The sequence below is a fragment of the Cynocephalus volans genome, chromosome 13 (genome assembly GCF_027409185.1).
Source record: "Cynocephalus volans isolate mCynVol1 chromosome 13, mCynVol1.pri, whole genome shotgun sequence".
Classification (NCBI taxonomy): Eukaryota; Metazoa; Chordata; class Mammalia; order Dermoptera; family Cynocephalidae; genus Cynocephalus; species Cynocephalus volans.
In genome coordinates this window covers 102,737,531-102,809,619 of record NC_084472.1, presented here as the reverse complement: position 1 = coordinate 102,809,619, position 72,089 = coordinate 102,737,531, and the positions used below count along the sequence as shown (strand labels likewise).

Here is a 72,089-nt window from a genome sequence, read left to right as displayed (position 1 = left end):
AATATGCAGCAATTGGAACTTATACACTGCTTGTGATAGTGTATAATAAAGATTCAGAAATTAGACTACACAGAAATAAAAGTTTTTCTGTGGGAGGAAGATGCCATAAAATTAAAAGGCTAAAATATTGCAATACACATCTGTAGATAGAGTGCTTACAGCTCATTAACTAAAAGACCATCTTCCCTCTCCGAAGGAAAAAAAGTGGAGAAAAAGAGGAACAGGTGATTCACAGAAAAAGTAAAATAGCTCAACCTCACTGATGATGAAAGAAATGTGAGTTAGAACCACGGGTTCTATTTTTATTTATCAAGTTTGCAAAGGTTTAAGTTTGATTAACTATTAAAAAATAAAATTTTTAAGAGAATATTTTTTCTTATAAGTAAAAATGAATTAAAACAGGAATAAGGGCTGGATAGAGAAAGATGAGTTATTAAGAGACTAAGAAAGCACCACCTGAGTAGCAGCTGTAAAATTAAGATTATGAAGTCAAAGTCTGGCAAAGAGTATATTATTTCAAGAACAGATTGCTGAAGAGTATCAAATGTAGAAGCCAAGTAAGCACTGAGCCAGAAATGTGCTTACAGGAGTAAGACACTGATGATTTTGAAGATTGCTGTTTAGATTAGAGTAACATAGGTGAAAAATCAAAGTAGTTTGAGGAAGGAGTAGGGGGTGAGCTAGACAAAGACAAATATGACCCTGGTAAGTTTTTTAAATCAAGTTCAGGCATGTTTAAATGCTGTTGGGTAGAATTTAGAGAAGCAAAGTGGGTAAGGATGAAATTCAGAGTACAATAGAGAGATGACTGAGACATGGAGTGTAAGAGAAGGCTCTCAAATAGAGATCATGAGATTTAGTTTTTATTTAGTCCCAACTGTTTGATACTTAAGTTGCTTCATCTATAACAGGGTCAGCAAACTTTTTCTATAAATAGCTAGATAGTAAATATTTTAATCTTTGTGGGCCATAGGGTCTATGCCACACTTAATCAACTATACTCTTTTTTTGTTTTGTTTGTTGGCTGGCTGGCTAGTCAAGGGATCTCAACCCTTGACCTTGGAGTTATAACACCATGCTCTAACCAACTGAGCTAACCAGCTCGCCCTCAGCTGTGCTCTTCTAATAGGAAAAGTGGCCATAGGCAATAGGTAAATGAATGGGTGTGGCTGTACTCCAGTAAAACTTAGTATGAACACTGAAATTTAAATTTCTTATGATTCTTTATGTGACATGAAATATTCTTGACTCTTTTCAATCATTTAAAAATGTAAAACCATTCTTAGCTTGCAGACCCTACAAAAATAGGTAGTGGGCTGGACATGGAGTTGGCTATAGTTTGCCAACTTCAGATCTATAAAATGAAAAGCTGGACAAAAGTATATTTTATTTCTATATTGTATAGTCTTATCTAAGGAATTCATCTTAACTTAATCTGACTAAGTGTGTACGTAGTTGACCATATATGTGATTTATCTTTTTTAAAAACATTTTGAGCAGCTGGGTGGTACAGGGATCAAACCCCACACCTCAGTGTGTTATCAGCACCATGTTCTAACCATCTGAGCTAACCACACAGCCACTTGATTTGATTTAACTTTATGCTTATCAGAAGTAATTCTGTGTCTCAACCATTTAGAACTCTGCAGAAGAACTCAGAATTTATGTGTTTGTGACTCAAGTTCCAAGAATATTATTTATTCATCAGGAATCCTTTGCCAAGATTACTAGAGAGATGATTTTTGCCATACCTCCATATCATCACTATAATACTTTAATATTTTAAATTAGAATTTTTTTTACTAAAGTTTACTTTGAGATGGAAAATAAATGGAAAATCAGTATTTGTCGCCAAAAAAAGGTAATTGTAAAAATAAGTGAAAACACAACAGTGCTATTTGCCAGAAGACCTTGAAGCTGATGCAATATTTCTTTTTGTTTAAAATGGAGATTAACAAAGTTCTAGAAATGTTAAAGGTAAACTAGCAAGATGATTTATGTGAAAGTTTGGAAGAGAACAGGAAGAAACCTTTCTCACTAATGCTTTGTTACGTCTACCTTGAATTGCCTCATATTAAACTTTTTCATGACTGATAGCATTTGAGTCTTATTAAAGGAACTCTAGGACTCTCTCAGTTGTTCAGTTGAAACACCAAGTTCTGTTATTAAAGACTCTTCAACAGTAATCAGGTAAAAGATTTTGCAGGGTTTTTTTTGAAGTAATCTCTAATCTGTAACCAGTGGTCTCAAATCAGTTAGTACTGAAGTTTCTAACTTTTAATAATAGTCTTAGGAAACTCAGTAAAAGTGTTCTCTTAAAATAGATCTTGGGATGATTAAGTCTTTACACTAGCTATTTGACATAAGGGGGTTTATTTCCTTTGCCACTAACTTGTCTTTGAAAGATGTATTACGGCTTTTCAAGATGGCGGCGGCTGCGGCGGCTGGCGCAGAGTAGCTGAGGTGGAAAAGGTGGCCACTGGGCCTCAGGCAGCCAGGAAACTTGTGGACCTTCCTCTCGCCATCTCTTAAGGGAGGACTGCTGCCGCTGACCGGTCGTGGGGGGTGACTGCCACTTTGCCCCCAGCAGGAGAGGCTGCCTCATTTACAGGCAAAAGCTTTGAAGTGTGGAACAGGAAAAGAACTGTTTCTTAGCTGCAAAAGCGAGTCTCGAAACAGGGAACACGGCGCCAGGGCTGCTGTGGATGCAGCCAGGATCCCGGAGGCCGGGGCCGCGCTGAAGGCGGCCAGCTGCCCTATTCAGGATTCGAGGTTTCAGGCCGGCATTAAAGAAGATTCCTGGGAGCGCCCGAGCCGCGCTGCGACTGAACAGCCCGAGGCGGCAGCGGCCGAGAACTGGGAAAGGCGGCAAACCAGAGACAGAGAGTGAGCACCCGACCTGGCACAGCACTGTGAGTGACCCCTGGCACAGCTCTGTTCGGGGGGGTGGATGCCCACGCAGCTCCCGCCTGCACCACCAGGCCACTCACCGCCCGGTGCTGCCTCCATTTTCCCAGGTGCGGGCAGCTCCGCCCTGCTCGGCCATCACTGAGCCCTCCCACTTGCTTGGCCTGGCGCCGGGCTTTCCGGAGCCTGTGGACCGGCCTCCGCTCCCACTCCCTCCACAGTTCTCTGGCGGGGCTGGTGGCGGGGGGCATCCCCGGCCAGTGTCGGGTGGGCAAGGAAGTACGGGCGGGCCGACTGTCACTCCACCATACCCTGGACTCCGGCCCCAGGTAAACTCCCTGTTACTGGGAGGCAGATACCATCTCTGCGGCCACCAGTTTGGAAAAAAGCCTAACGAATTTCTGGTTGGGAATAGTGTGGTAGGAGAGTTCCCAGGTCCGCTTGAACCTGCCGGAGACCAGGCTGCAGGTGGGCGCTAGACTCGGTTTATACTGGGGGGATACAAAGGTGAACAAGACCCGAGAAAGATCTACATAGTGCTACAAAGGCACCCAGAGAGACCGGTCGTCTGTGCCTAGCAGAAACCTGGTAGACTTCCTGGGCGAGGCGGTGCCGAGCAGGGTCTTGAAGGCCCAGCGGATAGACGAGGGGTGCAGAAGACACGCCCCAGCCCAGCACAGTGCGCACAGAGTGGGGAGACGTGCGGCCAGGGAGGCGGAGACTCGACAGAAACCACACACCCGGTGGGGTCGCCACTGCACGATCTAACAGCCTGGGCCAGAGCACACGGAACAGGGAGAAGTCCTGCACAGGAAGTGAAAGCTCAACAGAGATCACACACCCTGTGGTACGTGATCCACCAGCCCAGCAGAGTACAAGCTGACCAGAAAGGTGGCTCCCCGGAGAAGCCCAAGACCCGAGGCAACCACACACACAAGGCACTAGAGGCCAACTGAGCAGTCACGGAGGGAGCCATATGAAATTGGCAACCACAGCAACATCCTAGTTAGTCATTAGTCTCAAACCGGTGGACTGTGAAACCCCCTGCCACAATGAATAAACACCAAAAAAAAGATACCAGAAATACAAAAAATCAAGAAAGTACACCACCAAAAGTTAATAAATCTCAAACTCTAGATCCTATAGAACAAGAAGCCCTTGAAATGACTGACAAGGAATTTCGAGTGATAATTCTAAGGAAACTGAATGAGATACAAGAAAACTCAGCTAGACATCATGATGAAATGAGGAAAAATATACAGGATCTGAAAGAGGAAATATACAAGGAAATCAATGTCCTGAAAAAAAATGTAGCAGAACTTGCTGAACTGAAGAAGTTATTCAACGAAATAAAAAACACAACGGAGAGTTTAACCAGCAGGCTTGTCGAAGTTGAAGAGAGAACCTCTGAACTTGAAGATGGGCTGTTTGAAATAACACAAGCAGACAAAAAGAAAGAAAAAAGAATCAAGGACATTGAAGAAAATCTGAGAGAGATATCAGACAACCATAAGCGATCAAATATCCAAGTCATGGGTATTCCAGAAGGGGAGGAAAATGGAGATTCCATTGAAAACATATTCAACAAAATAGTGGCAGAAAACTTCCCAGGTATAGGAAAAATCACAGATCTTCAGATCCAGGAAGCTCAATGATCTCCAAATGTATTCAACCCAAAAAGACCTTCTCCAAGACATGTCATAGTCAAATTGGCAAAACTCAGAGATAAAGAGAGAATCTTAAAAGCTGCAAGAGAGAAGCGTCAAATCACCTATAAGGGAGCCCCAATCAGGTTAACATCAGACTTTTCATCACAAACCCTAAAAGCTAGAAAGGAATGGGATGATATTTTCAAAATACTAAAAGACAAAGATTGGGCCGAGCCCGTGGCGCACTTGGTAGAGTGCTGCGCTGGGAGCGCGGCGACGCTCCTGCCGCGGGTTCGGATCCTATATAGGACTGACTGGTGCACTCACTGGCTGAGTGCCGGTCACGAAAAAATAAAAAAAATAAAATAAATAAATAAATAAAATAAAAGACAAAGATTGCCAGCCAAGAATACTCTACCCTGCAAGGCTATCCTTCCAAAATGAGGGGCAAATAGTATATTTCTCAGACAAACAAAAACTGCGGGAGTTCACTACCACAAGACCACCCTTACAAGAAATCCTCAAGGGAGTACTGGGTTTGGTTCCTGAAAAATAACTACCACTGCCATAAAAACCCAAGAAAAATCTAAACCCGCTAGTATAATAAAAATGGCATTCATGAAGAGAAAACAAGCTAACAAAAAAACTATCTACAACCTAAGGAACCAACAAACACAGAAAACAAACAGTAAATCAGAAAGCAAGGAACAAAAGACACCTAAGACAACCAAACAACCAATAAAATGCTAGGAATAAATCAACACCTTTCAATAACAACTCTTAATGTAAAAGGCTTAAATTCCCCAATTAAAAGACACAGACTGGCTGACTGGATCAAAAAGCAGGACCCAACTATATGCTGCCTACAAGAGACCCACCTCACCCATAAAGATTCACACAGACTAAGAGTGAAAGGATGGAAAAAGATTTACCATGCAAACAGAAAAGAAAAACGAGCTGAAGTAGCTATTTTTATATCTGACAAAATAGACTTTAAACTAAAAAGCATAAAAAGAGACAATGAGGGACACTACTTAATGATAAAAGGACTGATCCATCAAGAAGACATAACAATCATAAATATGTATGCACCCAATGTTGGAGCAGCCAGATTTATAAAACAAACTCTATTAGACCTAAAGAAGGAAATAGACACTAATACCATAATAGCAGGGGACCTGAACACCCCACTGTCAATATTAGACAGATCATCTAGGCAAAGAATCAGTAGAGAAACACAAGATCTAAACAAGACTCTAGACCAATTGGAATTGGCAGATATCTATAGAACATTCCACCCAACAACCTCAGAATATTCATTTTTCTCATCAGCACATGGATCATTCTCCAGGATAGATCACATATTAGGTCACAAATCAAGTCTCAATAAATTCAAAAAAATTGGAATTATCCCATGTATCTTCTCAGACCACAATGGATTAAAACTAGAAATTAATAACAAACAAAACTCTGGAAACTATACAAACACATGGAAATTAAACAGCATTCTACTTAATGACATATGGGTCCAAGAAGAAATCAAGCAGGAAATCAAAAAATTTCTTGAAACTAATGAAAACAATGATACATCATACCAAAACCTGTGGGATACTGCAAAAGCAGTATTGAGGGGAAAATTTATTGCATTAAACGCTCACTTCAGAAGAATAGAAAGATGGCAAGTGAACAACCTAACACTTCACCTTAAAGAACTAGAAAAACAAGAACAATCCAAACCTAAAGTTAGCAGACGGAAAGAAATCATTAAGATCAGAGCAGAACGGAATGAAATTGAAAACCAAAAAACAATTCAAAAGATCAACGAATCAAAAAGTTGGTTTTTTGAAAAGATAAATAAAATTGACAAACCATTATCATGGCTAACAAAAAAAAGAAGAGAAAAGACTCAAATAACAAAAATTAGAAATGAAAAAGGCGATATTACAACTGATTCATCTGAAATACAAGGAATCATTCGAGACTACTATAAACAACTATATGCCAACAAATTTGAAAATCTGGAGGAAATGGATAAATTTCTGGACACACACAAGCTCCCAAAACTGAACCGTGAAGACGTAGAAAATTTGAACAGACCAATAACAATAAAGGAGATTGAAGCTGTTATCAGAAGGCTCCCAACAAAGAAAAGCCCAGGACCAGATGGATTCACAGCAGAATTTTACCAAACATTCAAACAGGAATTGACACCGATTCTTTACAAACTATTCCAAAAGATTGAAACGGATGCAAATCTCCCAAACTCATTCTATGAAGCAAACATCATCCTGATACCAAAACCAGGTAAAGATATAACCAAAAAAGAAAACTACAGGCCAATATCCTTGATGAATATAGATGCAAAAATCCTCACTAAAATGCTAGCAAACAGAATACAGCAACACATACGTAAAATTATTCATCACGATCAAGTGGGATTCATCCCAGGGATGCAAGGTTGGTTCAACATACGCAAATCAATAAATGTGATACACCATATTAATAAAGTCAAACACAAGGACCATATGATCATCTCTATAGATGCTGAAAAAGCATTTGATAAAGTTCAGCACTCATTCATGACAAAGACCCTCTATAAGTTAGGTATAGAGGGAAAGTATCTCAACATAATTAAAGCCATATATGCCAAACCCACAGCCAATATCATCCTGAATGGGGAAAAGCTGAAAGCTTTTCCTTTAAGAACAGGAACTAGACAAGGATGCCCACTCTCACCACTCCTATTCAACATAGTGTTGGAAGTACTAGCCAGAGCAATCAGAGAAGAGAAGGAAATAAAGGGCATTCAGATTGGAAAAGATGAAGTCAAACTGTCCCTGTTTGCAGATGACATGATCCTATATATTGAACAGCCTAAAACCTCTACAAAAAAACTGTTGGAATTGATAAATGATTTCAGCACAGTAGCAGGATACAAAATCAACACACAAAAATCAGTAGCATTTCTTTTCTCCAATAGTGAACATGCAGAACGAGAAATGAAGAAAGCCTGCCCATTTACAATAGCCACCAAAAAAATAAAATACTTAGGAATTGCATTAACCAAGGATGTGAAAAATCTCTATAATGAGAACTACAAACCACTGCTGAGAGAAATTAGAGAGGATACAAGAAGATGGAAAGATATCCCATGCTCTTGGATTGGAAGAATCAACATAGTGAAAATGTCCATACTACCCAAAGTGATATACAAATTCAATGCAATCCCCATCAAAATTCCAAAGACATTTTTCTCAGAAATGGAAAAAACTCTCCAGACATTTATATGGAACAATAAAAGACCACACATAGCCAAAGCAATGCTGAGCAAAAAAAATAAAGCTGGAGGCATAACACTACCTGACTTTAAGCTATACTACAAAGCTATAATAACCAAAACAGTATGGTACTGGCATAAAAACAGACACACTGACCAATGGAATAGAATAGAGAATCCAGAAATCAACCCACACACTTACTGTCAGCTGATCTTTGACAAAGGCACAAAGCCTATTCAGTGGCGAAGGGACTGCCTCTTCAGCAAATGGTGCTGGGATAACTGGATATCCATATGCAGGAGAATGAAACTAGATCCATACCTCTCGCCATATACTAAAATCAACTCAAAATGGATTAAGGATTTAAATATACACCCTGAAACAATAAAACTTCTTAAAGAAAACATAGGAGAAACACTTCAGGAAATAGGACTGGGCACAGACTTCATGAATACGACCCCAAAAGCATGGGAAACCAAAGGAAAAATAAACAAATGGGATTATATAAACTAAAAAGCTTCTGCACAGCAGAAGAAACAATTAAAAGAGTTAAAAGACAACCAACAGAGTGGGAGAAAATATTTGCAAAATATATATCTGACAAAGGATTAATATCCAGAATATATAAGGAACTCAAACAACTGTAGAAGAAGAAAACAAGCAACCCAATTAAAAAATGGGCAAAAGAGCTAAATAGGCATTTCTCTAAGGAAGATATCCAAATGGCCAACAGACATATGAAAAAATGCTCAACATCACTCAGCATCCGGGAAATGCAAATCAAAACCACATTGAGATACCATCTCACCCCAGTTAGGATGGCTAAAATCCAAAAGACTATGAACGATAAATGCTGGCGAGGCTGCAGAGAAAAAGGAACTCTCATACATTGTTGGTGGGTCTGCAAAATGGTGCAGCCTCTATGGAAAATGGTATGGAGGTTCCTCAAACAATTGCAGATAGATCTACCATACGACCCAGCTATCCCACTGTTGGGAATATACCCAGAGGAATAGAAATCATCAAGTCGAAGGTATACCTGTTTCCCAATGTTTATCGCAGCACTCTTTACAATAGCCAAGAGTTGGAACCAGCCCAAATGCCCATCATCAGATGAGTGGATACGGAAAATGTGGTACATCTACACAATGGAATACTACTCAGCTATAAAAACGAATGAAATACTGCCATTTGCAACAACATGGATGGACCTTGAGAGAATTATATTAAGTGAAACAAGTCAGGCACAGAAAGAGAAATACCACATGTTCTCACTTATTGGTGGGAGCTAAAAATTAATATATAAATTCACACACACACACACACACACACACACAAACCGGGGGGGGGGGGGAAGAAGATATAACAACCACAATTATTTGAAGTTGATACGACAAGCAAACAGAAAGGACATTGTTGGGGGGGAGGGGGGAGGGAGAAGGGAGGGAGGTTTTGGTGATGGGGAGCAATAATCAGCCACAATGTATATCGTCAAAATAAAATTAAAAAAAAAAAAAAAAAAAGAAAGATGTATTACCATTCATAATGCACACAGAGTAATGCACTACAAAGGAAAGTAGTGACTTGCCCAAGGTTCCGTTGTTGGTTAATTTCAGAGCTAGAATTAGAACCAAAATCAGTTGGCTTGTAACCTATTGATCTTTACAGTACTGTGCTTCTTGACAAACTCCATAACTTGGTTCCATAGCACACGCTTCAGGATTATATTAACAGGCAATTGTGTGCAGTTGTTGTATACCAGGTTATGCAACTATGTGACATGTAGGTACTATTACCTTCAGAGAAGTTAGGCTTTTTACCCATATTAATTAACATTGTTAATTCATGGCAGAACCAAAATTTGACCCATTATGACATATTGCCTTTCAAAGTAGGATCCGTCTTTAATCTGTCTGGTATTGGAGTCTAGGTTTCCTTTTAGGAACTGAGACTCACTCTCATTCATTCTTAGATATTCCCAAGCCCAAAGAACCCAGTTTCCCTTTTCCCTGTTAGTTTTTTAGTTCCTTTATATCTTTTGTTTCTTGTCTTCTGACCTTATGAGCACCTGCAGAACACTGGTAGAAGGAAAGAGTGGTAGCAGGTATCCTTATTTTATTCTTAATGTTAAGAGAGTGCTTCTGACATTTACCAATTTGCTGTAAATGTTCAGTTATGAGTGTTTCTGTCTATTCCTGTCTGGTAAGACTTTTTCTATGTTTACGTTTATTTGTACATATTTGTGGAGTATAGTGTATTTCAATACATTCATATACTGTACATGGATTCACTTAGGGTAGATAGCACAGTTTCGTACCCGTTAATCCACTACTTCCCTGCCACCACCCCCCAACCTCCTGCCCTCTGGTAACCATTATTGTGCTCTTTACTTCTATGAGGACCACTTTTTTTTGTTTTTAGGTTCCTCATATGAGTGATATCATGTGGTATTTTTCTTTCTGTGCCTGCCTTCACTTAACATGATGATCTCCAGTTCCATCCATGTTGCTGTAAATGATAGGTTTTCAATTTTTTTATAGCTGAATAGTATTCTATTCTATATTTATGCCATAGTTTTTTAATCCATTCATTTACTAATGGGCATTTAGGTTGATTCCATCTCTTGGTAATTGTGAACTGTGTTGAGATGAACATGGAGTCTAGTTGTCTCTTTGATATTTGATTTCATTTCCTTTGAGTATATACCCAGTAGTGGGATGGCTGGGTCGTAAGGCAGATATATTTTTAGTTCTCTGAGGAACCTTCATACTGTTTCCACAATGGCTGTACCAGTTTATATTCCCACCAACAATATAGGACAGTTCCCTTTTTCTCTGCATCCTCACCAGCATTTGTTGTTTTCTGTCTTTTTGATAATAGCCATTCTAACTGGAGTGAGATAATCTCTCATTGTGCTTTTAATTTGCATTTCCCTGATATTTAGATGAGCATTTTTTTTTTATGTGCCTGCTGGCTCTTTGTTTTCTTTTGAGAAATGTCTGTTCAGGTCCTTTTCCCGTTTTTTTAATTATTTGGTTTTTTGCTGTTGAGTTGTTTGAGTTCCTTGTATATTCTGGATATTAGCCCTTCGTCTCATAGTTTGCAGATACTTTCTCCTGTCCTATAGGTTGTCTCTTCATTTTGTGATTGTGTCCTTTGATGTGCAGAAGCTTTTTTTCTTCATGTAGTCCCATTTGTCTATTTTTACTTTAGTTGCCTGTGTCTTTACAGTCTTGTTCAGAAAAGTGCTGCCCACTCCCATTTTAGGTAGCATTTCCCCTATGTTTTCTTCTAGTAGTTTCAAAGTTTCAGGTCTTAAATTTAGGTCTTTATTCCATTTCAAATTGATTTTTGTGGTGAGAGATAGGGCTCTTGTTTCAGTCTTCTGCATGCGGATATCAAGTTTTCCTAACACCATTTTTTGAAGAGTCTGTCCTTTTCCCAGTGTATATTTTTGGCATCTTTCTCAAAAATCAGTTGGCTGGAAATGTGTGGGTTTATTTCTGGGCTCTCTATTCTGTTCCATTAGTCAATTTGTTTTTATGCCAGTACCATGCTGTTTTGGTTATTAGAGCTTTATAGTATATTTTGAAGTTAGGTAGTGTGATGCCTACTACCTTGTTCTTTTTGTTTAAGCTTGTGTTGAGTGTACCACATCTTTTATAGTTCCATACAGATTTTAAGGGTTTTTTTATTCTATTTTTGTGAAGAATGTCATCAGTATTTTGATAGGGATTGCATTGAATGTGTAGACAATGGTAATGTGGACATGTTGATGATACTAATTCTTCCAACCCATGAACAGGGTTTCCATTATTTGTGTCATCTTCAATTCTTTCACCAACGTTTTGTAGTTTTCTTTGTAGATGTCTTTCACCTCCTTGGATAAATTTACTTCTAGGTATTTCATTTTTTTATAGCTATTGTGAATGGGATTACTTTCTTGGTTTCTTTAGATATTTCATCATTGGCATATAGAAATGCTATTGATTTTTGTGTGTTGATTTTGTATCTTGCTACTTTACTGAATTCACTTATTAGTTCTAGTAATTTTTTGGTGGAATCTTTAGAGGTTTCTATTTATATGATGATGCCATCTATGAATAGCAATAATTTGACTTCCTCCTTTCCTATCTGGATGCCCTTTATTTCTTTCTCTTGACTTATTGCACTGGCTAGAACTCCCACTACTATGTTGAATAACAGTGGGGAATGTGGACATGGAAAAGCCTTCAATTTTCATCCATTCAATATGATGTTAACTGTGGGTTTGTCATATATGGCTTTTATTGTGTTGAGGTACATTCCTCCTATATGTAATTTGTTGAGTGTTTTTGTTATGATGTGGTGTTGGAGTCTATCCAATGCTTTTTCTGCATCTATTGAAATGATCATACAGTTTTTTCCTTCATTTTGTTGATGTGATATTGATTTGCATATGTTGAACCATCCTTTGCATCCCTGGATGAATCCCGCTTGATCATGGTGAGTTATCTTTTTAATGTGTTGTTAGATTCAGTTCACTAGTATTTTGTTGAGGATTTTTGCAACTATGTTCATTAGGGATATTGGTCTGTAACTTTCTTTTTTTGGTTTGGGCATGAGGGTAATTTTAGCCATGTATAATGAGTTTGGAAGTATTCCCTTCTGTTCAGTTTTTCAGAAGAGTTTGAGAGCAATTGGTATCAGTTCTTTAAATGTTTGGCAGAAGTTGACAATAAAGCCTTCTGGTCCTTGGGGTTGTCTTTGTTGGGAGGATTTTTATTACTGCTTCTATCTCATTCATTATTGGTCTATTTAGGTTTTCAAATGCTTCATGATTCAATGTTGGTAAGTTGTGTGTGTCCAGGAATTTATCCATTTCTCTTAGGTTTTCCAGTTTCTTAGCATATAGTTGTTTGCAATAGTCTCTTAGGATCTTTGTATTTCTGTGGTATCAGTTGTAATGGTTTCTTTTTAATTTGTGGTTGTATTTGTCTTCTCTTTTTCATTATTCTAACTAAAGGTTTGTCGATCTTGTTTACCTTTTCAAAAAATCAATTCTTTTTTTCTTTTTCGACTGCTGGCCGGTTCTAGGATTTGAAACCTTGACCTTGGTGTTATCAGCACTGTCTCTACCAAGTGAGCTGACCAGCCAACCCCAAAAAACCAGTTCTTGCTAAGACCTTTTCAAAAATCACAGATGAATTTTGAATTCAATTATAGATGCTTTTTCCACATCTATTGAGATAATTACTTGATTTTTCTCCTGTAATCAGGTTACATAGTAAATGAAATGTACATATTTCCTATTGATCAATCACTCTTGCATTTCTAAGATGAACTTAGCATATTTGTGATATATTATCTTTATTTTCTTTTAGAATCAATTTGTAGCTACTGATTAGTGTCTTCTTAATAATAATAGGGTTATTCTTTTTATTTCTTCTAAGTTATATTTTTCCAAGAATTTATTATTTTCTCTAAACTTTAAATGTATTGGCATAAAGGTCTTCACTTTCATATACACACTCTTAAAACCTATATAAATAGATGTTTTAATTATTGGGAAATCCTTCTGTTTTTGGTTCATTTGTCGTTTACTTCATCCTTTCTTTTTAGTATCTGTTAAGGACCGCCTAAGTGCATTGCATTGTACATTAACTTTTCCTAAAGTTTTTAGGATTTATTTTTTTCTCTACTCTCTATTGCTCACCTAGAATAACCTTGGCATGAATCCTTAGGATTTAAACTTTTTGATTTTATTTCTACATAGATATAATAATATATGTAAATATGTTCATAATGGCCATAGGACTATTGTACTCATATATTCTGTAATATAAAACATGATACATTTTTACATATGTATATAAAAGTAAATAATATAAATGTAATGGTTGTGGATATATGATAGGTGAGCATAAAGAAATGTATGAATTTGTTATCACTTTAACATGGGTGATTTGTTTGGGCTCAAGTTAAAGGCATATCATTCAATATTGGAAAAGTAATTGAAAAATTACTGGGTGTGATTTATTTAATGGAGGATATTGAATACCATTATACCCTGAATATTCATTTTACATCAATTTTAAACTTAGGTTTTTGTGGCAATGTATTGTCCTAAGCACTAAGGAACGAAATCAGTGAATTTTAGAAGTCTTTCATATATTAGTAAATCCTACTAGAGAAACATTTTGTAAGAAACCATACAGCTGAAATCATCCTGCTTTCTTGAATATATAACTTAACTGTAGTTAAAGACAGTATTGAAGATTTCTCAGCACTTGTCTGTTCAAGTAAAGCATATTCAACTGATTGTTCTGTATCTTTATGTGCTGTTGATATATTACAAAAAACTCAATTAGACTTGAACTATAAGTCATCCTAAATAAATTTTTCTCCCTTCTTCCCCTTACTAAACTGCCAGGTGAACATGGCAGTCTTGACAGCTGTCTCTGGAGCCGATATATCTTAAGGGTATTCTTGTTAGGAGGCAACACCTCATTAGTGTTTGTCAATGTGGCTGGATGAGAGAAGGGCTGATTTTCTTTTCTTCTTTCAGAGGAGGAGTGGGGATTGGTGGAGAATCCTTTATCGAGCCTCGTATAGAATCTTATCCTTTGTGATCCTTCTTTAGAATTTTGGCATCTCTTAATTTGGATTGTGACCTAATGTTTGAACTAAGCAGTGGATAGGTATCAGGAGGCCCATGAACCGTTATTATGAAATGGTTTAAAAAATGCCTCCTTACGTAAATTTCTCTGCATGAGCTCCATAGTTTTCCTTGGATATCCAGTTTGAGTTCTATTTGAGAGGCTAAGAGTCAGTGTTTGTGTGTGCATGGAGAGGGGTAAGTTGCAGGTTGGGGAAAGAGAAAAGGGAGGAAGGGAGAAGAAAGAAAGGGAGGAATATCTTAGTTACTACTAGGATAACAGTATATGACATTATCTTAAGTATTTGTGGAATGATACTATGGAACAATAGCCAGTGAGCTACAGTTGACCATCAACTATACGGATAGTCAGTCAATAGTTGGTTTATAGCTTTCATAAATTTCTCCTAAAGCCAGAGATTCTGATTTAAAGAGAATATCATTCTAGTCATAGAAGTGTATAGGAAAAATACTTCTAAAAAATAGAGTATTTGGCAAGAACTTTACCAATGTTTATAAAAACTGCTCTTTCTCAAAGTATTTAAGCTTTTCAGGGACACAAAGGCTTTTGTTACCCAATTACAATTACAGATTGAGTATCCCTAATCTGAAAAATAGAAATACGAAATGGTCCAAAATTTGCAACTTTTTGAGCACCAACATGCTGCACAAAGGAAATGTTCATTGGAGCATTTTGGATTTTTGGATTGGGGATGCTGAACTGGTAAGTATAATGCAAATATTCCAAAATCTGAAAAAATTCAAAATCTAAAACACTGTGGTCCCAAGCATTTTGGGTAAGGAATATTCAACCTGTACATAAATTACAACAAAAAGGTCTGTTAGGAACTAAAAAATAAATACTTGTAATATTGTATAAAAACCAAAATTAATTCGTTTTCTATTTTAGATAACCTGGCAAATTGAGATTGAAACCTATTGCAGTATGACCAAGTATATGTCTTAATTCAATTCCGTTTCAGAACTTTCAAACAATTTTATTGCCAATGTCCTTAATGTATTTACTGACCTTTTGCTTAATAACTTTGGGTTGATTTCAGGCCACCAACAAAATGGAAATGAAAGAGATTGCCAAACACAAGACACTGTGGAAAACGAGCTCAACAAGTGAACCTTTATTTTTTACTGATGTAGACATCAGTCCTTTGAAGAAATTTACCATTCCCAAGATCAGGAAGACAGCTGGAAAAGGTAATGTTTCTACAGAAGATGGGATTTTTTCATAGCTAGTACTATATTTCTCTGGTTTTTAGTTTATATTCATCTTCTATTTTGACTCTATATAAAATTATGTTAAGTGTAGTCTTTGATTCTTTAAACACACATGTACTTCTGGTTCCACAGAAAATGTAATAGATACATGTCTACTATTTCTCCCACTAAGTAAATCTAAAAACCCCGGACATTATATATGAAAAAAATATAAGAAGACTTTCTTTGGTGGAAAGAAGATAACAGACCAGCTAGGGACCATGACATAGCAGTAAGTTCTCTGCGTTTTCTTTTCGTTTCTTCCATAACTCAGACTGAATGCCCACAACCCAGAAATGCCAACTGACACAGACCCCCCACACCCCAAAAAAACCCCAACAAAAGCCTGTTCTCTCTTGCCAAAGGACTGAGAAAGGAGCAGCCTGGAAAGATAGAAACATATTTGACGTTAAACATCCTACTCCTGCATAACACCACAAGGCAGGGGGACATGGCCACTGCACTTCTGTCAGCAAAGGCTAAGTGGAGGGCAGAGACTTGCACCTGTGCCTCTCCCTTTCCCCACTGGGGTGGTGTGAGAGGAGGCCAAGTGAAGAGCCTGAACTCTGACCCCTACCCAGCAGGAGCAAGGTATTCCTCTTTCTCCCTGTGTTGCCAGTGGTTATCAAGTAAGGAGCCTGGACTTTTACCACCAAAGAACAGTAACATGTTCCCCTCCGTGCCATCCCCTATTCCTGCAATGCCAGTTGATTTCCACCTCTGCTCTTTGCTGATGAATTGCCCCTTCCCACTATGAGTAAAGTCAGTGAACACAAAGTGGAGAGCTTGAGCTTCTACCATACTCATCAATAGCAAAGCATCTGTCCCTTCCCACAATATCAGTGGAGAGCATGGACTTCCACCACTTTTCAAGAGTGACAAGTTACCTGCCAGAGTGTCAATGGAGGCCCTGTGGAGAACCAGGACTTCAACCCTGCCTAGTGGTACAGCGTCCTTCCTTCCCTGCCAGCAGTTTCCCCTGCCAGCATGATATTAGTAAAGTCTTGCTAAAATGCAAGGTTAAGTACAATCCAGTCTCATAACAATACCACGAATGGCTCAGATATGATAAAAATTACTCATCTTACCACCAACCAGAAAAATCTCAACCTGAATAAGAAATGATACTCAGCATATGCCAACACAGAGATGACACAGGTGTTAGAATTATTTGACAAGAATTTTAAAGTAGCCGTTATAAAGATGTTTGAATAAGCAATAACAGACACTTGAAATAAATGAAAAAATAGAAGATTTAGACCTGAAAAATACAATAATCCAAATAAAAATTCAGTGAGGCAACAACTGATAGAACTACAAAAAGGAGTAGATGAATCCACTGTTATAGTTGGAGACTGCAACACCCCTTTGTTAGAAATGGACATATCCAGCAGACAGAAAATCACTAAGGGCATAGTTGAACTCCTCACCTCCATCAGTCACCTGGATATAATGAACATCTGTAGACTACTCCATCTAACAGTTAGCATAGTACACATTTTTCTCAAGCTCACATGAAACATGCACCAAGATAGATCACATCTGGCCCACAAAACACACTAAGAAATTTGAAATAATAAAATTCATTAATGTCTGCTCTCAAATCCCAATGGAATTAAACTAGAAATCAATAACAGAGAGATAGCTGGAAAATCCAAACTACTTGAAGATTAAACAAGACACTTCTTGTACAACACATAAATCAAAGAAGAAATCTCAAGATAAATTTAAAAGTACCTTGAACTGAATGAAAATGAAAATACAAAATTTGTGGGATGTAGCAAAGCAATGCTTAGGAGGAAATTTATAGCATTGAAATAAGAAAAGGTCTAAAATTAATAATTTAAGTTTCTACCTTAGGAAACTAAAAAAAGAAGAGCAAATTAAATCCCAAGTGAGCAGAAAAAAAGAAATAATAAAAATTAGAGCAGAAATAAATGAAATTTTTAAAAAAGAAATTAATAGAAAAAAACAAAAACAAAATCTGACTTTTTTGGTAAAGATCAATAAAATTGAGAAGCTTTTAGCCAGAATGACTAAGAAAAAAGAGGAGACAAATTACTATCATTAGAAATGAAAAGAAGGGATATCACTACAGATCCCATGTACATTAAGAGGATAAGGAATACTATGAACAACTTTATGCCTACCAATTTGATAACCTAGATGAAATGCACCAATTCCTTGAAAGACACAGTCTACCAAAAGTCCCACAAGAAGAAATAGCCAATCTCAATAGACCTATATCAGAGAAGTTGAATCAATAATTAATAACTTTCCAAAACAGAAAGCACCAGACCCTTATTCATTTGGTGAATGCTACCAAACATTTAAGAAATTATACCAATTCTTTACAATCTGTTTCAGAAGATAGAAGCAGAGGGAATACTTCATAACTCATTCTAAGCCACTGTTACCCTAAAACCAAAAAAAGGCAAAGACATTATGAGAAAATAAAACTACAGACCAGTATCTTTCATAAACATAGATGCAGACATCTTCAATAAAAGCCAATCAAATCCAAGAATGTATAAAAAGAATTTTACACACTGCTACTGTATTAGTCCACTTCTGTTGCCTATATCAGAATACTTAAAACTAGGTAATTTATAAAGAAATGAAATTTATTTATTACAGTTTGGAGGCTGGGAAGTCCAAGGTCCAGGGAACACATCTGATAACGTCTTTTTTTTTTTGGTGGGGACTCTCCACTGCAATGCAGAGTATCACATGGTGAGAACAGGCTAAGAGAAAGCTAACCTCCTCACTTGCTCTCCTTTTAAAGCCATCAGAACGATGCTCATTACTCCGTGAATGGATCAGTCCATTTGCAGGGACATTGTCCTCTCAATCTAATCACCTCTTCAAGGCCCCACCTTTCAAATACCATAATCAGATTTCCCACCCTCTTAGCACTGTTACAATCGAGGGTTAAGTTTCCAATACATGAACTTTTGGGGGACACACTTAACCCATAGCAACTACCAAGTGGGATTTATCCCAGGTATGTAGGGCTGGCTCAACATTTGAAAATCAATTAATGTAATCCATCATATCAACAGACTAAAGAAGAAAAATTATATTATGATGTCAGTGGATGTAGAAAAAGCATTTGACAAAATCCAGCACTCATTCATGATAAAAAAAACTCTCAGTACACTAGGAATAGAGAGGAATTTCCTCAACTTCATAAAAAATATGTACAAAAAGCTTACAGCTAAATTCATACTTAACAGTGAGAAACTCAGAGATCACGCTAAGATCAAGGCAAGGATGTCCCCCCCTCTTACCACTCCTTTTCAATATCATACTGCAAGTCCTAGCTAATGCAGTAAGACAAGGAAGTAAAAAGTATACATATGGGGAAGGAGGAAATAAAACTGTCCTTGTTCACAGGTGACATTATTATGTATGTAGAAAATCCAAAAGAATTGACCAAAAAAATCTGGAGCTCATAAGTGATTATGGCAGTTGCAGGATACAAGGTTAATACACAGAAGTCAGTTGTTTTTGTATATACCAGCAATGAACAAGTAGAATTTGAAAATAAAAACACAGTACCATTTATATTAGCACCAAAAAATGAAATACTGAGGTTTAAATCTAACAAAATATGTGCAATATCTATATGAGGAAACCAATGGAAATCTGGTGAAAGAAATCAAAGAGGAACCCAGTGGAGAGCGGCTCCATGTACATGAATAGGAAGACCCAATGTTGTCCAGATGTCAGTTCTTCCCAAGTTGATTTATAGATTCATTGAAGTCTCACTCAGAATCCTAGGGACTTATTTTGTGGATATCAACAAACTGATTCTAAAATCTTGTTATTTTTCTGGAAGCTTAGATTACTGACCTGAAACAATTCCACTTTTCTAATGTAAGCATTTAGTACTATAAATTTCCTTTTTAACAATGCATTAACTGTATTCCTCAAATTTTGATATGTTGCATTTTCATTTTTATTCAGTTTGTATATTTATTTCCTTTGAAATACCATGAATATTTAGAAATGTGGTGTTTACTTTCCAAGTATTTGGAGATTTACCTGTTTTCTGTTCTTAATTTCTACTTTACATATGGTCAGAGAACACATTCTATATGTTTTCAGATCCTTTAAACATGCTGAGATGTGTGTCATGGCCCAAGATATTGTCTGTCTTGATGAGTGTTACATGGGTGCTTGAAGGAAGGTCTGTTCTGCTGTTGTTGGGTACAGTAATCAGTGAATGTCAGTTAGATCCTGATGGCTGACAGTGTTAAATTCTTCTGTATCCTTGCTGATTTTGTCTAGTAGTTCTATCAAGTGTTGAGAGAGGAATGCAAAGTCTCCAACAATAATTCTGAATTTGTCCCTTTCTCCTTTCAGTTCTTTCAGTTTTGCTTCATATATGTTGAAGTTCTCTTGTCTGGCATATACACATTTAGAATTGCTGTATATTCTTGGTGTACTGATGCTTCCATCATCATGTAACATCCCTCTTTGCTCCTGGAAATTTTCTTTCTTCTGAAGTCTACTTTATTCGTTATTAATATAGTCACTCCTGTTTTTACTTGATTGTTTGCATGGCCTATCCTTTTCCATATGTTTACATTCAGCCAACCTGTATCACTGTATTTGAAGTGTGTTTGTCAACAGTATGTAGTTGGGTCATCTTTTTAATCCATTTTGTCAGCCTCTATCTTTTAATTGGTATATTTAAGTCATTTGTTTTTTTATTTATTTTTTAATTGACATGTATTGATTATACATATTTATAGGGTACAGTTATACTTCAATACATGTATACAATGTGTGATGATCAAATCAGGGTAATTAGCATATTCATCATCACAAAAACTTATCATTTGAGCTCCTCTCTTCCAGACATTTGAGAACATACAATAGATTATTGCTAATTATAGATGCTTAGCACTGCTGCACAACACTGGAACTTATTTTTCCTATCTAGCTGTATAGATCATTTACATTTAATATAAGTAAGAGTATGTTAGGGCTTAAGCCAGCAATTTGTTTGTTTTCTGTTTTTCACTCTATTCAATTTTCTATTTCATTTTTTCTGCCTTCTTGTGGGTTACTTGAACATCTTTAAAGTTTCATTTTGATTTACCAATACTGTTTATAAAAATTTAATTGAGATAATCATAAATGAAAGGAAAATCAATGGAGGAAAAAAAACTGTTTGAAAAGATTGATAAAATTAACAAACCTCTAGCAAGACTAACAAAGAAAAGAAGATAGAAGCCACAAATTACCACTATCAAGAATGAAATGGATTTTCACTACCAGCCCACAGACATGAAAAGGATAATAAGGGAATATTATGAGTAAATCTACATTTAAACTTAAAACAACTTAGATAGAACAGATGTTTGTCAAAAACTACAAACTACCAAAACTCTCCCAACACTGAATAGATCATATAAATAGCCTTATAACTATTAAAGAAATTTAATTCACTGTTGGAAAGGAAATCTCCAAGCCTAGATGGTTTCAAGGGAAAATTCTACTAAACATTTAAATAATACAAATTCTACACAATCTTTTCCAGAAAATAGAAGTGGAGAGGATAATTTTGTGAAGTAAGTATTACTCTAGTTCCAAAACCAGGCATACATAATTTTTTTAAAAAAGAAAAACCATAAACCAATGTTCATCATGATCAGTGATACAGATATTCTGAACAAATCAAGTTCAGCAATATGTAAAATGAATCACACACTACAACCAACTAGTACATGTCTCTTTCTCTATGCTTATTCAACATAATATTGGAAATTCTACACAAACAGTAAAGGAATTAACAGGCATACAGTTTGGAACAGCACAAATAAAATTGTCCCTTTTTGAAGTGAGTGTGATGGCCTGCATAGAAAATCCCAAGTAGTCTACAAAAAAAAAAAGAAAGAAAAACCTATAACTGGTAAGTTCAGCACAGTCACTGGATACAAGATTAAAATACAGAAAAATCAGTTGTATTTCTATATATTAGCAAGGAACATGTGGAAATCAAAATGAAAAAACAATAGTTCAAAAAATGAAACACTAGGGTATAAATTTAACAACACATACAGGATATTATGTGTTAAACTACAAAACACTGATGGAAAAAAATCAAAATCTAAATAAATGGAAAGATGTACTATGTTCATGGATTAGAAGACTCAACAGAACAAAGATGTCACTTTGCCACAAATTTATCTGTAAGTTTATTGCAGTTTCTGTCAAAATCCCAGCAAGATGTTTTGTAAATAGGCAAGCTTATTCTGACATTTACATGGGAAGACAAAGAAGCTAGAATAGCTTAAAACAATTCTGAAATTTAAAAAAGTGTATGGAATTATTCTACGCAGTATTAAGCCTTAATATATAACTACAGTAATTAAGACGGTGTATTATTGATAAATAGATTAGTGGAACAGAACAGAGATTTCCAGAAATAGGCCCCTACCAATATGCTCAATTGATAGGCTTTCAATTGATTTTTAACAAAGATACATTCAGTGGAGGAAAGGTAGTCTTCATCAGATGTTGCTAGGATAACATAGACATTCATAGACAAAAAAATGAACTTTATCCTAATCTCACACAAACAGTAATTCAGAATGAATCCTGGATTTAAATGTAAAATGTAGGGCTGGCCAGTTAGCTCACTCAGTTAGATGGGGTGCTGGCTCATGAGTTTGGATCCCTATATTGGCCAGCCACCAAAAAATAAATAAATGTAAAATGTGAAACTATAAAACCTTTAGAAAAAAACATGGGAAAACATCTTCAGGATCTGAAGCCACATGAAAAGTTCTTAGACATGACACCATAAGCACAATCCATAAAAGAGAAAAATCAATAATTTGGGCTTCATCAAAATTAGGAATTATTGCTCTGTGAAAGACCCTGTTAGGAAAATGAAAAGATAAGCTAAGAATGGGAGAAGACATTTGCAAATCATATATCTGACAAGGACTCATCTAGAACATATAAAGCACTTTTAATAGTGAAAAAGAAGAGACAATCAAATTAGAAAATGGGAAAAAAATATGAAGAGACGTTTCACCAAAAAGAATATATGGATGGCAGATAAACACACAAAATGGTGTTCAGCATTATAGCCATTAGGGAAATGCATATGAAAACCAAAATGAGATATAATTACATACCTGTTAGAACAGCTGTAAAAGAAAATAACAATGCCAAATGCTCATGAGGATGTAGAGAAACCAAATCACTCATATATTGCCAGGGGGAATGTGAGATAGCACAGCTACTCTGGAAAACAGTTTGGCAGTTTCTGACTGAACTGTTAAAAACTGAATATGCAACTGCATATGACCCAGCAGTGGTACTCTTGGGCATCCATCCTTGGGAAATGAAAGCGTGTGTCCACACAAAAACCAGTACATGAATGTTCGTGCCACCATATCAGTCAGCAGCTTACAAAGATGTTCTGGTACTTTTGCAAATTGAAATAACCAAATAATTTTCTGGTATGTAGGTTGTTTTATCTTTGCTTGGGAAATACAAGAAATACTCATGCACTAACAGTAAGTACCAGGTTTGTGTAATGATGCACATAGAATCAGTGTACATCTTAAGTTGAAAATGAGTTGCCTGAGTTCTAGGACTATATTGTCATACATGTCAAGTTTTAAGAACTCCAATAGGTCTGTGGAGAAAAACAAGATTTATATTTTCATTTATATCAAGTGTAGGAGGTCCATATTACAGTTCTAAAACTTTTTTTTTTAAATTTTTGGCAGAAAGGAAGTTTATTTCTCTAGAAAGGGAGGGAGTTGGGGGCAGGGCAGGGCAATGTCCTTGAGCTTCTGGTCCAGCATCTTGAGGTCATCCAGGAAGTGGGTTGGAGTGAAGATGTGTAAGGAGCCAATGATCACCTCCCAATTGCCCTCAGCGTCCTTGGTCACCTCACAGGCCGCCCCCATCTCTGACATGGCCATGCTGTGCACAATGTACATGGTGAGCTAGGGCACAGCCCAAGCATCTAAACCTGCCTTGACACTGACAGTGGCCTGGGAGATGGGTGTGGGGGCAAGGTCAGGTACAAAAGGGCCACAGCTTTCGCTCCAGCCAATCTTCCATGGCATCCTCCATCATGTCCTTGATGACCCGAGTCCACAGGACATCTGATAAGTATACTCCATGTGCTTCTTCCACTCCAGCTGGCTGGAGGTCCCTGAACCCCCAGTGTTGGTAATGGTGCTCCCCAGCTGCTCCAGGTTCTGGATGAGGCTGCTGTAGGCCTGCACACTGGTGTGTTGGATCAGCTTGACCAGGTTCTTCTTGCTCACACCAGTGGGAAGAAGGATATAGAGCAACAGGACCCGTACCTTGTCGTAGGCTGGCACTGTTATGTCCAGCAGCACCAACAAGATCATCTTCATGGTGTCCTTGATCTTCTTGCCTTCTGTGTTGGAGCCCATGGCCAAGGTCCTGCTCCATACTGCACAGCTTCTCCACTGAACCCTTGAAACACTTCATGCAGTCATTCACTAAATTCAGGTGTGTAGCATACTTGTTCAGCTCCTGGTACTGCGGCATCTCTTTCAGGATGTGGGACAGGTCTTTGATGTTGGACATGTCAGCAGTCAGCCTCTTGCACAGAATGTCTTCAGAAGGTCTGTGACCCTCTAGGATATGTCCACAATGTGCGGGTGCTGTAGCTTCACCCACCGGTCATCGTTCTCATCCAGCAGCACTGCCTTCTCCCACACCATGCTCAGCCTGGTTGTCTTCTAGCTGTACATGTCCTGCTCATGTCCAGCAGATCATAGGCCATGGCCTCGAATGTCAGTTCATGCAGCAATGGGGACATGGGGTCTGCTGCCCAGTCTATGATCAGCAACTGCAAGTGGATTTTCTCAGGGCTATTGCCCAGACTGGGAGTGTCTGCATTGAAGGTGTTCAGCTTGGCCAGGACAGCATGAGCCACCTGGGCCATGGACTTCAGGCCCTTGCAGTAGTGGATGACGGAGTACTCCTGCAGCCTGGTGCATAGTGTGGCAGTCTGCTGGGCCAGCACCTCAAGCTGCCATGCTCACTCCCATGCCTGGGGAGTAGAGGTTGTAGGTGCTGTGTGGGCATCCAGGGGAGAACACCTTGGCCTCGGGGGACAAAGACCAGGTGGATCTCCTTCGACATCTTCACCACATTTGCCAGATGATAGCGGCCCAGTTCACTGAACAGGGTCTCGGGTCAGGTGTCAGTGAAGACGACATGTGCCACTTTTGTAGGTGAGGATCAGGGTCCCACAGAAGTCTGTGATCAGGGCCTGAACCGACTTCTCTGTGGGGCTCAGCCAATAAATGGCCTTCAAGCAAGAGATGGGTTCTCACTGTTTGTTGATATCTTCAACAATGTTGATGCCCTTGGCCAGGATGTCTGTCATTTTGCAACAGGATGACTGGATGCTCATGCTCGGATGATATATGATAAGCACCTTCCATTCTCCATCCCTTTTGACACTCCAAATGACTCCACTCAGAATTCCCACCCCACCACTACCCTGAGGGCACCATCTTCCCCCTGTTATAGAACCTTAAATATACATCGTTGCCTTCAGTTAATGAAAATTCCCAGTCCTTGCTTATTTTATGTGTTACATCAGATATGCGGTTGTCATTGTACAGATGAACAGTAATGTCGTTTTAAATACAAATAACTACATTCTCTTTTATTTTTAGTTTACTTGTCACTTTGTTGCACCAATACTAGAGAGTATAGGTTCATACATGATACTCTTAACCAGTGCAGGCTTGATGTAAGCTGTGATCTACAGTCGTCATGGCAGTTTGGGAATACAAAGCTGGTTCACAATGAGGACCTGGAAAAAAATTTTACTACTAAGAGGTAAGTTACTATGACTTAAACAAGTTTGAGATTTTGTTTTGTTTGTTTTTAATATGGAGTCTTATGCTATTTTATTTCTACCATTTCAGATTTAATAAGTATTACTGAAAAAATAAGTACAGATCATTATTTTGTTATCTTCTCTTAACCTTTGGTAATGTTGAAAAGCTAAATTTGAGATCTGATTAGTTAGTAAGTTTTACACATTAATGTAGTTACATTTCAGGCATCTCCTTCTAATTTTCTAATCTTAATAAATTTTCCAGAAGCATGAATCTGCATATTTTTATTAAGCAGCCATTTTCGAGATCCCTTGAACCTCCTGTGTAACGTAAAAGAGCAGTTAAGATAAGCAGAAAGTAACTTTTTTTTTTCTTGACACAACTTGTAAGAAACTGAGTCGATGTTTTAGTTTGGGAGGATTGAATCTGGCTTTTTCTAACTATTCCACTAGAACCACTCTTTCTGGGTTGATGCCACTGTTTCTGATGCTCAGTTTTTTAAAGTGTCCCTTCAGCTTTTGGGGAAGGCACAATACATGATTGTTATTTTGATAAGAAAGAATAAGAGCATATGCAAAGTTCTCATTGTAAACATTTTGTATTTATAAGTATTGATGTTGTGTGAGCATAGTTTAGTGTTTAGTATTTTAGTTTTCTGAACTCACCTCCTTTACCATATTGCACTCTTTAACTTAAAACCTAACTATAGCCTGATAGACTCATTTTGGAACATTTTGGCTTCTTTTTTGTTGTTGTTTTAGAATCCATTCCTCTTTACTCAAACATGCTGCCCCACTTGATGTCACTTTGGAGATCTGGAATTGGTGGGAATGACAGAATAAGTTGTGGTATATTCTCTTCCCTCTGAAAACCACAGCTTTGAGTGAGGGTAGAATGGACTGCATATGTCCTGCCACTTCCAGATACAAAGAACAGTTTGATCAAAAAATGAATTCCTGGTATTGTTTCTTGCTTCTGGTTGTTTTAGACATTTAAAATTTTGTCCTTTTAACCAGTTATTTCTCCCTGTTAGTGTTACAGAAAAGTTAGAACAACTACCCAATGATACAGGACATGTTAGAACATTCTAAATGACCAACAAGTATAGGATTTATTGTTTTCTTAGGTATTTGCCAATTAAACAAAAACTCATTAGTTTCTCATAGTACTTTATACTCATTTTGGTAAGACTTACCACAATATATTGGTTTGTGTCTTGTTCCCCTACTATATTGTGTGTTTTATCTTATTTTTGTGTGTGTCCATAGTGTAAAAGTGTGTCTGGAAACACAATGGGTGCTTAAATGTCAAATTAAGTTAAACTTTTATGTCATTTTTTAAAATTCAGTGATGCTAAGAAGTACCCTTAAGGAGTCAAAAGGCACACGTAGAAATGAAAAATAAAAATAAACAGAATGGTTAGCAGAAGAGAATAATAAAATGGGAATATGGAGAGAGAAAGTATTGATAACATTGATGCCTCTGGCTTTTATTTTCATCACTCCCCTTAGAGGAAATAAGTTTATAAATCTGCAGTCTCAGGAAAAGCAGATGGCTTCAAAAAGATACCAATCTTCACTTATTATCTACTACTTGTCTACTGCTTAAGTGTAAAATCAGCAAAAAAAATAATCTAAACGTCTCTGTATTTGATCATTCATTAAATATTTGAGTGCCTACTGTGTCAGATATTGTATTTGATACTCTCAGGAAAAAATTAATCAGGTTTTCTCCTCAGCCTAAAGGGTTCACATTCTATTAGAGAAGACATATAGCGGGCCGAGCCTGTGGCACACTCGGGAGAGTGCGGCACTGGGAGCGCAGCAACGCTCCCGCCGCGGGTTCGTATCCCATATAGGAATGGCCAGTGCACTCACTGGCTGAGTACCGGTCACGAAAAAGACAAAAAAAAAAGAGAGAGAGAGAAGACATATAGCTAAATATTAATATAATTTTATAATAAAGATACAGGTGTGCAGATGAAGGATTGATTATCCTTCTTGAGAGATATTTCAAAGAGTTAAGAAACTTGAGCTGGTCTTAATGGGTAAGAGAGAAACTAAATTTAATTCCCCTTAAGTCTATTGCCCTATGTGTATCAATTTGGCTGTTTTTTGTTTTGTTTTAAGATAACTTAAACATTTCAAATTTATGTGAAAAGATATCATTTTAAACACTGTCAGTACCCAGCTCGATGCTGTGATTGAATTTGTATTTAATGTCTCAATTTATATTCCACCCCAGATGCGTAGTCTGAACTCTCCAAGGTTAATTTCATCCACTTTATCAAAGATTGCTTTGAAGGGTGAGCTGAACTAAAACAGTTTGGACCAGTGACACACTGAGGAAACATTGGCTTGGAGTCTCTGGGAAAAAGAGGCCAATCTGATGTGAACAAGGAAGCATGGTTTTCTGGCTACTGGTAGCAGCATTCCTGGGATAATAATGAGATTAGTGTTAGGGTGACTCTAACGCTAAGGACAGCAGAGCAAAGAGATGAGAAAAACCTGGATTCCCTGAGTCATGGAATCAATCAATCCTGATAAAGGTTGCCTGATTTCTGAACTTCTTGTTATGAGAAGTTAACTTATTTTTAAGCCAGTTTGAATGGGTTTCTGTACTCGAAGTCATGGTATTCCAACTGGAACTGAATTTGGTACTGAGAAAGGGATACTTACAGGTAAGAGATTCTAAAATTAAGGATTTAATTCAGATGAAGAGGGCAATAAGGACCCCCACTATTCCCAGATTGGAGGTTGGTGATGCTTTCTACCTTGGCGCAAAGACAATGTATTTCATGAGCCTGTAGATTTGAGGGAAATTGTACCAAAAACCCCAAGGTATTAGAGTGCCTTGACCATTTCCTGCTTAGACCCAAGAAAGATCATTTGTTAAAACCGTAGAAAATGCAGATTTGATTTTTTTTAAAAAAATTCTTTCTGTTTGTGGCCTAGCCTCACACAGTCCAGCTTCGTAAGATTAGTTTGAAGTAGAAAAATTCATCTTTCACATAGTGTGAATATGGGTTTATAAGGAACGAGATTTAACAGGAGATATGTGGCAAAGCAGTAATCTGTTGCTGTAAATCTTCCCCAAATACCTCCTTTTAAATATTTTCTGCCTGGTAAATTGAACTATTATACAATAAATATATATTTTAAATGCCATCTGGGAAGAAGAAACGGATAGTTTCAAATTGCAATCCAGTAACTGAAGGCCATTGTAGATTCAGGGCCTTGTGTGATGGGAAGATTTTAGAGGCTTGTTGCCAGGAGACAGAAATTCTTAGTCTCAGCCATTGTTTAAACAAGATCTCTTGCTATGGTTACTCGCCTTTTGAATTTTGAGTAAGGAATCCCACCTACTTCTTTTTACATAGATATACTTTGCTAAGGACCAGTTAACGGTGACCATTTGTGTGTCATTCTTCTCTTTTCTGGATTTAATTGTGGTTATCCTATTTTTTCCCCCACTTGTGTATTTTGGGTGTAGATAATTTAACTGTTTTAGCCATATGTTGCCTAAATGGATATTGATTATAGGGATCTATATCCAGATCTGTTAGAAATGAAGGCACATCACTCACATCATGGACTTGGAGTTTGATGTAGTAATTACATAAGACTTTGGGTTGTTCCCTTCTTGAGAGTTGGATTCAAAGTGCTTTGTGTGGACGTGAGCATTTCTAAAAGGTTGAATGTATTAGAAGAAGGGTGTATATAAAGGGTAGCCAAGTGAGTAGACCATAATAGACTGCAGTTTTTTCCTAACAATTCTAGATCATCCAACATAATTAGTCTAAACCATTCTTTGCACCATTCCCCTTGCTTTATTGGTTTCCTGATGCACAAGCCTAGTAAATATAGTTCCATAGAAGACAGCATGAGACTTCCTTGGAAATCCTGGGAAGGTGAAATCTTTGTCTCTCCTGGTGGCTATGAGCAAGGAAGCCAGTAAGCCTAGTTGCAGCCCTGTTATGACTATGAGGGGAGCCAAACACGGATAAAGATAAAACTGTAGACAGCAGAGTGGAGAGTCAGGAAAAAAATGTGTTTCTCTTATCGCTGAAGGGCTGAGTAAGTTTAGAATCTGCCTGTGGTAAGCAGCATAATGCTCCCCCAAAGATACCCACATCCTAATCCGCAGAATCTGTGAATGTTAGTTTACATGGTAAAAAGAGCTTGCAGATATGACTGAGATCACAGACCTTGAGATGGATGATTATTCTGGGTATCTGGGTGGACCCAGTTTAATCACGAGCTTTTATAAATAGGAAAGGGAGGTGGAGAGTGGAACAGAGAGAAGAAATTAAAGAAAGAAGAGATTTGAGAGGAACTCAACCTGCCTTTGCAGATGGAAGAAGGGGATTATGAGCCAAGGAATGTGGGTAACTTCTAGAAGCTGAGAGGACCCTCAGCTAACAGCCAGAAAGGAAATGGTGACCTCAGTCTTACAACTGGTAATAGTTAAATTCTGCCAACAAGGAAAGGGATCCTCCCCTAGGACCCAAAAGGGAACACAGTCCACAAGACGCCTTGATTTTAGCCCCGTGAGACCCATGTTGGACTTAGTACCTGCATGACTGTAAGGTAATAAGTATATGCTTTTTAATCCACTGAGTTCGTGGTCATTTGTTACAGCAGCAGTAGAAAACTAACACACTGCCTCATCTCTGGACTTGTGTGAGTTAGCGAGTTTTTTTCTTACTTGAACTTTGTTGAATCCCAATTTCTCGTAGTTGTTCAAGTTTCATTTCTTATATTGCACTTTGGGCCAGCTAGTCAATGAGTCATTGTCACTAGCAATCTGGTGGGTTTGAAAACTATTAAGTTCCCTTTCAAGCTCTCCAAGGAATTAGACTCGTTTTCTTTAACTATTTTCTAAAAAACATACTTACTTGAATACTTTCATTCTTTCCTTTAGGCACCCCCAGTAGCTAAACACCTTGTGTATACTTTTGTTTCCAGTTGAACTTGGAGATGAGATGCTTCCATGCTTCTCAGTGTTTCATTTACTCAACAAAAAATTGATTACCTACTTTATGCAGGTTATCTTGGAATCTATTCTGGATGATGTAATTAACTATGACATAAGCATTTCATCTGAGGGACACCTTTACTCTGTTGTAGTTGGTTTCAGTAGGGAGACAGCACAGTAGTGCAGAGTTAATTAAAATTTCATGTTCTTTGGAGAGAGATACAAGAGTCCAGTTCTGTTTCTACCATTCATTAATTGTGCTATGTTAATCTCTTTAATTTTTCTATCAATATGTTTTCTCATCTAAGTCTTTTACATTTATTTACTTAGTATTTAATAAAATAGTAGTTTTAAAAAATAGCCTTCTGGGCCAACGCCGTGGCTCACTCGGGAGAGTGCGGTGCTGGGAGCGCAGTGGCGCTCCCGCCGCAGGTTCGGATCCTATATAGGGATGGCCAGTGTGCTCACTGGCTGAGCGCGGTGCGGACGACACCAAGCCAAGGGTTGCAATCCCCTTACCAGTCCCCCCCCCCAAAAAAAAGCCTTCCACTATGTGAGGACACAATGAGAAGGTGCTATGAGGAACAGGCACTCAAGAGATGATGCCTTGATTTTGGACTTCCAGCCACCAAACCAGTGAGAAATAGGTTTCTGTTGTTTATAAGCTAAAAACATTAATAACAATAATAATGATGACCAAAATGACAAACCCACAAATAAGAGTATAACTACAGGTTTTAATATTTGAGTGCTGGGTTGATTTTGAGCTTTCTGTTCTAGAGCTTAAACAATGTGTAAGGTTCAAGGTCTGACAGATTTTGACACCTATTTTTCATTAGTATTGCTACACAAAAACATGGGAAAACATTTCTCAAAAATTATTATTAACTCATGTTTTTTAAAATATTTAAGATAATATAAATATCCTTTTAACAGAATATGATGCTTATTAGTATCTCTTGGTAATAGAGAACTTTGTATATGCTAGATCTTTATATTATCTGATTACATGTTATTGTACACACAAAAGGCTATTCAGGTTCATTTTACCTATTGCCTCTGAAATGGAAGTCTTGAGACTCAGAGCGTCTGTCATTTAACATTGTGACATAGATCCTGGTGTCTGATGAGTGTTGAAAAGCCAACCTTTTACAAAACTTTTTAGAGCCAGAAATAATTCTGAAAGTTAGTTTTTAATCAGTCATTTTTATTATCTAAGTCATATTTAGGCCTGAGTTTTTTTATCAGTATTATTACCAATATAAAACTCAAGAGAATATTTTCTACTTTAATTTACAGTGGTTTTTGTAGCCCTGAGTCGGACTTCTATTAAGTTATATATTTTTTCATTCCATGGAATCCCTTTGGATGATATAGTGTTTAGCCAGGTAACTAGGTATAAAATAAAGAATGTGGCCCAAAATGTCAATGGTGCCACTGTTGAAAAACCCTGCTCTCCAGGACTTAATGTTATACATCTTAATTTATCACAATGTATCTTCAAATAATGTTATATTTATGTGTAGTGTAAGAACCTTACAACAGCAGTATACTTAGATGTCTTCCCTCCCTCCTGACTTTTGTGCTATTGTTGTTAGTGTTTCTAAATGGGAATTCCTTGTAAGCATTGCTCAGACAGTTAATGTTTTTCCAAATCCCAAGAAAAACCAATTGAGAAATCAGAGAAATGGGAGAAAGTATTATAATTCTTCTGTGAGAATTAAACCTTAACGTCAACATAGAGATCTTAGTGGTTCACAGAATCTACTGATGTCAAGTTGAAAGCAAGAGCAAGAAATACGGACATGCGGATTTAAAAGTTAAGATTGACATCTCTGGGAACTAGGAGAAAAGTGGTCATTATCTAATCAGTCAGTTTTGCTTGTAGCTGTTGCCATGTGTTCTGTAATCCTGATTACTGTTAATGATGTCATTCTTGCAAAGAAAGAATAAATAAATAAATATTAATATGCTTATGTTCATAGGATACCTTATACAAATTCTGTGAGTGGTGTTCTAAGAAATAAATTTTAGGAGCATGTGGTTTTCAAGAACAATTTCCTTTTGTGGTGTATACATTCCTTTGCTAGATTCTGTAGGTTCTCCATTGCGGATAATCATTTGGAATCACATTTCTGTCCTAGTGTCTGAACCTCTCTATTGTACTACCTGGTGTGGCAGTTGCTGCTGCTGTTACTCCTGAGCAAGCCATGTAGAACACCCTATCTAATCTGCCAATTTGGGGGGAGGATATATGTTTAAATGGGTCTTGTTATGGAAGTAGTAGAATCAGAAGTATCTATACTTCAGACTATAATCTTTTCTGAGGACGATTCGTAATGTTCTTACTACTAAGATAGGAGTCTATAACAAAATATTAGCTTGTTTGTCTCAGCTGTTATCTAGATCTCTGAAGAATGGAGAATATCCTAATAATTGACCGTGTGTGTGTGTATTCATATCTATGTAGATATAGAGATAGAGATATAATTTATTTATAAAATTGATGTTCTTCCCTCCATAACACAAATAACAATAACTGAGCTCTGGAACCTGACAGACAAGAGTTGGCACGTGTAATTCACTCCAACTCTGTCACTTTGCTACTTTGGCAGAGTTTAACTTTCTGAACTCATTTTCTCATCTTTAAAATGTGTGTAACAAGTACAACAATAATAATAATAATAATAACTTCTTGGGGAAATGAGAAGGAAAGGACAAAATGCATGTAAAGCTTAAGATTCTGTACTGGGTACATTAGCAGCATTCAAGAAATGTTAGCTGTTACTATCTCTGGCTCGTACAACATGTGGTTCATAAATCCTGAATAAGTAATCTTGAATTCATTCCTCAGCCTAATTTATAATCATAGGGTAGTGACACCTCTGAATATCATTAACATGTTTCTAACTTTCCAACTGTGGTAAGCTGAAATATTTATCTTCTTGAAAATTCTGTTGGTATTGTTATTTAAATATACACATTATTTGTTTTGCTTTAGATCAGAGATGCGTGAGAATGGAAGATATGGCAGAGAACTTGAAGAGCATTTCTGCTTTTTAGCTCTTCCTGACATTGATGTGGCAGAGATATATCAGAATGGGATAAGTACCAAAGCATCTTCATTGAAGATATTAGGAAATCCCCTTCTTGGAATTTATTTATTTAAACATGTTGATGTTGCCTTGAATTATGCTCATCACTGTCAAAACACTACTGTAGAAAGTATTGTAATTTTTAAGGTAGGTAGCATTCTTACAAATATTAAATATATGTACAGTTTGCTTTAAATTGACCTAAATATATTTTTCTCTCAATATAAATTAGTGTTTTAAAATTGCATTATACAAAATAAATAGCAATAATAATATTTATTATTTTCGTCATCATTATCATTCAAAATTTTCCCCTATTTCTGACTCATGGGTGGAGGAGCAAAACTTCTTTGTCTTCCCAGTGTATATCTTTTTCTGTCTTGATTGACCCTGTTCTCTTTCTCTTTTTTGTTCGTGCCATAATTAATACCATAGTGTATTAAGTGTCCTCCTCTGAAACATTGTATCATCATAACAGTGGCTTAAGTTAAAATTATTAAACTCTTACAGTTTATTTTGGTTAATAGTATTATACCAATGTTAATTTCTTAATTTTGATAATTGAGCCATGTTTATGTAGGATGTTAACTTTAGGAAAAGCTGGATACAGGGTATACAGGACCTCTGAACTATTTTTTTTTTTAGGTGTGTATCAAAGCATTGTTTACTGTAGAAGAAAATAGCTACTGTGTAAAATGTCCAACAATAATGCATAGTGAAGTTATCGTATATACTCTCTCTGGAATGTGATGTATCTGTTGCAGTTAGGGTTTACAGAGTTTTTAAAGACATGGGAAAATGTTTATGCAATCATGTTAAATTTTTTCAAAAAATTAAGTTTAGAGCCCGTGGCGCACTCGGGAGAGTGCGGCGCTGGGAGCGCGGCGACACTCCCGCCGCGGGTTCGGATCCTCTATAGGAATGGCCGGTGCACTCACTGGCTGAGTGCCGGTCACGAAAAAAAGACAAAAAAAAAAAAAAAGTGACTTTAAAAAATTAAGTTTAAAAATATTATATAAAGAGCTGGCTAGTTAGCTCACTTGGTTAGAGCATGCTGCTGATAACATCAAGCATGTTTGATCCTTGTACCAGCCAACAAAAACAACAAAATAAATTATATGGGATATCATCAAGATGATTAAGAAACAACCAGAAAGAAATACATTCAGTGGTTATCAGTAATAATCTTTGAATCATGACAATATGGAGTGTTTTCTGTTCTTTCTAGTTTTTCAAATTAGCATTTTCCAAATATCCCATAAGTGTGTATTTCTTTGCAATTTTTTTATTGTGATAAAATACACATGACAAAATCTACTATCTTACCAATTTTTAAGTGTACAGTTCATTGGATTGAGTACATTTATATTGTTGTGCAGTCAACACCACCATCCATCTCTAGAACTCTTTTCATCTTGCAAACTGAAACTCTATACCCATTAAACAATAACCACTCTTTTCTCCAGCCCCTGGCAGTGACCATTCTACTTCCTGTCTCTATGATTTTGACTCCTCTAAGTACTTCATATAAGTGGAATCACAGAGTATTTGTCTTTTTGTAACTGGCTTATTACACTTAGCAGAATTCAGTATTTATCCATGTTGTAGAATATGTTAGAATTTCCTCCTTAAGGCTGAATAATATTCCATTGAATGTACATACCACATTTTGCTTATCCATTTATCTGTCAATGGATACTTGGGTTGCTTCTGCATTTTGACCATTGTAAATAATGCTGCTATGAATATGGGTATACCAAGACTACTATATATCTCTGGGAAACCCTGCCTTTAATTCTTTTTAATATACACAGAAGTGTAATTGCTGGATCATATGGTAATTCTATTTGAAAACTTTTAAGGAACCACCATATACTTTTTCCACAGCACTGTACCATTTTACTTATATTCCCACCAAGTACGCTCAGGGGGTTTAATTTCTCTACATCCTTACCAATTCTTGTTTTTATTGTTTTTTAATGCTGGCCTCTCAGAATCAGTTAGAGAGTATGCCCTCCTCTTAAATTTTTGGGAAAAGTTTAAGAAGAATTACTGTTCTTTAAATGTTTCGTAGAATTCCCCAGTGAAGGTATCAGTTTGAGGACTTTTCTTTGTCAGCAGATTTTTGATTACTGACTCAGTATCTTTACTAGTTATAGGTCTATTCACATTTTCTATTTCTTCATGGTTTAGTCTTGGTAGGTTTTGTGTTTCTAGGAATTTCTCCATTTCATGTAAGTTATACAATTTGTTGGCATACAGTTGCTCCTAGTACTCTCTTGTAATTTTTTTGATTTCTGTAGAATCAGTGGTAAAATATCTACTTTCATTTCTGTTTTTAGTAATTTGAATCTTCAGTCATTTTCTTAGTCCATTAGCTAAAGGTTTGTCAATTATGTTGGTCTTTTTGAAGAACCAAATTTTTGGTTTTGCTGATTTTTTTTCTATTTTTCAATTTTCTATTTTGTTTATCTCTGATCTGATGTTTATTATTTCCTTCCTTCAGTTAACATTGGGTTTAGTTTATTCTTCTAGTTTCTTGAGTTGTAATGTTAGGTTGTTGATTTGAGATCTTTATTGTTTTTAATGTAAGCATTTATGTATATTAATTTCCCTGATAGCACTGCTTTTTTAACTGTGCCCCATAAGATTTGGTAATTTTTTATCCATCTCTAAGTATTTTTTAAATTTCCCTTGTGAGTTCTTTTATCAGTTGGTTGTTTAAGAGTGTATTGTTTAATTTCCACAGATTTGTGAATTTTCCAGTTTTCCTTCTGTTATTGATCTCTGTCTTCATCCCATTGTGGTCAGTGAATATAATTTATATGTTATCTATCTTCTTAAACCTGTTGAGACTCAATTGGTGGCCTAACACAGTCTATTCTGGAAAATGTCCTATGTGCACTTGAGAAGAATGTGTATGCTGTTGTTAGGTAGAGTGTTGTGTATATGTCTGTTAGATCTGGTTGGTTTATTGTATTGTTCAGGTCTTCTCTTTCCTTACTGACTTTCTGTCTGGTTGTTCTATCCATTATTGAGAATGGGGTAATTGAAATCTCTAATTGTTCTTGTGGAACTGTTTCTCCCTTCAATTCTATCAATTTTTGTTTTATATATCATGATGGTTTGTTATGAGGGGTGTGTGATGGCTTATAATTGCTATATCTTCTTGCATATTGAACCTTTTATTAATGCATAATGTCATTCTTTGCTCTTGTTACCGTTTTTGACTTAAAGTCTATTTTGTCTGTTACTATAGTATAGCCACCCTTGCTCTCCTTCAGTTACTATTTGCATGGAATATCCTTTTATGTCCTTTCACTTTCAACCTCTTTGTGTCTTTGGATCTAAAGTGAGTCTGTCATCATGTTTTATTACTCATTCTGCCAATCTCTGTCTTTTGATTGGAGAGTTTAATCCATTTCCATTTAAAGTAATTCCTATTAAGGACTTCTATCTTTTTGCCACTTGTTTTCAATATACCTTATAGCATTTTGTCTCTCATTTCCCATAATGCATCTTCTTTTGTGTTTAATTTTTTTGTAGTGAAGCATTTAAATTCCTTTCTCATTTCCTTCTGTTTATATTCTTCAGTTATGTTCTTTGTGGTTACCATGGGGATTACATTTAACATCCTAAAGTTGTAACACTCAAATTTGAGTTTATACTGTCTTAATTTCAGCAACATATAAAAACTCTACCTCTTTAACAGTTCTGCCCCTATTTTTACTTGTTGATGTCACAAAATTACATCTTTACACGTATCTAAAAACATAAACTAATAACTTTTTAATGTATTAGTCTCTTAAATTACATAGAAAACAAAATGTAAAGTTACAAACCAAAATTACAATAATATTAGCTTTTAGACTAATAATTTTTTTAATGTATCAGTCTCCTATATCATGTAGGAAAAGTAGAGTTACACAGCATTGTTACAATAACACTAGCTTTTATAATTGCCCATATATTTACCTTTACTGAGATTTTTATTTCCTCATAAAGCTTCGAGTTACTGTCTAGTGTCCTTTCATTTCAACTGCAGGACTCTCTGTAGCAGGGCAGTATAGTGGTAACTTTCTTACAGGGCAGATGTAGTGATAACAGACTCCCTAAGCTTTTGTTTACCTGGTAATGTCTTAATTTCTCCTTCATTTTTGAAGGACAGTTTTGCCAGACATAGGATTCTTGGTTGACATTTTTTTTTATTTTAGCATTTTGAATATATCATCTCACTGCCTTCTGGCCTCCAAAGTTTCTGATGAGAAATTTGCTCATTATCTTATTGAGGCTCCCTTGTATGTGACAAGTTGCTTCTTTAATGCTTTCAAAATTTTCTCTCTTGCCTTTCAACAGTTTGATTATAATGTGTCTGTCTGTGAGTCTGTTTGCATTCATCCTGTTTGGAGTTCACTGAGCTTCTTGGATGTTTGTATTCATATCTTTCATCAAATTTGGAAAGTTTTCAGCCATTATTTCTTTAAAAATCTTCTCGCCCTTTTCTCATTCTTCTTCTTGGACTCCCACAACACATATGTTGGTCCACTTGATGGTGCCCCACAGGTCTCTCAGGCTCTGTTCACTTTTTTCCAATATTTTTCATTCTGTTCAAAGACTCAGTATTTCCATTTTCCAGTCTTCCCTGATTCTTCTGTCTGCTCAAATCTGTCTTTGAATCCCTCTAGGGACTACAGGATTTCTTTCTGGTTTCTTTTTAGGTTTTCCGTCTCTTTATTATTTCCATTTTTTTCGTACATTGTTTTCTTGACTTTCTTCATATCTTTAGTTCTTTGAGCATCTTCAAGACAGTTGTCTTAAAATCTGTCTAGGAAATCTGTCATTAGGTCTTTTTCAGGAACAGTTTGTTGATTTATTGTTTTTCCTTTGAATGGGCCATAATTTCCTGTTTATTCGTATGCCTTGTGATTTTTTTGTTGTTGTTGAAAACTGGACATTTGAATCTAATAATGTGGTAACTCTGGAAATAAGATTTTCCCCCTCCCAGGGTTTGACATTTTTTGTTTTATTTTATTTTATTTATTTTATTGTAAGCTGTCTCCATGCCAAGGATCTGCCTGAGATGTAAACTTAAAAGTGTTCCCAGGTAGTTTCTGAGCCTGTATCTTATCCTCTGCTTACATGGTGACTTTCTGATTTCCCCGATATATGCGGTTACTTTTGAATGTCATAGTCTTCAGTGTCTGGCTCCAAAAAGTGGAAAAAGAGAAACATTAAGGAGGGAAAAAGGCACTGGCCCTTTTAATCTCCTGAGAGTTGCTTTAGCCAAAGGGGGAGGAGTTTGCAACAATGGGAAGAGATGCAACAACAATGGCTGCTGCCTCAGTCTGCACCTCTCTTATTAGAAGCAGTAATCAGTGATCAGAATACATATACCCAATGTTTATTATTGCCCACCCTGGCTCCCACAAGCAGCGTGCAAGCTGTTCTAGGAACACATGCACAGCTTGCTTGCCATGGTGCCCCACGGGTGAGGGGAGGGGAGCTACTACTGCGCCCAACGACTGAAATTGACTGAAACTAACTGCATTATACTATCCAAGACTTTTCCTGGAAGTCACAAGCCGTCACTAGCCTCCAGAGTTCCAAAATCGTTACACCAGACATTCTGCCAGTGCAATTATTGTCTAGGTGGGGAGACAGATTTCTGGAGCTTCCTACTCCACCATCTTCCCAGAATCAACCTCTGAACATTTTTAGGAACTTTTCTGAAAATCTACAACTATTCAGAATTGAAAAAGTAAGTCTCATAGTAGAATCTCAAGCTTTAACAGACATAATTTCTTAAGATTTACTCTTTGGTTAATTGTAGCTTTGCCAGAACTACTAAAATCACAATAGGTTTGCGGGATCCTTACTTATGTAAGGACAATTTAGGATGATGTGTGTGAGTGTACATCTACATAAGATCAATGATCCATATGACATAATTCCTTATATTTTTTTACCTCAGATATTTTCAAATTCTTGTCTTCTGATAAACTTGAGTTTTTTACCCCAGGAACCTCAGTCTGGAAACAGACTTAGCTTTAGGGCTGGAGTGAGACTGTTGCAGTGGGTTACTGTGAACTCGCAGGGAGAGGTAGGAAACACCAAGGCTTAAAACAGGAAACAGAGTTTACAGATATGCTGGCATTGGCCCAGTGGACTCCTGTCCAAAGGCTGAGCCCCAAACGCAGCAAGGCTGTTATTTTTATATCATAGCATTTCTGGGTCTTTTGCAACAGGTCAGGAGGAGTGATCTTATGATCTTATGTGGTTATGACTCTGTCTCAGGGTGGCAAATTACAGCAAGGAAGCAGCAGAATAGAAAACTATGTTACAGCAGTGTGTGACAACTGCAGTGTGAAACAGACGGAGCTGCAGCAGCCGCTGGGTCTGTATGATATCTGGGCGGGGGTCTTTGTTAACAGCATAGTGTGGCACAGCATGGATGCCTGACAGCCACAGCCAGGTGGGACACAGCCAGGTAAGTATGAGTGCCTCAAGACCTCCACTTGCAGGCTGTAGGGAGGGGAGAGAATGAAGTGAGGCCCCCAGGTCTGCATCCCAGGGTCCCAGCTCTTCACTTCTAGCCTGCTTCTGTCCAAAGAGGAACATGACTCAGCAGCAGGCTCCTTCCAAGGAACTTTAATGTAATACTTTAGACCAAGGTGTAAACAGTTTGCTCTTCTAAAAATATATCTTTTTTTCTTCAATTTCATTAAGCATAATTTATTTTTATATTGAAAAGTAATAGATACTGATTTTAGAAAATTTGCAGCGTACTAAAATACTCTGAAAAGCTCATTAATAGCCACAGTTCTTTTTTTGTTTTTTGATAGTCTTCTATTCATATATACAGATATGCATGTGTAATTGTTAAAGTTTGTTTTTGCTTTATATACAATGTAACTTGGTTTTTTCACTGACTATAAAATGAGCTTTTTTTATAGCATGAAATAAATGTTTGTCTGTAATATCCTTTAAATGGCTGCATTGTATTCCACCGTAAACCTGTACCATAAATTTGGTAATGTTGTGGATTATAAGTTATTTAGTTTTGGGTTTGGTTTGTTTTTGCACTCTCAAATACTGCTTTGATCCTCCTTGTAGGTATGTTTTTACACACACACATGATTATTTGCTAAGAATTAATTGATTTATTCACAGGTGTTAAATTAGGAGTCAAAGGTATGTACATTTTTACAGCTTTTGATATGTAATGCCCAGTTGTACTGAGAAAGGTTGTACTGATGGACATTTCCATCCACAGTGTATGAGAATGCCTGTTATCTCACACCCTCATTGTGTAATTACACTTTTTAAAAAAATCTTCACCAGTCTAATATGTGATCATTTGTTTCTCCTCATTTAGCTCAGTTTTCTTCCTTATTATGGTTTCCTGAGTTTTTTAAACTTTGTTGTATATATTTGTTGACTACTTATATTTAGTGAATTGCCTGTTAATAGCCTTTGCCAGTTACTGGGTTTTTTTCCTTTTTTTTCATAGTTGATTTTGCGAGTATTATCAGTTGAATAAAGAATATCTTGAGAGCTAGGCTTTTTCTCTGTATAATGTTTTATCACTTCATGTTGTTATTTTTTTAGTAAACTTTTTATTTTGAAATAATTTTAGATTTACAGAAAAGTTACCAAACTCTAGTACAGAGAGTTCATGTACACAATTTACCCAGCTTTTCCTAATGTTAACATTTTACATAACTGTGGCATGTTTGTCAAAACTGAGACACTAACATTGGTACAACTCTATTAACTAAACTATGGATTTCATTCAGCTTTTGCCAGTTTTTCTACTCATGCTTCTTTCTGTTCCAGGATCCAATCCAGGATACCACATTACCCTTAGTATTGTTTTGATTTTTGAATGAATATATTAACTTATTTAAAATAATAGTGATAGAATTGCTGATTTTATATAAAATGTGTACCTTTCATGAATTCATTGCACTTTCTTGTATCTTGTCTTTTGTCAGTTATGTTCATAGTTTTGTTTTTTGTTTTAATTTTATGCTCATTTCTTTTTGATGTTCAGAAGTTTTAGAATATTGGGTAGTGAAATCTGTATGTTTTGGATTCATGATTCTTGGCACATATTCTGAGAAAAGACTTCTCACTTTGAGATTAGATAAATATTTGCTTGTGTTTCTTCCTCTAATATTTCATTGTGTTTTTAATACTTACATATTTAACTTGCATGATATTTTGGTTTACAGATTAAGAAAAGAATTTCATTCTTTTTAGTTGTTCCATACCATTTATTGGATAATCTATTCTTGCTTCACTTATTTCAGATTGTGCTTTTAATAATACACTATATTTTTAGTATATGTGTGGACTTCTGGGCTTTTTTGTGTGTGTTCTGTTTTTTGTTTGTTTTTTCCTTTGCCTATTCTTGTAATACCATCCTTTTGAAAATGTTTTAATATCTGGAATTATAATTCACCTGTCCTGTCCCATCATTCTCTGTTTCTGGCCAATATATATTTTTTTTTAATTTGGAGGGATGTTCTTGTTTGTTTAATCTTTCATTTAAATTTTTAGATTAAAACTTACTTCTAAAAGTCTATTTTCTGAAGATTTTATTGGAATTAGTCTTAGAGTTTAATTTGAGGGAGAATTGGCATATTTACCATGTTAAGTCAGCCCATTCATCTGGGACATGGGTTAGCTTTCCGTTCATATTTCTACTTCTTTAAAAAACAGTGTAAACCTTGCTCTTCTGTTTGAAGTGTGAGTGTTTAAAAGTGTTTTGCTGTATTCTTATGGACTTTTTTTTTTTTTTTTTTGCTTTTCTTTTTTAGGTTCTCTTTGGAAGAGTTAAGAAAATTCAACCTTCTGTGGATAAAAACAAAGTTTCTTGGGATCCTTCTCCTAACTTTGATTGCCACATGTCAAGAAGTATACCTTCTCTGAAAGATGCCATTGAGCTGCAAGCCTGTGGTTCCGCGGTATGTTAACATTATGGTCCGTTTGATTACTTGAAAATTACATGCTTGACATTGTATGATACAAGACTTAAGACCACTTCCAAAAATATTAAATGAAAATCTCTTAATTTATTTAATATAATAGGCTTTGAATAAGCCAACAGTGAAAGCTGTTTTAATATTTGTGGTCTGGGAATGTTAGTAAAGAAGGTTCCACATTTACATTTAACTTTGTTTAAAGTAGAGTGGCAGCTTTTATTTAGATGTTCCATAGATTAATTTCTAACTTGCAAAACATACCAATTTCTTTTTTAACAAGTCTTCACAGCAGGGTGACCATAGTAATAATAATGTGTGGTATATTTCAGAATTGTTGAGAGTTAATTTCAAATGTCTCACCATAAAAAATGAGGGGTAAGGCTGGTCAGTTAGCTCAGTTGGTTAGAGTGTGATGTTTATAACACCATGGTCAGGAGTTCAGATCCCCATACCTGCCAGCCGCCAAAAGAAAAAAATGATGTGTAAGTGAGGTGATGGGTATATTAATTAGTTTGATTTAATCATTCCACATTGTATGCATATATGAGAACAGCACATTGAACCCCACAAATATATACAATTACTATTTATCAATTAAAATATTAATTTGAAAAAACAAGGCTATTTTGAAGCAATAATGATCCTTTGTACTATGCAAAAGGAGAAAAGAAGAAAAGATTATGTATTAGTTGTTAAGTGAAATAATAATCTTTTATCATATTTTGCTTAGATACTTTGTGGAATTTTAATTTTCTATAGAGGATAAATTATATATATTATATATAATCATATATATGATTAAGTGAAGATAAATCTTCTATATCGAAGTATAGATATGATCCCACATGTAAAATGTATTAAACTATTGTTATTTTTCTAATTACTTTTGCTGCCAAATAAAATACAATATGATGGTTCAGAGCATATGCAAAATATTTAACTTTTAATGGAAAAATACTCTATTTTAAAATAGATCGTGTCTGCTTCTGCTGAGATTGGTAGCCTATGAATTAAAAAATGTAGTGGGGGAAAGAAAGGAACTTTATACATCTTCAAAAAAGCAAGGGTTGAAGATAGCAGGGGGAGGATGTATGTAGAAGTAGATAAATAAATAACATCATGTAGTTATATAGACTTTTTAAAAATATGATCTTGTTCAAGTCTGACTACCAAGACTAATCATCATAAACTTATTATTTTTCTTCTTATTTATCTTTCAGGTATACTTCTATGAATACAACATCCTTTCAAATCCAGTAGATAAACCTAGGCAGTGTCTTCCATATGCAATAGTAACAGTAAAATTTATTGGTCAAAAGGTGGATAATGGGCATTTTATGACACCTTTGAGAATCCCCTCAACAGGATTTCCTAAGAGGGCTGGTAAGATAAATATATTATTCTACATCAGTAGCATTTGCGCTGATCTTAAAATTTCTGAATATTATTTTCTAATACACAGTGCATTTCTAAGCAAAATCATTGTGCTTTATCTATTTTCCATTCTCTGTATTTAGAATCATACTGCAGGCGTTTTTGTGACTTCTCTTTTGCTTATGTTCATGTGAGTCTTCATGTTGATATGTATAACTATGGTTTATTTTCATAGATAGCCACATAGACAGAGAAAAGGATAGTCCATTGTGTGATTATACACTATTCTACTGGGGATATTTGGGCACTTTTAAGTTTTCTTTTTATTCCAAATATTGCTGTTTTAAACATTGACGTAAGTGTCTTGGTGCATATGTGCAAGAGTTTTTCTAGAGAGTTTGTATTTACACCAGGAATGTGCAGCTTAAACCCAAAGGTGATGTCAAGTGGTTTTCCAAAGTGGTTACATTGAGTTGCATAATCACTCCATATCCTTGACAATGCATATTGTCCTTTTTTAAACATTTTTATTTCTGCCAGTTTAACGAATATGATATGTTATCTTATTGTGGTTTTAATTTGCATTTCCCTAATTTTTAATGAAGTTGAGGATCTTTGCATCCTCAACAATACTTAGTGCTGTCAGACTTTTTAGTCAGTATTGTTTGATGAACAGGCATTCTTTAAGTGTTGTTACATGTGTGTTGTTTAAGAATGCTTTCACCAGGACATGAATATATTTCCCTATGTTATCTTTTAAAACTAGTATAGTTTTGTTGTCCCATTTTTGTCTTATCTACTTGAAAATGACTTTGGTTTATAATATAAGGTCCCAATTTATTTTATTTTACATATGCATACCCAGTTGTCTCAGTACAATTTACTGGAGAATCCATTTTTTCCACTGATCTGCAGTACCACCTTTGTGATATATCAGTTAGCCACAGGTACTACAAAGATCTCTTACTGCACTCTCTGTTCCATTCCATTTGTCTCTTTGCCTATCCGTTTGCTATCTGTACCTTGCCTTAATTACTGTAACCATTAAAAATGCTAATACCTGCATAACTGGTCCTCCATCTTTATTCAAAGAATTTTTTGTTGTGTTCGGTTCTTTGCCATTCATCTAAATTTTAGAATCAGTTTATCAATGTCTATCAACAAATCAATTAGAATTTTGATTGAGATTGATTGAATCTGTAGATTAATTTGTGGGAAAGTAACATCTTTCTTATATTGAGTCTTCTGTTAACATTGTATTTCTCTTCATTTCAGTTATCTCTAATGTATTTCAGTTTTATAATTTTCTCTGTAAGTTCTTACATATCTTGTTTTATTTATTTTTAAATATTTGGTATTTTATGCAATTTTAAGTGTCTTTTTTAAGTTTTGTTTTCTTTTTATTGTTGGTTATATCAATTTCATTTAAAAGTGTACAACTGAATGATTTTTAATACATTCACAAAAATATGTTCAACCTTCACCACAGTCAATTTCAGAACTCTGAAGAGTTTTAAAGACTTCGAAAGGTATCACATCCCGTTCCTCTCATGCTCCCCCCACCATCCCAGGCCCTAAGCAATCAACGATCTATTTATTTGCCTATTCTGGGCATTTCATAAAGTGGAATCATAGATAATTTATGTTCTTTTGTGGCTGGTATCTTTTACTTAATGTTTTCAGGGTTCATTCATTTTGTAGCATGTATCAGTATTTCATTTCTTATTATGGAGTAATATTCCATTGTATAGATACTCTACGTTGTATTCATCCATTTTTCAGGTGATGGACATTTGGGTTGTTTTCACGTTTTGGCAATTACGAAAATTCTGCTTTGAATGTTTATGTACAAGTTTTCAAATGGACATGTGTTATCATTTCTCTTGGTATAATATACCAGGTAGTGGAATTGCTGGGTCATATGGTAACTGTGTATTAACTGAGTAAACAACTGCCAGACTGTTTTCCAAAGTTGCTGTACCATTTACTTTCACACCCACAGGGTCTGAGGATTAGGATTTCTCCACATGCTGTCAATCCTTATTATTATCCAGCTTTTTCATTATACCCATCTTGTGGGTGTGAAGCGTAATTCTCAGGGTACGTTTTGTACTTCTTTTGTTAAATTTATTCCTAACTATTTTATTCTTTTGGTGCTATTGTGTACTGTTCATTGCAAGTATATAGAAATACAATTGATTTTTGGATATTGATCTTATATCCTGCAACTTGCTATGAACGCATAATTCATTCTGATAGTTTTTTTAGTGGATTCCTTGGTATGTTCTGTATACAAGATTATGTCATCTGCAAATGCAGATACTTTTACTTTTTCCTTTCTGATCTTTTTATTTTACTTATTTATTTATATTTTGCCTAATTGCCCTGGCTGGTACCTCGAGTAGAATGTTTGAGAGAAGTGGTGAAAACGGACATCTGTGTCTTGTTCCTGAACTTAGGGAGAAAGCATCCACTCTTTCACCAATAAATATGATGTCAGTTGTGGGGTTTTTGTAGATGTCGTTTACCATGTTGAGGAAATTCCATTCTATTCCTAGTTTATTGAGTGTCTTTATCATGAAAGGATATTGGATTTTGTCAAATGCTTTTTCTGCATCTATTGAGATGACCATGTGGTGGTTTTTGGTTTTTATTTTATTACGTTAATTAATTTTCAGATGTTAAGCAAACCTTACATTCCTGGGGTAAATCTTATTTGACCATGGTATATGATTCATTTTATATGTTGCTGGAATCGGTGTGCTGCTGTTTTGTTGAGGATTTTTGTGCCCATATTCATAAGAGATACTGGTCTGTACATTTCTGATGATATCTTTTTCTGATTTTAGTGTCAGGGTAATATTAGTCTTTGAATGAGTTGGGAAATGTTCTTTACTATTTTTTTTGTAGAGTTTATGAAGAATTGATATTAATTCTTCTCTAGGCTGGGCTTGGGTTTTTCTGTTCAGGTAGTATTTTGATTACTAATTCAATTTCCTTTTTAAAAAAAAAATTAAAAAACCAATTTTATTTATATTGGCATTGAGAAGAAAGATTCAGAAAAAATGAACAAAAGAATTGTGAGAATTTTACACTAAATTTTTTTTCAATATGATAGAGCTATTTAATGTAATTTTTAAAAGATTAACAGAAAACAATTAGATTAATGCCCAATATTAGGTTTGTGCTGTTTTGCCGCAGAACAAGTCATAATACATTTAAAATGACTAAGATCGTAGAAAGTTATGTTCTCTGACCAAAATAACAGAAGGAAATTTAGAAAACTCACAACTGCGTGAAAATTAAACAGTACTCTTCCTAAATAAACAATGGATAAAAAAAAAATCACAGAGAAATTAGAGAGTACTTTGAGATAAAAATCATAGTGTACCATATCAAAATTTAAAAGATGCAGGCCTCATGCAGTGCCTAGAGGAAAATTTATACTTGTAAACACCTGTATTAAAAATAAGAAAAAGCTCAGATCAGTAATGTAAACTTCTACCTTAAGAAAATAGGAAAAGAAGAGCAAACTAAATCAAAAGCAAATATAAGTAGGAAATAACAGAGATTACAGCAGAGATATACAAAATGGAAATTAAAAAACAATAAAGTCAACAAAACCAAAAGTTGATTGTTTGAAAAGATCAACAAAGTTTGCAAACCTTTATCTAGACTGACTAAGAAAAAAAAGAGAGAAGAAAGAAATTTCTAAAATCAGAAATAAAACAGGGACATGGTAGAGCAGTTTCTTCTTCTTTTACTTTGGAGCGAACTTTAAGAAGAGAGACGTCCTCTTCTTTTTCCAGTCTCTACTGGTGACTCTTGTGTTACTGCAGACTCTTCTTGTGTCATTGCAGTCTGGTGGGCCACCTGCACAGTGGCTACAGCTACTGCTGTGGCATCGAGCCACTTTTGCAGCAATTGTGACTGTGGCAGTAGCTATGGCAGGCCATCCACATGAAAATGGTGTTTTCAGTGTGTTCCTTGCTTGTTTGCAGGTGGGGGGGCTGCCCTCAGCTCCTGCCTAGGACCCCGGGCATGCTTCTGCTTCTTGCCTGCTTTGTGATTGCTAATTCAGTTTCTTCACTGATTGTAGGTCTATACAGATCTTCTATTTCTTCTTGCATTGGTTTTGGTAGTCTTTGTCTTTGTAGGAATTTCTCCATTTCATTTTACTTACCTAATTCATTGGCATACAGTGTTCATAGTATTCCTTTATAGTCTTTTTTATTTCTGTAAGGTCATTAGTAATGTCCTCTCTTTCATTTCCTAGTCTATTATTTTGAGTCTTCTCTTTTTTCTTGCCTAAAGTTTTGTCGATTTTGTTAATTTTTTTCAAAGAACCAGCATTTGGTTTCATTTTTTTTCCTTATTCTATATTTCATTAATTTCCTCTTTAATTTTTATTTCCTTTTTTCTGTTTGCTTTTAGGTTGACTTTGCATTTCTTTTTCTGGTGTCTTAAGGTGGAAGGATTAGGTTATTAATTTGAGATCTTTCTTCTTTGTTAATGTAGGCATTTACAGCCCTACATTTCCTTCTCATCACTGTTTTAGCTGCATCCCTTAAGTTATGGTATGTTGTATCTTCATTTTCATTCATCTCAAAGTATTTTCTAATTTCCTTTTCAATTTCTTTTTTTATTTTAAGATTTAACTGTATTTGTGGGGTATCGTATGTTGTTTGAATACGTGCATATACTGTAAAATGATTCACTTAGGGTAGATAGCATAGTTTTATGCTAGTTAATCCACCACATCCAGTGCCCCCTTCCGTCCCCCGGGACTGCCTACCCTCCTGGCCTTTGGTAACCATTATTCTACTCTCTACTTCTGTGAGAACCACTTTTTTTTTTTTTTTTTTAGATTCTACTTGTGAATGAGATAGTGCAGTATTTGTCTTTCTGTGCCTGACTTGACTTTACTTAATATTGTAGTCTCCAGTTACATCCATGTTACTGCAAATGATAGGATTTCTTTTTTTATATAGCTAAATAGTATTCCATTGTGTATATATACCACAGTTCTTTAGTCCATTCACCCATTAATGGGCATTTAGGTTGATTCCATCTTTTGGCTATTGTGTATAGTGTTGCAGTGAACATGGGAGTGCAGATGTCTCTTTGATATATAGTTTCCTTTGGACATATACCCAGTAATGGGATTGCTGGGTCATAAGGGTAGTTCAACTTTCAGTTCTCTGAAGAACCTCCATACTGTTTTCCACAATGACTATACCAGTTTACATTCCCACCACCAATGTAGGAGAGCTCCCTTTTCTCCACATCCTTACCAGTACTTGTTATTTTCTGTCTTTTTGATAATAGCCATTCGAACTAGAGTAAGATGATCTCTCATTGTGGTTTTAATCTGCACTTCCCTGATGATTAGTGATGTCAAGCATTTTTTTCATTTGTCTGTTGGCCACTTGTTTGTCCTCTTTTGAAAAATGTCTGTTCAGGTCCTTTGCCCAATTTGAAATTGGGTATTTTTGCTCTTGGGTTGTTTGAATTCCTCATATATTCTGCATATTTGCCCTTTGTCTGATGCGTAGTTTGCAAATGCTCCCTCCCATTCTGTAGGTTGTCTCTCCACTTTGTTGACTGTGTCCTTTGCATTTTGACCCATTAAAATATTTAATTTATATGAAATCAACATCATCTTTTTCTTTTGTGTTTTCTGTTTTTCAGTCATGCCTGAAAAGTATTTTCCTACTCCAAGATTATAAAAATATTCATGTTTTCTTCTAGTACTTTTATGATTTTTTTTTCAATGAATTGTATTTTGGTATGAGGAGGTATAGGGATCTACCTTTCCTTTTATCTTTCCATTATACTCCCACTCTTAAGAACTACATTTCTTTATCTGTGGTCATATTTTCACTCTAGCTTATTATAATTAACAAAATACAATCACAAACAATTATAAAATTTAGAGATTTTACATAGCTATCTTATAATATATTTGAAAAAGAACCTTGTGATGCTTCTTAGTGATGTGATTATGACTTCATATATCTCGTAAATGTCACAAGCAATTTTTCATCATTAATTTCTGTTTTAATAAAATAATTTTTATGGTGTTACTTAGCTGTGAATGTTTTGTGAATATTTATGAGAAATTATTTACTTGTTAAATATGCATTTTTATAAGTTCGTTTATTATTACATGAGTTTCCTTATGAAATTTTAAGAATAGATTTCTGTAAGTTATAAAAGAAAATGTGTTTTCATTTTCCAGGTTTTTATTTACTTAAATCATTAGTGGGAATACTTATTTCACCATTGGGGGTGGTATAGTGATTTGCTTTGTTTCCTGGGAAAGATTTTGTGGAATCTTTTTGTTTCCCCCCCCCCACACTTCACCACCTCATTCTCCTTTCCTTTCCTTTTTTGTTTTCCTGTGATGGGGGCGGGGGGGAGCAAGGTAACAGTAAATGGAGATAATTTTGCCTAGATGTTGTTACTAAATATCTAAATATTGGAAATTAATATAAGAAAGGCTTAGTCTATGGGAAAATGTTCTTACTCCTATTTAATTTTTTGTATTTCTTGTCAGAATTCATTTTTCTCATAGCAAATACAGTTTTTTAGTAAGTTTCCTAGACTAGGACAGAGTTTCATGCTACATCATTTGTACAGTATTGGTTTGTTACTCATTCTCTCTCCCTTTGCTTTTTCTGCTGAGAAAGCATTTTAATCAACTTATTAAACTTTCAATTAAAATCAGTCATGACATAGTTCGCTTGTATTAATAGAGTTTGTCTGTAGAAACACTTTTTTTTACTTATTTTTCTTACTTATTATTTCCACAGAAAGAATATGTTCACTGAATAACTGTACAGTGGCCAAAAGAATTGGAAAAGGAAAAGATGCTACTGTCGTCTTTGAGCATTTCAGGAAACCTATAGATCCATTTGTTCAGGAAAATTTTTCACACAAGGCATTAAATGCAGAGAATAATCCTTCCAACTCAAATATTTCTAATTCCTATGGAAATGTGCAAAATGGAAACACTCCTATACTTGAAACATACAGTGGACAGACAGAGCACAATTTAGCAGAAATTAGAGACACTTCTCAAGGACATGATTCAAGTCTTTCATTTATGCCCAATGATACCAAAGAAAGCATTAATGATGACCATTTGTTAAACTTGACATATCTTAAAAATATTTTAAGTGATCTTTCTGCTTTTTCCCCCACTCAGAACAATAGTGGCTCAAGCACAGTTATTACTTCAAAATTTATCAAAGACCCAAGACTGATGAGGAGAGAAAAAGCCATAGGAAAGGAGAATAATACCACAGGTTTAAATGAGATTTTGCCAGTTGAGAAAAGCTTAGGTCATGTTAATTCAGAAGTACACCTGTCATCCATGCCAACTACTTCTGCCTCGACACCTGAAGTGGTTCCTGATGATCAGGCTATTTTTACTAATGGTTTGGATGCCCCTCGCTTCACAATGTCTTTTGATGGTTCACAATCTCAGGCCCACAACATGGACTCTAAGGACTACGATTGTACACCTTCCAATAAAATCACCTTAACAGGACAATTTAAGGACCAAGCCAATTTTTCCTTGCCAATTTCTTTGTCAAATGTAGTTTCTGAAGTTGAGAGCCAAAAACACAGTGAGGAAAAAGCCCAGAGAGGCCAACAGAGAAGCAACATCCCACTTGTAATTAAACAAAGCAGTGAGACACGTAACTCTTATGGATCAGTGAATGCTTGTACAGAAGAGTACAATAGTCACACCTCTCAGAAATTACAGTCTTCTAATTTAAAAACTGTGTATCAAACTGGTCACCAAATGTCTACAGTTTTTCCACTCCAAAAGAAAGAAAACATAGATGAGTACATTCAAAATATTGGAAAGATGAGAAACTTCACTGACCCAGAAAACAATTCCAAATATGAAAAGAAGCAAACTTTATGGAAAGAAACTGATAATTATTTTACTAATGAACCAAAAGTCAGTCCAATAGATAATTATATTTTGTTGCACCAAGAATACAAAAAGGGTGAGAATCTTGACTCTTTGGGGAAAAACTCTGATAAAACATTAATTACTCAAGAGTTTGAAATACCAGAATCTTTCACATCTGCCACAAAAGATAAGGATGAATTAGATCATCTAGCATCGGAATTACAAAATAATCTTACTCCAAGTATAGAGAACCTTTCACAAAAGCTTACTCAACACTCTTTGGAGTCTGAAGATAACTTTCATACAGGTTTTGCCATTGTTCAAAAGCTAATGGAACTGAAATTGGAAAAAACAAATCAGAATTATGTTAGCGTTATGACTGATGCTTTCCAGGAAGCAAAAGACATTCCCCAGGCCAAAGAACGGCTCATTGATACAGTGATTTCATCTCATGACAATTCAAATTGCATCATAACTAGAGAACATGTATGTGTCCATAGGAAAAATGAAAATGAGCCAGTGTCATCAGAGAACAATCAACGAGACTGTCAAGAAACTCCTCATATTGAAGATGAAGGTCAAGATGACAGTCTGTTCTGTAATTCACAGTTGAATAGTGACATGTGCCTGAATATTAATTTCAAAGAACAAGGAGATAATGATAAAGAAAACCAAAATGAGGCTAAAGAGGAAAACGGTGCTTCGTCTTCAGAAAACAACATAGAAAATATATATGGAGACAAGAAGCAGGATTTTTATACAAACAAAAATTTCACCAGTGTAGATGAAAGAAAGAGTAAAAATTACAACAATGTAGGAATTCTGAGTTCTGAAGAATTTTCTACTACAAAGAGTAAAAATTACAACAATGTAGGAATTCTGAGTTCTGAAGAATTTTCTACTACATTTAACTTGATGTGGGGAGAAAAATATGTATTAACAGAAACTTCATTATTAGAGAGTAAAGATACTGCTGTAAAACAAAAAGATACTCAAAATACTGGAGAGCATTTGGCTTCTACAACATTTCCCCAAATTGCAGGTTCTTCAGTGTGTTTAGCTTCAGATGCTGCAGTACAGATAAGTGGTACCACTATACCTGCATTAAGCATGAATCATGAAGATCAGCAAAGATACCCCTTAAAAGAAACCTGTTGTTCTGAGAGTCCAGATTTTGATTCATTAGCAAAACATAGGGTTTCTGATTGTAAAATTAATATGGATAAAAATAAATTACAAGACCCATTTCATCTATCAATAAATGAGAAATCCGTTCTTCAGAATTTTGAATTGGAAAATGAGATTGAAGTAGGATCAGAACAATGTGATGATGCTTTTCAATTACCACAAGATGCACATGGCCAAGGGAATGTACTTTGTGAGGTATCTGGGGCCTCATATGAAGCTCTAAAGTCTCGTATAGATTGGGAAGGTCTGTTCGGAAGCAATTATGAAGAGACGGGAGTTTTGGAAAGCCCCAAAAGAAGGGAGAATAGTGATCAGCATCACTGCAAGGAAAGTAGTTTATATTCATCAACACAAAAAAACAAAACAGAGTTCCTCAACCCAGTTTTACTTCCAGATCTACAAGTTACAATTACTAATATATTTCAGCCAGGATTCAGCCCCACTGCTGACTCCCTTGAGTTGAAAGATAATTTTGGCAAATGTGTAACTGAAGCCCCAGAACCAGAAATAAATAAGGAAGAGGGAAATGCTCCAGGATTTGAAATTTATTCCCAGCCTTCTGGTGAAAACTCAGGCTATCCATGTGAAGATAAGTTTGATAAAAACAGGCAAGAATCAGGACTAGTGAGTAAATCTGAACACTCCCATTCCTTTGACTTGAATCATAATATACATGTGAATCATATGTCTGAAAAAGAAAACAGTGAGTTGTTTACTAAACCTTCTAATGTCACAATAAATGACGAAAGCAGATGTTTCTCTACAAAATCAAAGACTAACTGTAATGATACTAGAAGTAAAAAGGATATGGAATCAAGAATTAGCAAAAGAAAGCTATGTACATTGTTTGAAGATCAAAACATATCAGATAAAGATTTAAGACAGTATGAAATATGTGAGAAGAAGAAGAGGCTGACCAGGCAAGACTCATTTGCGTGTTTTGCTTCATTATCCCAAGGACGGATTAAAACATTCTCACGGTCAGAAAAGCACATTAGGAATGTCCTGGATATTCTAAATAATGAAGCATATTTATGCAAAAGCAAACGTATTTCCAGAAAACTTGACAGAGCTGTTCTTCACTTAAAAAAGGCTCATAGAAGAGTTCACACCTCTTTGCAGCTTGTAGCTAAAGTGGGAGAAAAAAGAAAGGGCCCATTACCAAAATCATATGCAATAATATGCAATAATTTCTGGGAAAGTTGTGACCTTCAAAGTTATAGTTCTGTGTCTGAAAGAAAATATTGCACTAGGCATGTTTTATCAAAAAGAAAAAAACATGACAATCAGGGAGAGAAAAGAGCTTTAAGATTTGATTTTGGTAAGTCATTAACCCTTGTAGCAAAGCACAAATCTTCTAAAGCAAATGGAGAGAGAATCACAAAGTGCCTTTCCAAGAAGAGCGTAGCCAGCAGTGTCTCCAGAAGTCACACCACTATTCAAGCGAGAGAATTTTGTGATCAAGAACAATGTCCCAAATCACAGTTGCCCTTATCCTCCACATCCCAAAGTACAAGTCAGTCAATGTTTAATAGCAGTATGGAAAATCCAAGATCATCAGAACTTCAGCCCTTTTCCAGAAAAACTGGTTGTCTGTTTTCCTCAGACCACCCAGGTGAGAAACTAACTGTAAAAGAAAACCAAATTGATATGAAGTTTTTATCTAACATTAGTAAATATGAAAAGCTTGAGAACCATTTGGCATGTAATAATGTTAAGGATGCAACAAAAGAAAACAATTCTGAGGCTCATGAAGTAACAAATCAAAGTAATTCAGTATCTTTAAGTTGTATAAAAAAAAATAATGTAAGTTATAGCACAGACAGAAACTATGATGCAACTTGTATAGCTCACCCAAAGGTGAAAACTGGCATATTTATTTCAGTCTTAGAATCAAATGTGAGGCACTTTTTAAATGTTGATGTCTGTAAACGAGATAACCGTATTTTACCTGGTTACAAAAGAAACCTGGAAGTAAATTTTCCTATAAAAAAGTGGACAGCTTTTACTGAGGTCTCCAAACCAAGCATTATTACAAGAAACATCCTTACTGGCTCATTAAACCTAACTTTGATATCAGGCAAAACGTACAGTATTCCTCAATTGTTATCAGCCACTCCAGTGACAGATAATGAGAGAGAATCTTCGAAAGTTTATTTGGATAAACAGAGAAATTCTGCTTTAGGTTGTTTTGCAACATCTACTGCTGTATCACATCTGCAGAGATGTAGTGGAAAGGAGTTACTAAAGACAGAACAATGCTCTTCAAGTAATTGCTTCCATGTAGATGGGAATGAAACAAATGTTAATGAGAATTCTGAGTTGGATCTGACATCAGTACCTGAAGAAAGTAAAATATTGGGGAAAAATATAACGAAGAAACTATCTCTCGATGATACTTCTCTGCTCTTAAAAGACAATATAAAGCGTTCTTCAAGAAAATGCATTGCAAAGAAAGACATTCAGGACAGAAAAATGTGGAAAGTTAAACAAGCAGAAAAAACAAAAGATTCAGTTCACAAAAAAAGCTCGACTGAAGGATCAACTATTAAGACTGAGTACAAAAATCAAAAGAATAAGATCTTAGAAGAAGAATCCTCCCACTTAAATGAGAAAACAATTAAAAGTAATTTGATTGATTCTCATCTAAGCATTAAGAATACTACTACTGAGGCAGTCTATTTGAATCACACAGTTTCTAATCAGTTTAACAAAAGAGAGGAGAGGGAAGTTAAAGTCAGTGATGACTCTCAGTCTAACTCGACATTACATTCAGAAGTAGCCTGTATTTCCAAACCAGTCACCCTAGGAATTAATTGTATGCCTATTTTACATGCTGCCTCTGAAACCTCTAAAGTTACTCCTCTTCAGAAGAAACCTACATCACATATGAATGAATTAAAAGAAGAACATTGCTCAGCTAATCATATGGCTCTTATAGCTAAGCTATCTCAAATTTTGCAGAAGGCAGATGAAGCCTCTTCTTTGCAGATTCTACAGGAAGAAACTAAACTTTGTCAAAATATTCTCCCTTTATTTGTTGAAGCTTTTGAAAGAAAACAAGAATGTTCATTTGAACAAATCCTGGTTTCAAGAGAACTGTTGGTAGAACAAAACTTGTGGAATAATTGCAAACACAAATTAAAACCGTGTGCTGTGGACACTTTAGTAGAACTTCAAATGATGATGGAGACTATTCAATTCATTGAAAACAAAAAAAGTCTCTTAGGAGGTGAACCAACATTCCGAAGCTTGCTTTGGTATGATGAGACATTGTACAGTGAGCTGCTTGGCAGACCACATGGATATCAACAGCAGTCCAGTTTCTATCCTGCTTTTCAAGGAAGGTTAAAATATAATGCATTCTGTGAGTTGCAGAATTATCATGATCAATTAATTGAATTGCTTGAAGAAACAAAAAGGGAAAATAATTCATACTATGCATTCTTAAAATACAAACGACAAATTAATGAATGTGAAGCCATAATGAAACATTATTCCGATTGCTTTGACTTCTCTCTTTCTGTTCCATTTACCTGTGGAGTTAACTTTGGAGATAGTTTAGGAGACCTAGAAACCTTAAGAAAAAGTACTTTAAAGCTTATTAGTGTATATGGGGAGTCTCCTAAAGTTCATTCATATCCAGGAAAACAAGACCATCTGTGGGTTATCATAGAAATTATCTCCTCAAAAGTTAATTTTATCAAGAGCAACGAGGCAGTGAGTATTAAAATATCTCTTTATGGTTTGGAACATATCTTTTTTGATGCTGCAAAAAATCTTGTTTGGAAAGAGAGAAGACAATCTTTCAGCAGAGAGTACTCATGGAAGAAGAACAATGAAGTGCTACTCAAAATGAATCAATATGCTTTTTCTAAGTTGCAGAAGATATATGATACTCTGGCTAAAGATTTAAATGGTGAACCAATTTCCAGTATTGGGCTTGTGGAGGGTGCTATGATTGCTTCCAGAAAGTCAGATGATCTAATAAACAAAGCAACAATTAGCATTGAAAACAGTAGTAAGTTTAGCAGTACTTTGTTTTCACACCCAGATATTTGTTTTATTAGCGAAATATTAGATCAAGCTGAACTTGCAGACATTAAGAAATTACAGGAACTCACTTTGAGATGTACAGATCACTTAGAAATTTTAAAAAAATGCTTTCAGGTGCTGCAAGAAGGTAACATAGATAATATTTTTATAACAGAAGAAAATGCTTTGGATATGATGAAAAACCACAAGCAAGGGGCTACAATGTTAAAACCTGCAGCAATTGAAACATACATTGAAATTGTCATGGTTTCAGAAACAGTTCACTTTCTTAAAAATTTAATGGCAAAGAAACTAGACAAACAGAGATTTCGAGGTATGCTTTGGTTTGATTTGTCACTTCTTCCTGAGCTAATTCACTGCCAAGAAAAAATGGCTGCTTTTTCATTTCTTAAAGATAACTCAACAGATTGCACTTGGAAAGTGATAGAGACTACTATTTCTGAACTTAAGAAAGATCTGGATATTATCTACAAATATAATGAAGCTGTTAATTGCTCATATGCTCTTCATTTGCTCTCAAGAGAACTTGAAGAACTTTCAGAAATAAAAAAACTTCTAAAGAAGTCTAAGTATTACTTTTCCACTTATATTGACTTTGTGCCATATATAGCATCCATAAATTATGGAAGCACTGTGACAGAGTTAGAACACAACTATTATCAGTTTTCTACACTGCTCAAAAATGTAATGGCTGCCCCTTGCACAGATTTGGGAAAAGTGGCCCATATTGTGAAAGTCATGAAAACAATTGAACATATGAAGATTATATGTGCTAAAAATTCTAAATTAACCATTTCCTTTATCCTGTGTCAAATGCAATGTAACAGAAGGAAGACTTTACAACTGAAGGGAAAGGAAAAGATGAATATTCATGTTATAAAACCTGGAGAAAATGTCAATAAATCCGTTACTTCTGTGAAGGTCCCTTCAATTTCAGAGAGCGTAATCAAAAAAATTTCAAATTCCTCTAAAAAACGACCTATCACTGTAAAGAAATGTGAAAACTATCAGGAACAAGAGAAAAATACTATTTCCACTTGTAAAAAGCCAAAGGTATGAATGTTTTAAAATGAAACCTGTGTTAAGTATTTTTTTGAGAACAAGTCTACTCTTTAAGCAGACAAGTAGTTTACAAAATTATAAAAGTAGGGAATGCTTTAAATATTGTCTTGCAAAATGAATTTACTAACTAAAGTATTGGATATTTTTTAAATAAAAACGTTATTTCATTTAGAAAACATTTATTGGAAGCATATGAATTTCAATAGCTTCTTAAGGGAACTCCAATATTATGAACATTATGAATGTGAGTTAAATGAGTGACCAAGTATTTAGTTAGTAGCATCTGTATAACATGTCCAATGTTGTTAATATTAAAAACTGGCTAGTGAAACCTGTCTATTTGCCTATTATCATCCAGATGGGAAATAGGATAGATATTTTTAAATAGATGATTATCAAGGAGTTAGAAGAATTCCTATTTAAGTACATTTTAATACACTTTATATATAGCATTTATTCTTGGCACTGTTCTAAGAATTGTATAAATATTAATTCATTTATTCTTCACAAAAACCTTATGATGTATGCACTATTATTACCTTATTTAAAAGTAAGGAACTGAGGCATAGAAAGATTAAATAACTTTCCCAAGATCACAGAGTTAGTAAATAGGAGGGCCCAAATTTAAAACCAGGCAGTCTAGCCCCAGAGCCCATACTAACACTTGCCCTTGCTCTACACTCAGAGGCTTCTCTAACAGCCTTTCAAGAGTTTCTTAATTCAGAAGTACAGAAACAGAAACCTATACGCAAAATGAAAAGTAGGGCTTTTTTCCTCTACTTGCTCTGATTGCATTTGTTAAACTAGTTCTAGAGACTGTGAATCTAATCACCATCAATTACACTACGCTTATAAGAAAACGCCTAGTAAACAACTGGCTTATAAACATACTCCCAAAATACAAGAAAACAGTGCGTACTCCCCATCAAGAGTAAAGTGAGGGTGGTTCTCAAAAAAGTGTAGGTATTGAGAAGAAAAGCAAAAAAAGAAAGCCTGGATTGTCAAAGAAGGTTTATATATTTAATGGAAGAACACAGACCAAAGCTTTGCCTTAAAGGAAAAAAATGTTATCAAATGAAAGTAAAAATGAAGAGGGTATATAAGTTATGGGAAATAATGTGAGCAAAGACACACGACACAATGCTTATTGACATCATCTGAAAAATGAGTTTAAAATTGGAACAATTTAATTTAGTGGGCAAGAGTATGCTAAGGATGGAGAAGGAAGTTTCAAATTAGTCTTAAGTATAGGCCTAAGGAGTTTGAACTTCATTCTGTATAGCTGAAGTCTAATGTCATGTGAGATGTGCTTTCTTAATGATTTAAAGGGAAAGAGATTCTGAGTACAGTTAGAAGTAGTAAGTCAGCCGTGGCTTACAGAATAAGAAAGGAAAATTCGTATTTGACAGACATTGCTTAAAGAATTGATGGGGCTTCGTGACTGGCTTACTAAAAAGTATATAAAAAAAAGAAGCAGTCATAAATGGACGCCAAGATTAGTTTTAAGATGTGAGGATAAGAAAGTTTCAAATTTCTTCAAAAAAGGAAGTTGTTCCAAACACATGTGAAATATGGGAAATCCAGCAAAGTCACTGTTTTTTTTGGGGGGGGGGCGTTGGAAGGTCATTAATGAGTTTAATTTTAGATGATGGCAGAAAAAGCAATTGCAAATATCTGATATTAAAATAATAAATATTTATATTATAGTTTGTCATCACCATTGTAGATTTTCTTTGTATCTTTTAAACGTAGGTTAAAATGAACAAGATCACAAAAATCAACAGAGAAAAGAGAACATTCAAGCACCAAAGGTAGGAGTTGGCATCAGCCATATCTGAAGAAAATCTAAAAATTGGGCAAATATTAAGGAACAAGAATAAAGTAATTATATAATTATATTGGCTCATAAATGTAACTTAGGGGATAAGAGTAAGCTAAGAAAGGAGAGGAAATTTGTTTCAGGTTATACAGTGCCTTAATTAGGCCTGAGGAGTTTGAATTTAATTCTGTAGGTGATGAAAGCTAACATCATGGAAAATGCATTTTTTCAGCGATTTAAAGGATAAGAAGATTCTGAGTACATTTAGAAGAAGTAAGTTAGCCAAGGCTTAGGGAAAGGGTGATTGTTTTATAGAATAGGGAAAACTTGTATTTGACAGACATAACTTAAAGAACTGATGGGGCTTAGCAACTGGTTTATCTAAAAAGGAAATATGAGGACATATGATCAGATTATCTTTTTTTTAATTTGTGTATATTACACATCAACCAATTTCAAACTTACTTCAAGAGATACAAATTACCAGCTTCTATAACTAACTAGGAACATTGAAATGAATAGTGTATGGGTCACAGACACATACACCCATATTATAAATATAGTACTATTTTATAAAATGATGTTTTAACACCATAAAATAGAAAACATACTATTTCAAAGGCTAGTTTTTTAAAGTGAATAAATTATCTTTATGAAAATCTCACTGCATTTAGTTATATGCTACTCATTTTGACATGAAGTGACACCACTGACCATCTCTGGTTTTAGTCAACTCTAAGATTTTGTTAACTAAGTATAGGTGGTATTTGCTTCTCAAAGACTCACATAGCAGAAAAAATGAATTCTAATAAAAGATTAATACAGGGTGCCAGTTTCATGGAAATGACTATCTTCTAAGGAACTACACAAAGGGACAGATAATCCAGGCAGCTACCAATATATAAGGTCAAGCCATCACTGAAGCATCCCTGGAAATGTGATAAAGTCAAAATTATAGTTTTGGGGAACTAAAAGTATTGTATGGGGTTGGATGATGATGTAGATTATTATTGAAATGCCTTTTGAGAAGGCTGGATTCGGTAAAATATAGGACTTCTAGTTTCCTGAGTGGGATATATAAATTTCAGGCCAAAGATGAATTTCTATTAACTATAAAGAAGTAGTACTTTTTCCTCCTTTTCTACATACTCCTTCCCCACATATCATTCAAAGAATTTTATAAAGCACCAAAAATATGATTATCTTGGGGACCTGTATTAACTGTCTGGCTCTAGACATTGGCATAATGGATGCTTCTCTCAGCCTGCTTGAGACTGTCTAAATTTAGTTAAGAATGTCAAGGATATTAATTTGGCAAGAAATTTTGGAGATCTGCTTTTCCTGTTCTCAAAGATGTACCAGCAAAAAAAAATTTAGGAAAAGATCTTTTGGATGGAGGTGCAGGGGGTGTGCACAGTTGGTGGTTTCACAGGTTATATATAGCTATTTACAAGTAATGAAGATTGTGAACAGGTTGGAGATACATGATTTTGAAACTACATTGAACAATTGAGTAATGATAGTTTCCTACTTTTAAAAGCCTCTATCAGGAAATGTCCAAAGCACAAAATAGTTTATTACAATATTGGAAATATGTTTGAAATGTGGAGTATGCCATCTTCAGCAGGAAAAAGTATCTAAATTCAAACCAAGGGAGTGAAACTAGTAAAATATGTTACTTGGGTACTGCCAATAGAATGAAAAAATGTAAATTGTGAGAACTGTTCTCCTGAATAAAAGTTTCAGATATGTGTTTCTTTTAAAATTTTGTGACCCTGTATATTGAAAGTTGTTTGTATGTATGTGTTACACTTAATAGGACTACAGGATCTCATCCCAAAAGTGAAAATGAAATAGGATCAAATTGCTCATCTGACAATCTGAAAAGAAACCATGCATCTCCAAAAAAGATTGAAATGCAAAGATCGCTACCTGGCTCACTTTTACCTTTAAAGAACCTGAAAGACACTTCCATATCAAAGTCAGAAAGCAAAATAGTTATAACTAATATTTTGTCTGATACTTCAGAACACTTCACTGGACATCAGGGAAACTTAACTAGCATGAAGAAAAGAAATGTGAATTCTAGTGCTGCTGGAAAAAAATGTGATAAGAAGGACTGTACTTCTTTTGTGATTTGTGACCGGAAAAGTGTAGATGACACCTTTTCCAAAGACCACGAAGCACCTTCACATAAATTTCCTAAAAATTCCCCAGATCCTGTACAGAAATCTTGTCTTTCAAACATAAAACCAGGAACCGATGCTTCTCTTGAGCTTAATGCCTCAGTGTGTTCAAAGCCTATTTTCTGTTTGGTGAAGAATGTCCATACCAATCTAGAAATGAATGACACGGTCCTTGAACTTCAAGATAACAAAACATTGAATTCATCTATTAAAAATTCCACATTCATCAATTCTCCAGAACCCATAGTTATCCATAATAAAATTCCTGTTCTGCAAATAAATAAGACACAGCCTGAAAAAACTGAGTCTGAGGAAAAACATATGAAGGATACATTGGATTCCAGTACTATATCTTTTGGAGCATCTGGGAGCACAACACCTATTGTGAATCAAACAGCACAGTACTCTTTTTCTGAACAACAGGATCATGAAAATTCCAAATTTCTAACTCTGAATGCTGCCACATATTGGAATGACAGTGCACAGTCTGCATGGACCCCAATATATAATTCTTCTGTGCATTCATTTGGAACTTCATATCCATACTATGCTTGGTATATTTATCATTACAGCAACAGCAGTGGCAATGCCATAACCCAGACATGCCAAGGGATGACATCGCATGAAGTACAGCCACCTCCTGGGATGCTGACTACAATTGCAAGTACTGTCCAAGACACACATTTCAGTCTTCCACACACTCAATATTTTGGTTACTCTTGTGGGCAGCCACAAGCAAATGACTTTGTGCCACTGAATGGGTATTATCAGTCTCAGATCCCTATTTCTTATAATTTTCAGCAGCCAGTTTTTTCACATTATGCATCTGCTCAATCATTACCACAAGCTGCATACTATTACCTTCCTAATCCAGGTGTGTTGCCAGAAGTTCTTTGGATATATGGTGAGTTTCACAAGTTTTAATGCTTGCTTCACTGAGTTTTTACTTTTAAATTTTTACATTTATGTAAATGGAATTCACAGTAAGTGAATTACTTACAAGTGATATATGACAGTCATTTTTCTGTGCAGATTTGTAGAATTGTTCATATATCAAGTAGAGCTGAATTGTGTTGTCAGGTGGAAATCTAGTCAGAAATTAAAGAAAAAGAACTCTGATATCACGGGTATGTCCTTCAGTAAAATCCAACTTTAGGGAATAGTGAAGTAAATTATAGTAATCCAGTGAAATATGATGCAACTATTAAAGGGCTTATAAAAGTTTTTAATGACATGACAATTTTCAAAACTATATTATATAAACTTACTTATGTAGATAAAGAAATGCATAGAAATACTGAAATGAAATACACCACCATTTTAACTTGTCTACCTCCAGTTCATAAAATTTGGGGGTATGTAGAGTGTTTTTCTAGATTTTCTACTGTGAAACATACATTATTTTGATAATTGGAGGAAGAGTAAAAACCAAGGTGGAAAATGAAACTTGAATCAGATAAAGCAAGCTTTCTCTTTCTGTGTTCTAATATGACAACTTGGTGTGAGTGAACGGAGTTAATTAAAATGTAGTGGCAGAAGAACTTGGCAGTTTGCCTCTAAACTTGAAAATTTTTCTCTTTTAAACACAATTCTATTTGTTAAATATCATGATTAGCATATAGGTTTTTCATTAAATTGAAATGTACATTTATTAGAGATAAAGCAAAATTTAAAAACAAATATTAATTCTGCAATTAATAGAAACAATAGTTATACATTAACACCCAAATGTTCTACCATTGGAGATAAAATGTACATTAAATAAAGTTTGTCATCTATTAATATCTTAAACAGAAATGCAAGAGAATTTCTTCTAAAATATTAAACCCTGGACACTCTTAGAAATTAATGAGTAGAAAAAATTGAAAAGCTATTTGTCTGAATTGGACAGGCAGCAGCCTACTGACATAGTTCAATTTCTAACTAAGACATCAGCATCTCTGCATTGGAGTTACCACTGATTCACTGTAACCTGTAGGATAAAATTCAGATATTTTAGCTTGGAATGTGTAGCCCCTCATAGTCCTTTATGTCCAGCCTCATCTCCTACCACTTTCACCTACCTATTCTGTCATGTGACAATCCGTCTGGTACTTCTATTACTTTTTGCATGCTTTTCTCACATGATAAGGCATGTGAGTATTAGGTTAAGTGCTGTAATAATCTGTGTATCTTTCCCTTCCCTCCCTGCCCCACCAAATGAATTTAAACAAGACTAGAAATGTTTTTCTTAGACAGAAGCTGAGAAAAACTATAAAGCTGGGGGAGAAAGAAGAGAGGGAGAAGGTGGGAAGACATATCTTTTAGTTGTATTTTTCCATGAGCTTTTTGAAATGCCCACATATGACCATGCTTTTTCCTTTTTAATTAATTTGATATTATCACTGATGCTGTAGTAATGAACTCCAAGCATTGTAGATGTGTCAAACCTATGAATTAAAGTAGACACTTTAATTTCTGAAATAGGAAGTCTTGAGTGCAATTGTTTCATAAAGGTTCTTATAGTTTGGGATTTCTTGTGTTCTTAACAGTTAAGCTGTTTCTGATGTTAAAAAAGATAGCTCTAGAATCAAATCCAGCTATGACTCTCAAAAATCTCAATTGTTACCCCCTTGGTTAATATTAGAACAATGAAAATAAAGGAAAAAGAAAAAGTTATTTACAGGGTACTTTTAAAAGTTCATGGAAAACTAGAATTAAAAGAAAATACAAATATTTTCTTTCCATGAATTTTTCGAAGTACCTTCATACTTACTATACTATCCAAAAGTCACTCTAAAAAGAGATCAGGAGGCAATTGCAATGTTATAAGCACATCTTTTAGTTTTCATGAGTGCAAAGAATCCACAGAGATCACCTCTAGCACAGGAACTGCATCTTTAAAAAGACGTGAAAATCCTTTTGACCAATTTATCACTGTTTTTTTTTTGCTCATGATGCTTGTATTCACCACCAGAAGATGAAACTAAAGGAAGGTGCTTAAGTGAGCCCTGTGTGCACATTACATTCTTCATTACATTTAATTCTCACAGGATACCTGAGAGAAATGTAGAGGTACCGTTCTTTACAGAGGAGGAAAGTACCCCTCAGAGAGCCTTAAATAACTGTATGCAGATCCTGTAGCTGCTAAAGGACAGATGTGCATTTGAACTCTGATTTCTTTGGCTCTAACTTAAACTCTGGTTCTTTCCACTGTTCTTTCCACTGTTATGTACCATTAATCTACATCATTTAACTTACCTACTTTTTTTTTTTTTCTCCAGCTCCATGGCAACAAGAAGCCTTTCAGCCAGGGCATTGAAAATAGTCTTCTGTGTACTGAAATAAAGGAGATTTAACAAATTTTTTCAAGTGTTCTTTACTTATATATATTTTTATTTTAACATTTAATATTTCTAAATGTATGTAAATGTGGTAGGAAATATTAATCATATAGTCATTTTTAAAAGATATTAATGCAATAGTTTATCACATAAGGTGATAGGAAATCAGTTTCTAACATCTGAAATACCAAAACTATTTCCATGCAATTATAAAAGGAGTTAATACAACATTGAATATGGTAAAGGTTAAGCAGTAGTGGTAAAATCTTTAAAACTAGATTTTTGTTTCTGATGCTTTTTAATATTGTTTATGGCATTGTGACATTTGATTGAGCTGAAAGTAGGAATTTTCTTTTTTTTTGGATTGGTTATGTGACCAATAATTTCATAGTTCTTGACACTTTATTCCTATAATTTACAATTCTACTATGTCTGGCATGGTGAATTCTTTAATTTCAATTTTCTTGTAAAATATTTTTAATAGAAAAATTGGTTTGCATATATTGAGTGTTTCCTTGAGTAGAGGTTTTTTAAAATTTTATATTGGAAGCTGTTTTAGTTCATTATACTGGAATTAAAGCACTTCTAAAGACTTTTTCCACAAGAGCCAGAGCCCTTTCTACAAGACTATTTCTTTTGTATTTGTATTTCACAAGTTAAATGGTTCTTTTAATGATTTTGTAGCAAATGATATGAAATAACATCCATGCTCATGCAGTTAGTTTAGTCTTATTGCAGTAATTTAAATAATGCAGCACAAATACAGGTTTTTTAATGGTCTGATTATATATTTTTTTTCTTTTTGGATATTCCACAAAAGTAAAAAATCTGTTAGTAATAATCCTTGTAGGACAACAGGATGCACTATGTAACTACAGTCTTGAGAAGCAATATTAGATATTTTTCTCCACATAGTTGTTTTATTTGAAAATAGTCTGTTGGAATTAGAACACCTGAACAAGTATGAAAGCAGTGATATTAACTGTTACTCAAAAAATGAATATCAGCCATTCTATTTATGTTTGCCTCAGCCATTTGATTTATATTATTTAAAATATTTCTATTAGGTAAACCGAAAGTTAAATATTCTTGTTGGGGACTCTTTCTTTAAACAACTTTCAGATACTGTTGACATTGTTTTTGTGATATTTTTGTTTCATAGGTTTTAATTTATTTTTTAAAAAGGAAAAAACTTTATTTTTAATAAGGTTTTCAAAGTTCAGTTACATTTTAAAAATCTGTGTTTTAACAGAACATGAAAAAATGGAGTACTTTTTTCCTTCAAGTATGTGTTTTGATTCTAGAAATAAAAATAGAACAAATTAAAGTTGAGCAAACATTATGAGCAAAAAAACCTAGTTAGTAAATATTATTGTTTGGGAACTTAAAGAAGAATTATCCGAATAAACTGGATTCCTTCTAATTTCAAAGTTTTTTTCTTTTGTGTTTCTTGGATAATGAGCATAAATATGAATGGTCCTTGGTTTGCACATACCCATTTTATGAAAAAAATAGCCCAGAAAGAACTGACTTCATTAATGTCTTAGTCCATTTTGTGTTGCTGTAACAGTCTGGGTATTATTACTTGGCTCACAGTTATTGAGGAGTCATACTGGTGAGGGCATTCTGACTCGGTCATATCATGGTGGAAGGCATCACAAGGTGAGAGTTAGTGCAAGAGAGCAGGAGATCGAACTCATCCTTTATAATGACCCACTCCCACAGTAACCAACCCACTGCCAAGATACCAGCATCAATCCATTTGTGAAGGCAGAGCCCTCACGACTTGATTACCTCTTAAAGATCTCACCTCTCAGCACTGTTGCATTGGGGATTTTCAGCACATGAACTTTACCAGACACATTCAAACCGTAGCAATTAGATAACTAGAGAAACTGAACACCTTTCCCATGCCAGCTGCTTTTGCCTTTACCTTCATCCTTCCTTTCCCCTCACTCCTATACACTTCATTACTGCTGGGAGTTTCATATGACAAACCAAAGTTTCTGCCTTCATGCAGCTCTCATTCCAGTCAAGAGAGACAAGTAATAAACATGTAAATAAGTTAATTTCAGGTCATGAGAAGCAATACGTTTTTAAAAAGAACTAATAATATAATGAGCTAGAGAAGAACTGGATGACACATAAGCTGAGATGTTCAGGAAAAGCCTCTTTGAGGAAATAACCATCAATGAATCTAGCCAAATAAAAGGTTATGCCCCATTTTCTAAATGAGTAGATTCCTCCACAACAGTATTTTGGTAAACGGGAACTTTTAGGGATATAGATGAAATATCTAAGTGTCAATAATATGTGCTATCAGAACATTTTATTTTTTCTCATATTTTGTAGAGCAATTTCATTTAGTGTCCTTTCATGCATCTTTGATGTCAATGTCTTTGGTCATCATTAGAGCCTTTTTGAGCCCTCTGTTTTTCAAAGCATATCATCCTCACTTCTAAACTGTTTGAGATACATGCTTTTTAAATCTGTGTACATATCCAAAACTACTATTGATTGAGGTTATTTCAGGCTAATGTCTTTCCCAAAGACATTGCTTAATGACCTAAGGCTTTCAAAGTAAGAATATGGCTCCATATTTTCAGTGGGGTAATTTTGAGGGGAAAAAATGACATATTCAGACATCTGTGGTATTTTAAAACAAACATCTTATAGACATAGTTACCAATTCATATGATATTGATAATGCTTGAATAACATAGTAAACTCCCCATTATCTGTGCAGTTTTAAAAATAGAATTGTGGAGAAAGAAATTATATTATTGATTCCTAGAAGACCGACATTTTAAAAATTATGCCTGATTAATACAGTTCTAAGGGCAGTGACTGCAGATTTCTAATTAGCAATTGCTAATGAAAAGAAACTGGGAAGTTAAGGAATTGATTACTGATGCAATGTGGGCAAGAAAATTTTGTGAGGACATAAATCTTACTCATTTCTGTGTAAGCTGTGCTGTTTGCTTTATTACTACCAAATCTTGTAACCATAAGAGAATCTGTCTGTTGTTTATAAGAGGTCTCCTCTGAAATATCCTCTGGAACCATTAATCTCAAAATATTGCATTCTAATTGTTGTCATGGGAAACAACATTTATCTTCACATCTGTAACTGCTTTTATTAAAGACTATTATCCTTTATTAGGTGCGAATAATTTAGGGCTATGACATTCTTTTTTTTTTTTTTTAATGTGAATGAGAGTCTGTGCTTTGAGAAGATTGTCTAGTCAACTGAGCATGTTTGGTTACATAAAGATATTTACAGTCAGCAATAATTGAACATCTGACTCATGCTCAAAGTGTGCTATTCTATTTATATCTGTGTGTGTTAACGAATGTTTCTATCAGCCCTATAAAAGGAAGCATTATTTGCTTGTTTCATAAGTTCATTCACTCAGAAGTCCCTTTAAGATGTTTTTGCACCTCAAGTCATTTTTGTGAACATCACTTATTTCCAGTATCATTGGTTTGAAAAGAATATAAGATCAGATTTAAACCTCTCTCCTTTGACATGTTATTTGCTTTTTTTAATTAACTTTCAGACGTCAGCTTCTGTACTTGAAACACTATCCCTTGTTTTAAAACTTGAATATAGAATGTACAAAAATGCAATCCAGTAATTCAGTATTTCTCCATGTTTGACTAAGAAACAAATGTTTGCCAATTGCTCTATGTGCATACAAGCAATTCTAGTCTTTTAGTTGAGATTGTTTTAATTAAGAAGTGTGAGTATTTTATAGATTGGGAGTTAGGCTAAATCAAGTAAGTAATGACTCCCAGTTCATTGCTTTCCAATTGAGGTGTTTTGAAACCAAGTCTGAATATTGATGGAAATATCACTTCCCTCAAAATTGGCACTGTCCCCACTTTACCTCTTCAAATGTTATCCTGAAGCTTAATCGGCCCCATATCCTTTATGAGAAGCTGTCTTCCTACCTTCCTTGCCTCTCCCCTTATTCTTAAAACCATCCCAAGAAATTAGAAATTTCTTAGAACTCACACCCATCCTGTTAACCTTTCTTGCAGTAAACTATACCCAGTAAAACAGTTTCAAATATGCCATCAACTGAAAAATATATCATCTACTGTCAGCTGTGTTCCTTTTGTGGTCTTCCACTGAATTTTCAGGGCAAAATGTTAGTATAGACTAAAAACTAGTTTTCTTACCCTGCCTTATGGGTTCTTGACCCAAAAATTTACAGTTATTAAAATGTTTCTTCTATATACAAAGCTACTGATAATTAAAACCATATTATTTGACACTTTTTTAATTTTAGCAATTTGATAGTTTAAATCCATCATCTGAAGGTTCAGCAAGATGGCCTACTGGAAGACCATATAACAGACAAAACAATGAATAAACAACTACGCTTGGATGAAAATAAACAAAGGGGAGCACTGGAACACATCAAAGGTGTAACAGAAATGCTAGTGAGTACAGAAACTCAGGATAGCCAAATAGAAAACAGAAGGAAACACCCAGTCTCCACCACCCCATCCCCTAGCCAAGGGCCCCAGAGAACCAGGAGGCACTTCTTCCTGCGTGAAAAAGTGAAAGAGATCAGTACTGAGCTGAGACATCATGCCCTAGGGGCTGAATCACTAGTACTCTGCTTCCCTAGAGCTGCACTATTCCCCTAGAGACTGAGCTACTGAGACACCCCTTCCACCAGCACTGTGCTGTTCCCTGCCCCCAAAGGCCCCAAAGCCAGCTGCACCTGCCATTCTGGGTTTTTGCTGCAGCTGCACCTAGTCTCACAAAGACAGATATTGGTAAGTCACACTATTACAGGAGCTAGAGTCACCACTGCAATGTGCTTAATCCCCTGGGAACTGAGTGACAACTGAACCCCACTTGATCAGGTTCCTGAATTGCAGCCATACTCTGCTCCCAAGGCCTAGACTTCCAGAGCGAGCACCTTTTCTCCTCCAGAGTTGGGCCAGTGCTTCACTCAGCCACCTGGGGTCAGAGTCACAACTGTAATCCAGCCCACAGAATCCAAACTGCCAGGGGGATCCTCAGAGCCACAGATCTGTGGGAAGTCAACATCCAACCCTGCCACAGAGAGTGACTGCACCCCAAGACCTAGGTGGCAGTTTCATGACACACTGTGCCAAGGATCCTGGCTCCACAGCCATTCTAAGCACAGCACCTTGAGCCCAGCACCACTACAACTATTTGTAGGTTAGATCAGACTCAACACCAAGAAGAATCCCTTTGGCAAAGTTGCCCCATTGTGGGGAAAATGAGAATAGGAGGACCCCAAAGGCCCTTGCCAATGAAGATAATGATAACCTACACCATCACTGCTGCCACAAACTTCTGTAGCCTAGGGTGCTGAGGGTGCCAATAACTGTGGGTTATTGGCAGTGTTGATCACCACTGAAGAACCTGCCCAGAGACTAAACTACTGCCTCTACATGGAAACAGAATCAACACCCTTTTCAACCAGAACACCAAGACCCAACTGCAGGTGGAAGACTGTCTATGAGTGCCACTCTGTAAAGTTTGGAAGAGGCAATTGTTTCTCCAGATGCACAAACACAAATGGAGGGACACAAGAAACCTGAAAAGGCAAGGAAATATGACATTCAAAGAAACACACTTACACATCAGTTATAGGCCCCAAAGAAAAGAAAATCAGCAAGCTGCCAGGAAAAGAATTTTAAATAATGATCTTAAGAAAATTCAATGAGATGTAAGAGAATACGTATAGCCAATTCAATGAAATTAGGAAAACAATTTGCGGTATAACACAAACATCAAGGATTTGGATTCCCATACCAGCCAGCCACCAAAAAGAGGAGAAGAAAAAGTTATGATATGAATGAGAAATTTAACAGACAGATGTCATTAAAAAGATCTGAATGGAAATCCTGCAACTGAAGAATTCAATGAAAGAAATTAAAAAATACAATAGAGTTTTAACAGTGGACTACAGCAAGGAGAATAATCTCTGAACTCAGAAGTTGGATATTGGAAATTACCCACTCAGAGAGTAAAAAAAAAAAAAAAAAAAAAGTTTAAAACAGTGAAGAAAACATACAGGAATTATAAGTAAACAAATACTCAAATTATGGACATTCCCAAAGGAGAAGAGAAGGAAAAAGGCATCAAAAACCTATCTAATGAAATAATAGTTGAAATCAAGTCTTGGAAGAGATATGGACATACAGATCTAGGAAGCTCAAAGGTCTCCAAATAGACTCAGCCCCAAAAAGTCCTCTCCAAGACACATTGTAGTCGATGTCAAAAGTCAAAGACAGAATTCTAAAAACAGCAAGAGAAAAGCATCAGGTCACATATAAGGGAATATCTATTAGACTAACAGCAGACTTCTCAGCAGAATCTTTACAGGCTAGGAGACAATGGTATGATATAGTCAAGGTGCTGGGGAGAAATTTGCCAGCCAAGAATACTATATTTAGCAATGCTATCATTCAGGAATGAAGGAGAAATAAAAT

At 35.5% G+C, this 72,089-nt stretch overlaps 1 protein-coding gene and 1 pseudogene across 1 annotated transcript; one reads left to right on the top strand and one right to left on the bottom strand.

Annotated features, from left to right (window-relative positions):
• The first annotated feature begins 15,544 nt into the window (after nucleotides 1-15,544).
• Nucleotides 15,545-65,584, top strand: TEX15 (testis expressed 15, meiosis and synapsis associated). The gene is made up of 10 exons (XM_063076466.1): nucleotides 15,545-15,683; nucleotides 25,442-25,607; nucleotides 33,588-33,828; nucleotides 42,504-42,650; nucleotides 43,889-44,051; nucleotides 50,858-52,798; nucleotides 52,847-58,269; nucleotides 60,031-60,089; nucleotides 61,917-63,187; nucleotides 65,547-65,584. Exons 1-10 carry the CDS (start codon nucleotides 15,545-15,547, stop codon nucleotides 65,582-65,584), a joined length of 9,588 nt encoding a protein of 3,195 aa, XP_062932536.1.
• LOC134362124 (syntaxin-binding protein 2-like) lies at nucleotides 23,382-25,380 on the bottom strand (annotated as a pseudogene).
• Nucleotides 65,585-72,089: the final 6,505 nt, after the last annotated feature.

Bases quoted from the DNA above. Each gene is read 5' to 3' on its own strand.
- TEX15 (XM_063076466.1), top strand. From the start codon at position 15,545: ATGGAAATGAAAGAGATTGCCAAACACAAGACACTGTGGAAAACGAGC. The intron at 15,684-25,441 runs GTAATGTTTCTA...TTTTATTTTTAG, and splicing joins CAGGAAGACAGCTGGAAAAG to TTTACTTGTCACTTTGTTGC. The intron at 63,188-65,546 runs GTGAGTTTCACA...TTTTTTCTCCAG, and splicing joins AGAAGTTCTTTGGATATATG to CTCCATGGCAACAAGAAGCC.